The following is a 72,089-nucleotide window of genomic DNA, read 5'->3' as shown; positions in this document are numbered from 1 at the left end:
AACAACCATAAAAGACACCAACGTCATATGCTTTGTGTTTTGGGTGGGACATTTGGGCACCATTTAGACAATTACATTTTGTAGGATGATTCAAGTATTCTTGATTCAATGTTTAAATTGTATTCCTGGTAGTCTGGAGAGGCCTTTGAAACTGTATTATGATTATGGAAATAAAATGGTAATGCTCATGAAAACTATCTTGAGACAGTTTAGTTCAGGCATGTCCAAACTATTCCATAAGGGACCGAGTGCCTGCAGGTTTTTGTTCCAACCAATCAAGAGCACACAATTCGACCAATCAACTGCCTGAAGACTGAGATAAGTTGATTCAATGAGTCAAACCTGGTGTGTTTTTTTTCATGAAGTCCCTCAATTCAAAATCTCCCTGTAGAGCCCAAGTGTCAAATATTTTTTGACAACTTAATTTACTACTTAACATCAATATCATCAATATAATGTGTAATAACTCCTTCAGCTTCTATCACTTGTTTCTCTTGGTCGGACCAGGACCTGGACCCGTAATTGATTAAATGTATAGAGGATTGTTAAAATAGAAATACTTGGACTAAATTTAACGGGCGCAGCTTCTCCAGCTATTACAGTAAAAGTGGAGCGGCCTTCGGAAACTCACAGACCACTGTGTATAGCCAAGAGACAGAGAGGAGGCAGATAAGAGGAAGCTATATCACATGGTGTGCTCAAAGAATGCACTTTATTTTAAATGTCATTGTTATTTGATATAATAAAAGAACATTTATTTATCTTATTATTTTATTATGTATTGTTTTTTTATTTATTTGAATCCCACAAGTTGAGTTTAAACACTTATAATTGTTGTTGCCATATTCTAGAATTCTACTGTATTTATGTGACAGTCTACAATCTAGCCACTACACACACATGCTGATGGAACTACAATGATACTTCAAGCTACTGAAAAATAACACGAACATTATGATGTTCACTGGAGGAATTTTTCACTAATTGGACCTCAGTGAATTTGAATTGATTACCCCTGCTGTATAGTATAGTATGTGTAATATATAAGAATATAATTGATATAATTGAGAGTGTGTGAGTGTGTTTGAGTCAGGTCATTTTGTATAGAAGGGTGCATAGTATTAAAAGACCTCATCAGAGAATGCATACAGCTACAGTAACCCCCAAGGGACTCACTTGTCAGTCCGCTAATGCTAGTGTTACTCGCCTTGTGAAGGTATGAACATCAGGCAATGAACACATGGTGGTACCGACATTTTTTTCATTGTGGAAATATAATGGATGGTTGGAAGCAGGTGTGTGATTTGGAATTGTAGTGAGCCTGCGGGAGAAGGTTACACACACCAACACACACACACACACACACACACACACACACAAGAAGCTACATGAGGGGACTTTATTTTTAACAGCCATATCGATTTCTTACCCAAATTCTGCGCAGAATTGATGTAGCCAAATCTCAGACTTTTGTTTCACATTTCCCAAATGTATCAATTAATCTCTACATCATTAATATTGAAGTAGAGTAGCCAGGATAAGGTGAATTTTTTTGGAAGTGTTTATTTCCTGGAGGTAGCATGTACCTGAGCAGACATGGTACCAATAAAACTCAAAAAGGAATTGGTACAAAAGACACCACACACTTGTTGCTAAGGATGCTGAATCTCCAGCCTTGAGGTAAAGCGCAATTCAACACAACAGATACTGAAATTGAACCACAGTGACCAAACAACATTCATTGTAAAAAACCTGAAGGCAACCTCCTTTTCTGTTGCTACCCTGCAACATCCACTCATGCTCATGTCAGGAGATATGCATTCAAGAGAGAGAAAGAGCCAACTAGTAGCTGTAAGAAAAGAAAAGAGAAAGAAGAGAGAATCTGTATTCAGTTCTGTAAAGTAGTATAGCCTACTGCAATTGACTACACCAATACAAAAATGTCTGCATTAAAAGTTTTACTTGGGTTATATCGTTGTATCCTATTTTGAACATTATGCACTACTGGGTAATTTAATAATGCATCTACCAATAAGAACCTAGAATAGCCCATGTGATAAATAGTGAATATGTCCCATATATCCCATATATCACTAAAACAAATGTGGGCCACCTTTTTAGAGAAGATAAGGCATAGTCAACAATAGAGTTTACTGTTATTGTGAATGTTGATAACGATGCTTAGCAAAAGTTCAATCAGGAAGACTCTAATACATACAGGCATTAAGGGGTAACTTCTGCCTTCTTTCACGCATGCTCACCTATTACCCAGTTGTCAGTTCCAGGTGCGTGATCTTAAGTTGTCACCTGTCACTCTCAGCAGCCAAAAGCAAAACGCCACACCAGCCTTAGCCTATCATCTCGTAACTGTCTTTTTTTAAAATATGCCTCTCTCTCTGCTTCAGTCTGTCATACAGCTGTTCATGCGCTCCACCACCTCCCCATCTCCACCATTCGCTGCAGGATCTGCAATCTATCTTCCATTCTGCCATTTTCTTAGACCCCTCAGCAATCACCACCACCAGGGAGATCTCTCTCTCTTTCTATATATATATATATATATATATATGTATTAGGGCTGTCAGCGTTAACACATTAATCACGATTAGATTAATACAATCCATAACGCGTTAATTTTTTTTTATCGCATTTTAATTTTGTAAGCCTTTTTGTCCTCCCAAACGGAGTTTAACTACCACCGGAGTACGTCGAGTTTGAGTTAGCACCTCCACGCTAAACACCCAGGTGCAGCCAAGCGAGCCTCAGCTCCACCATTCAAAACGCGATTAATCGCGATTAACTATGGAAATTATGCCATTAATCTCGATTAAAAAAAATAATTGTTTGACAGCCCTAATATCTATATATCTATATATATATATATATATATATATATATATATATATATATATATATATATATATATATATATATATGCAGCCGTTCCGTGATGATTCCTTATGGAGTTCAAGCGCCAAACACTTGTTCTCATTTATTCACTCAACTCAACTCAACTCAACTTTATTTATAAAGCACTTTAAAACAACCACAGCTGAAACAAAGTGCTGTACATAAATACATAAAAACAACACAGGAAACGTAAAAACAATTAACAGGAAATAAATAGAGCCGTCTACGGGTGAGTAGAAGGGACAAAAAGGCTTGCAAAATTAAAATGCGATTTAAAAAAAATGACGCGTTATGGATTGCATTCATCTAATCGCGATTAATGCGTTAACGCTGACAGCCCTATTTAAAGGTTGAATATGTAGAATATTTATTAAAAGCTTTTTTAAAAAAAAATAATGCACCCACGGGGCGTTTTGAGGGGTACAGAATGAAAGTATTGCTTCTCCTTAAAAAAAGTTTAGTCTGAATTAATATTACAAATTTTTTTTGACGGGTTTGACAATGAGGTTCTGTACATTGTACCAGCCAGTTACGGGACGGAATTGCGGGTTGCCAAGTTGTATGTTGTTCCGGCGCAGCTACTGTAGGCTGGCACTGGGTGAAATGGAGTTGTAAACAAGCTGAGCCGTGTTGGACTTACTAAAACCAGCGTTTTTTGCTCTCAAATACAACTTTTCATCACAAAACTTCGAAGGTAAGACAGAATATCTGTTAGTCGCTGTAAATAAGTGGTTGTTTATCTTTGTATTCTTTGGCTGCTGGTTCACTGAGTTTTTAGCGCAATAACAGTGGTACTGTTGAACTCGCCAGGGTCTTAGCTTTCATATGAGATGCTATTTGTTTGTGTACCATGAAGTATCAAAACGGTAGCAATGGAAATGTGGAGAGTGGGTTGACTTTCTGACGCTATTCGGATTTTGATATTTGATCATTAATATGCTTGGTGTTTGAGTTGTGTTTGGTGTGTGTAAAAATGACGTGCTTGTAGCGGAGTTTCTCCTATTTAATTTGATGTGCAGTATGACTGTATTGCTACATAATTAGGGGATCATCCCTATGTTCCCCGGGTCCTATGTTCCCCGCTTTGTATGTGACCCGGGAACATAGGCATGATCCTGTCTACAGTTAACCAGTTAGCTGAGTTATTCGCCGAGTTAGCCACCGAGTTAGCAGCCGAGCTAGCAGCTGAATTAGCAGCCGAGTTAGCAACTGAGTTAGGCGCGATCGGGGAACATAGGACCCGGGGGAACATAGGTACGCTCCCCAGGTTTAACTGCTACTCCCACTGGCGTTACAACGTAATGTACCTCGGTGGTTTCAAGTCAGTTACAGCGAGGGTATGTTCGTTTCCTGTTTTCAAAATAAAAGCACCAACTCTATCGTTATGGTTTACTTAATAATAAAAGGCAACGAGTGTTTTATTTTGTGAAAATGACCGGAAGTGCGTTACTCGCTATGGCTAACTTGAGTGGCTCCGAATTCACAGGAACAAAACTTTAAGCAGATGTTATTTGGACAAATTAGCGTCACATTGTGGATCTAAAGGGCTACTTTCTCGCCTAAAAAGGTTAGACATGTGGATAAAGTGGTATATTTACAGAGTTAGAGCTAAAATAAAATCAGGCACCGGACCTGGCAACCCGACTGCTGGAATTACTTTTTGTTTGTTGCGACTACGATCTCGAGACATTAGATGGCGTTGTTCTGCTTATTCTACATATTCTACCTTTAAAATACAAAATGTTAAATTGAAATACAATTTTTCTTTTTCCTGGTCAAATAGTGATGAGCAGAAATGGTTTGATTTTCTTTTCATATTTAGAATAATAAAAGATAAAATCACTGGCAAACCGTTTTCTCATATTCTGAGACTGGATGCTGTCATCAAGGCAAGAGCTCAATAAATATAAATAAAAAAATAAAAATCCTCTCCTTGTCACTGCAACAGTCTTTTTATAATGTTAATAACTATTCTGAAGCCCATAAGGTGCTAAAATATAATACAAACCATTGAACATTTATACCTCTGATCTCCACTGTGGCTATACAGGTATGTCTTATTATTGCCTGTAAGTTTTTCCATTTCATTTATAAAAGAGCAGCAATGGTTAATGGGTGAAATATAATCTTGTTCAGCAGGAGAACAACTTCTCAGCTGTTTCCACCTTGTTTTACCTTAAATCCTAGGAAACAACTGGAAAAGGGTTTCTATGAAAAGGTAGACGGTGAACAGTTTATGACTTGGTTGGAAAAAAATTTCAGTTGGAAGATTTTTTTTTGCTTGACTCCCTGGTAATACCAATGTAAGAGAGGAAACAAGTACATTCAATCAATTGTTCAATTGCTTAATTATAGTAATGAGGCTTGTACTTATACTTTTATTTCCATTTTATGAAACTGTACTTCATATTTCTACTGTACTTCTGCTAGGAAGGATCAGTCCCTTTTGTCTAAGAGGGAAACCTTTGGTTACTCAGATTCAGATTATACACTGAAATATAGAATCAATTAATAAAATATGATTCATTATGAATTAAACTATCCAGAAGAATATAACGTGCTTAAAATGAGCTCCACCTTGAACAGTCATATTGAAATGATCTTGATTTAAAGTCCTTCCACTCAACATGTTTTTTGCTTCTTCTTCTTCCTTCAGATGGGTATTTGTGGTTGTTATTTCATTACATGGAGATAATGGATTTGCAGAATTCTGCATCAAGAGTCTCAATTTGGTGAGTTGACCCTTGCACCCATAAAGGGAAATAGGTTATATAACGGAGTCCAACATGTTATTCCAGGCTTGAATTGGGATGTCTAACTTGATGTTCCTTTACATGGCATAAAAAGCCCTTCTTGCCTTGTCTCTCAGATGATTCACATCTTTGTTGTTGTGGCCTTCAACCCCAAACCCTTCTTGCACCGAGGCAACAGCGCTAACCACAAGAACAGATAACCCTTATTTCACATTTATATATTAATCATGTATACAGACCAATCGGCAGCTACTGTACCAAAACTTCCAAAGTAGAAGTCCCTTAAATTGCCACCAACAGCTGCCCATCCCATTCAAAAAACCATCTGCTTCTCTCTAACAGTACTTGATCTAAATGTTTTGTCATTGAGTCATTGTTGTCTCAATCTCTAAATGTATGCCCTCTAAAAAGCATGCCTGTGATCATTATGGGAAGTATTGCTGCATTAATAAGATTCAAAGACTTATAGGAGCTTTGATGATTGCTGTGTCAGTGATGATTCATTATGATACATGCCCTGTTAGCAGGACTTAGTTTAAGTAGCTACCATTAGCCTAAGTGTGCAGTGTTAGCTTGGTTCTGAAGTAGTGGGGTGTCTTTTTCTTTTTTCAGACTGTGAAAGGCAACAAGCTGCATTCCTTAAAACTCCTGTTTTAATTAACAGCTAGACTTGATAACAAAGTAATTAAGCTGAAATGAGAAACATATTTGTTGTTTTTGTTTGGTTTATGTTTGAGGCTGTCAAAGGTAAAATGAATAAAAAACGTGACATGATTTACTTTTCATAAATAGTAATGTATTATGTGCTTAAGAAAAAGAGTTTAAACAAAGATGCAGAGAGAAAAACAGTAAGGCTAAAATCATTTTCTTGACATATTAATAATACATCCATCTGCTTTAAAATTCAAGCTCTCTCATGCTGCTGTGTTGCTCCTTATCAATCAAATATCATTCACAGTTCCAAACAATCCACTTAACTTCTCTGTAATCCTACAGGGACACACTTCAGAAAACTAATCAAATCTAAACAGTGAAAATAATGTTTACTGTTGTTGTGAATGTCAGATCTCAGGGCTCCACACAAAAGCAGTAAAATAAGAGAGTAACACTGCTGCATCTGAATCAAAGACTTCATCATCATCATAATTCATGGAGTCCCACCGGGGGTGCCTGATATACCTCAACCACCCATTGTACAGAAAAAATCCATGATATGAAACTGGTAGGGTGCTTCAGTAACTTAATCAAACTGAATAAAGCACAGTCTCCACTCATGGCAATGCCACACTGTAAATATATTCAAATTTAACAGTCAGTCAGTTTGTAGTTATTTAACTCTTGTTGGAGTTTGTGTTAATATCGTCATTCACAACAGATCAATATACACCAATGAAACACTGAGTAACATAATTAATGAATCATTAAAACTTTGCAGTGCTCACGGTTATTACACATTAAAATAAAGTGATATCTCAGATGATTGGTACAGAAACAGATGGCGCCACCTGTGGAGGCAGTGCTCAGTTACTCTGTTCTTTAACCCTTACATATTGTTTGAGTCAAATTTGACCTGTTTAGACACTAAAAATGTAAAAAAAAACAAAAAACAAAAAAAACCCCAAAAACCAAATGTGTTTTACCCTGAAATTTGATGACTTTTCCTAAAATGGTCCAAAATACACACAAATTTAAATATTTTAAAATCAAAATCTTATCTTATACTTTTGTATTTTTTGTTCCAGGTCAAATTTGTCTATTGATTTAGTGAAACTGATATTTAATAGTTTTAATAAGATAGTAATTATGAGGATATCTTTTTATGATGTAGCAGTGAAGACTGATGGCTCTAATGGTTCTACAATAAACCCCACACTTCCATAAAGTTCTGCTCATTTTACCTTTACATTAAATACATTTCCATCATTATTGCTATGTTATATTTTCATGTCTTAGGTCAAATAGGACATGATATTGTGTGATAGGAGATGTTTTTTCTCCTAAAAAATACACTCTCTCTGCTCTCTGAAACATGAATCAAGGTTTAATCAAACTATTGATGCATTCTAAACACATCTGTGGTTCAACATTTGGTATAGACACTTTTAACCGAATATATTTTGAATATGAACAGTATATGAGGGTTAGGGTTAGGCAGTATGTGTTACTGATACTGATTGCAACTAATAGGTGTGAATGTTATTTTGTGTGTATTTGTGTGTAGGAGTCAGTTAGATCACAGGAGGTGTGCAAATGTACTGTAAGACAGAACTGAGTGTAAACCTTAACGGGGCTGTAAGGACACCAACAAGTGTAGAAGTGTACTATTTAAAGGGTTTAACTCTCAGTTAAGACTCTGCTTTGCTTCTTCTCTGCCCTTGGGTGCTCACAATTCCCTGCTGGTGCCCAAGCTCCTGAGCACCCTCAGTATCAGCTGATAGTTGTTGATAGTTGATATCATGCTTTAGTGGTTTCCAAACAAATTTACAATTAATTCAATCACTACAAACCAAGTAACACAGAATGACTACAGGGCCTTTGGGGCCCTCTACGGTCTGGTTCCTCAGGACAGTTTCTCATTTTGCATTATTGGCTTTATCATCTCATGTGGGCTATAACAGCCGGATTAGCAGTCAGTGATTAAAAAAAAAAAAATTACAGACAAGATTACATTTTCTCAGGAGAAGAATATAAACTAGCCAACGAGTCAAGTATGTGTTTGTGTTTCCGTAAGGAAAGCTGCTCTCTGCTTGGATGGATTATAAGATGATGGGCCCCTGGCGGCACTCATGAGAGAGGAGTCTAATTACACTTCCTTAAGTGTCCTGTAGCTGCAGATCCACACTGACTCTCATTTCCACAAATATTTTACAATATATTATAAAACACTTTATTAAATATTACAGGAAATGGTCAAAATAAACCAGTCAGCTCAAAAATAATATAACCAGCATCACAATCACATTCAAATTGATTTAGTCTTACTTCAGGCTTCAGACTATAACCAACATATATTCTATACTGTGTGTTTGGGGAAAAATAAACTTTGGCTCAGACACAGTATGGGTGGATTAATATTAAAGGACTGTGAATGAATTCAGGTGTGACATTGATTTATTAATGACAGCAGGTACAAGCTACTGATTGCATGAAGAAGACAATCTGTCAAATACTATAATTATATTTCCTGTTCTTGTTTATGACATTACAGCTTTAATAAAGTGTGAATTCACATTTTGGAAGACATTTATATTGATATATTCAAAGCTGCAGTCAGACAGCGAGCGGTTGTGATGGCTGCTTGTAAATATCTTGGCTGCCCTCTAGTGGTCACACTAACACAGTACAACCTTAACTTACTCTGTGGCCTAAAGTATGTGGACACCTCTGTTATTTTCTGTTGGTCCAAAATTTCAGGCAAAGCTGCACCCATATGGAGCTTCAGGGCTGATACTGATAAGTGATTGTTATGACTTAGTTGTGGTTGATACACATACAATTACTGATATTACACATGCAAAAATATGAAGATAAACATCAATTTGACAATAAATATATATTTTTTATGTTGCCAGCACCTTCATCACTACAATATTAAGGATTGCATTTATTTATTGTAGACTTATCTATAGCAACCTTAGCTTATATATTTTTAATATGTACATTTTTTAACATCAGGCTGTATCTCCTTATTGACAGGTATGTATAAAACCACTACAATGACTTGTCAGATGTTAAACTGATGAATGGTTATGTAAAGCCCTTTGACTCCACTGTTTAAAAAGACTGCAGATCTTTTGCAATAGACTGGTTAATAAACAGCCCTGTGGGAATTATTGTATAGAATTGTAATTATTTTGAGCTTGTTCATAACAAGTCGCTGTTAATTATTAGCATAAGGAGCTCTTTATGGCTGTGAAATATACCTGCTGTGGATGAGTAAGGGGAGAAAAACATTTTAGAAACACGTTAAAGAACGGTTTCATTGTTTTTCAAGACTTGACTAAAACAGTATGTGCCAATCATTCCTCTTGTTCATACTGACCATAAGAAGATCTCTTCATAATGTACTTACAATGGAAGTGATGGAGGACTAAATCCACAGTCCTTCTGTGTAAACATGATTTAAAAGTTGATGTGAAGCTAATATGAAGCTTCAGCGTCCAAATGAGTCAAATCTTCATCTTCTATGTTTCAATGTTACAGTGTTTTTAGTAGCAAAGTCTTTTTGTTACTATACTTCCACCACAGCTCAACAGGAAACACTAAGAGGGAATTTGATGGTAAACAGACTGTAAATGTGTCAGGTATCACTTGATATGACTAACTCACACTGATGAAGCTCAATAGAAGCTGATCATCTACTTTTAAATGACTGTGTGGACACACTGTGGATTTAGTCCTCCATCACTTCCATTAAAAGCACATTTGAAGGAGGTCTTTTAATAATCAGTATGAACAGGAGGAATGATTACAGCAAGAAAGATTTCAATGCTCATTTGGGCTCCTGACTGTTGTTTTAAGACAGACTTGAAAAATGGTGAAACTAATCAAACAAGGGAACTGACAGAGAACAGAGCAGAGGAGAGAAAGTCAGACAGCCAAAAGGCTCCATTCAGAAATTGATTCCAAAGATGATTCCTATTATTTTTATGTAATTATATTATCTAAATTCTATTATTGGAACAATAGAGCCTGTACGGAGCAGCGTGAACACATCCTTTTTATGAAGGAAAAATCATGTAGCGCAAGTTTTTGTTCTATTTCAAAGTGAACTTGTCTTCCATTGTATTTAGCACACAATCTACTGCTGCTTGGAACGGTTGCTGCAGTTCCGTGGCCATCATGCTGGATGTAAACAGAGTCACTCTACGCTTGTCATCGCCTTTAGCCCGCCTCCCCGTTCTGTGATTGGTTCCCTATCTCAGGCGAAAATGAACACAATGAATGAGACAGAGGAGTTACAAATAAGCTATAGGGCACCAGGCTCAGGTGCCATGAGTTACTGCAATCAACCTCAGCTTATTCACCTGCAAGGGAGAGAAGAATCAGCCACACCCTACACATGACCTCACAGGGGCATCACAAGAGGCACAGTGAGACTACTGTTGGCACAAACCTGTAGTTTCTTGTGTGTGTTATCATGTATTATTGTAATACATTACATTGTCAGAGTCCAACTTACACTGAGTTCATCTTTTACAACTTTACACACCAACTTATTACTTCAAAACACAATTTAGTTTGACATTTTTGGAGTGTCCCGTGTCCCACGTTGCATATATGGCATGCACTGTAACCGAGTGGTTGGCCACTGACTGTCGAACAGTAAAGGCAAATAAATTAATGTTTTTTAAAAAATTACATTTTAAGAGTATGTCCTTATGTTACTACTTTAATGTTAACTGATGCCTCCATTGCTGCTGCCCACACTCTTTGACCATAATGACTGACCTGTACTGTACCTCAACTGTGGACAGCATTTTTTTAAGGCTATATATTGAGGCACTGTAAATATTGTTTGGCTGTGATGTCTTGCTGTATGTTCACTGAATATATTTGATTAAATAGAAGTGAAGGGCAGTAACACACTTCTGGAAAGAGAAGTGATCCTACCACGCTGGTGTGCTCCTGAATCACAGAACAGAGAACCTGGTTTTGAACACAGTCTCTCTTCTCAAGATACCAGAGTTGAACCAGTTAAAGTGTCATACATGTAACTTTACATGTACAGACTTAAGACTTATTAATACGTAAGTAAGATACTCTGATGAAATAGTTACTAACAACCCCATCTGGCTGTCAAAAACTGTGCCAATTAAATGATTTGAAACGTTAATTACTGAGCAGCAGCAGGAGTGGTGGCGGTTCTACACATCCTGAGGATGCTGAACTCATTTGGGGTCACTTCGCAACATCATGTTCACATTCTTCAACTGAGGATTTTTACTTTTCACATGATATTTTGCTAGAAGTCATTAACTATCCAGTCCTGTGTGCTTCATGGATCTGTGTGTGTGTGTGTGTGTGTGTGTGTGTGTTTCTCTGCTGCACATATTTTTTAATTGCCCGCCTGAGGGAGTTATTGAATTCAATTAAATACATCATTATCTCTAAATTAATTCAGCATACTGATGAATTCATGAATCTGTAACTCACTTGTCGCTAACTAAAAAGAGACTCGAACATTTGCTTTGACTTCCACACTTTTGTAATACTGACTGCCGGGCTGGACAGAGGACTCATGCTCCATTAGAGTTCTTCCTTTATGAATAACAAACAGGTTTTGTTTCCATCCTGCTTTGTATTAGGATGGTATTTTCTTCTCCAGCTGGCAGCATATTGCCAATAATATCTCAGAATCTTCTCCTACAATGACCAGTTAATTGTGATTTTTATGTGAGAAGATTGGAAATATGTGACAGCTCACTGACCAGTAATTTCCTGCTACACCACTAGAGGGCAGAATTGTACCCAATATAATTTTTGTTTTCTCTACATTCTCCAAGAACTGAAACATCTTCAGTGAAGTGAAGTGTATGTGGTTTTATGATACTGTGTATTCATAGGTGCCTGAACAATGGAGTGAATATGTTCATATTATTCAATTAGAAGGAGCAAAGTTATGGTTTTGTTACCCCACTTTTAATCTTTCTAAAAATAAACATATTTTCATACAGTCAGGTGATTATATTTGACAGCCAAAACGATCAGCAATGAGTTCAACTGAACCATCTCAAAGGATGGTTTAAAAATGTAAGCTTTTATTTTTATTTACTTGTTTTTGTAAGTTGCTAAAAAAATAGTGAAATGATCATTGGTGTAGGCTGCTTATTCAGTTTGTCAATCCACACAGGAGTCTGACTGTTTAAAAAGGTAAAAAAAAAACCCAAAAAAACATGCCACTGAGTTTTACTATGATTACTGACTGAAAATACAATAAAGGAAAAGATTGGGTAGCATATGTTGAATAAACCTGCTTGGTCCAGCCAACATTTAAATAAGCTAAAAGTAGGTAACTGTCAGTAAAGTAAGTAACTCTGACAGCCTGTCCACCAAATATTAAAATGAGTGTTTTCCCTTTCATTATATGTCTTAGCATGAGCATTTTTCTTCACAATGCCTCCGCCAAATTAGAGGAAAAACACTATATTAAGTCTGTATCACGTTCTAGTGTCATTTATAGCTGTGCTGCTTCTGTACTTTGCTGTCTGTGTTTCTGTGTTGGAGTTTCAACAATGGTGGGGCTCAGTTTACACACACACACACACACACACACACACACACACACACACACACACACACACACACACACACACACACACACACACACACACACACACACTCACACACACACACACACACACACACACACACACACAGGCCGCGGTGGACACGCTGAACCAAGTGAAGTGAAGATAAAGTTTTTCTAAAGTTGACGACAACTATGCTCATTACTATTTAAAACTTTTTTAAAAATAATAATAATTCTAAATACCACAGTTCTTAAATAATGAAAAAGACCCAGGGAGAATAAGATCCTGACTGATAAAGATATGTATATGATAAATATAAATTCCTAATGTTACCCCTCCCTTCAGCTAGTGGCTTCACTCTGACTTTGGGAGGATGAACAAATAGCTGTTCAAATCCCTTCATTATAAGCCTGTTTGACTAATGGCTTTTTGTATGTAATGTTATTATTGTTTTTTTAATGGTGCACAGTGTGATCACTCACAAAATTGTGAAGGATGACTTCAAGCCATTAAGAAGAAGAAGACGATTTATGAGTATTAACAACAAAATGTATCAAAAGTAAAAGTTATTGTTATTGAGAGTGGCCTCTGTCAGAATGTTATATATTTAGGACCTTTGCCCATGAACTCAGCTTCCCATGATCCCTCAGGTTTCACACCGATACCTGAACTCCACCTGGACCCTGAGCTGCAGTCACAGACACACACAGTGGAAGTGTGTTATCAGATGTTGGATGCTGATGTTTTACTGCATGCTATGTAAAACTTTAATTGGGAGCCATTTCGTGTATGTGTGTATTCCAAGCTGTGAAAGTTGTATCTCTCTCTCTCTCTCTCTCTCTCTCTCTCTCTCTCTCTCACTCATAAACACAACCGCACCCCTGTATTCCAACCTCAGTGTTAGGAAGTAGTGAGTAGCGTGCACACACCAGTATATAATTGCTGCTTTTTTATTGTTTAATGTTTCATCTATTTTTGCTTGATTATTGTTTTATGTATGTTTTTCTGTTAATATTACATTGTGTGGAGCACCTTGTAACTTGGGGTTTGAAAGGTACTATAGAAATAAAGTTTATTATTATTTAAATAGTATTGGCTGTATAGTTACTGCTGTTAAAGTATAATACACTCTTTTGTATTATGACAAGAAGTCAAGATATTTGTTGAAACCATCATCTTACATAAAAGTACTCTCAACTCCAGTGCATTGTGATTTCATTGTTGTTATAAACCTAATTGTAACATAGTTATAAGTGGATTTGGGCACTAATTCAACTACATTTTCTCTTTTTTGGGGGATAATTTTAATTATTAATTAAGATGTCAATATGCTAAATCATGTATGAGACTGACTCAGTGCATTTCTTTAAAGATGTGCCCCAAGGTGAATTTAATATATATAAAAGATTCTGTTCCTCAAATATTATTGATTATGTCTGAATAACCCTATTAAACCTACACAAAGTTTATTGTTGTATTGTTGGAGCTATTAATAACAAATGCATATTTTGTTCAATCTTTAATATTTTATAAACCTCTGTATGTGTACAGTGAATAAAGTAAATAGAAATAAAATAAATGAGTGTTTGAAATTTCCAAATACTCAACAGCAGTTTGGAAATACAGAGATGATAGAATAGAACTTTATTGTCTACCATGGTGGAAATTATCTTTGGCAGACAGAAATGACACATGATTAGGAGCCCCCTGGTGGTCAAGTGGTGAGAGCATGTGCCACATATTCACAGTGTCAATGGTTTGAATACGGTCAGAGGCCTATGCTGCAGGTCAGCCCCCTCTCTCTTCCTGTTTCCTGTCGGCATCTCTGCCAGCTACTATCTCAATAAAGGCAAAAAACTCAAAATAAAACTAATTACATAAGATCCATAGAATCCATTAAATCCTTCCTGAAATACATAAAAACATGAAAATATGTACTTGGACATGTTTTAAACATGAGTTACATTCAAGATAAAAAACTTCATGATGCAAACACAGCAAACCTGTGATGTATGTGCAGCTGTGTATGAGCTCATGCAGCTAAATATACACACATCCAGTATGTACCAATCTCACAGTGTGTGTGTGTATTAAAACTGATGACGGCTGCTGAGCAGAGACGACAAGACTAACAACCTTCCTCATCCCCATGATAAATGCCACTGTTTCCCTTCACTGAGGCGTGCTGTGCATGTCTGTCTATGTGTGTGTGTGCAGCTGTATTGGGTGTGTGTAATGTGTGATTAACATGCATACTTAACATGTTTGTCCTTTGCTTCCTGTGTCTGTTTCTGTCATGCTTCTTGTGTGTACGTTCATGCTCGCAGGCATCATGTCATCAGTCACACCTTTGCCTGTGTGGCGGTGCGCTGCCTGACCAGCTGACATCTTTTATTTGTGTGGACTGACATTATTCAGTCAGCCTCTCTGATCCTTCTATGAGTACATTCTAGAAGCTGCGACGTGACGCAGAGTGTCAGACTGCCAGCGGGCGCTGATGGTCCTGGCATATTTGGTGTCCTTGATGACCCCCCCCCCTCCTCCTCTTCCTCCAACTGACCAACACCAAAACCCCATCCCCACCCTTTCTCCCTCCTCTGATGATTTTATACCTTATGTGACAGATGGAAGAACAGCCAGAGAGAAAGGGAAGTGGGGTAGACACAGAGGTATGACATACAACAGACGTCTGCAGTTACATGGCATGTGCTTTAACCAGCAGGCTACCGGGACTGGCTGCAGTGAAAGTGTTATTGATTGCTGTAATTGCACCACTTGTCCCTCCTGGCCGCAAATAACTCTCCTTTTTTTTTGAAAGTGGTTTCAATGTAGGAGGTGAGGGACAACATTCTCAGTCCTCCTTCTGTGCAAAAACATCTTATAAAGTTCAGATGAGGCTTAAATGAGGCTTCAGCAGGCTGGAAAATGTCAGCTGGAAAAGTTCAAATGTGGAATCAATGTATGTCTGTTTAGTACAGTTATATCTAACTCAAAAGTCTCACTCCCCTCTGTCACACATTTTATTTATGTCTATAATTGCATTTAAATATATTGTGCCGTTATTTGCAATGTATTTTTATATTTCATGGTTATATACATTGTGTCTCTAAATTACTTTAATGTTTTTCCTCAATTGCTTTTATTGCAGGCCTTTATTTTGTAATTTGACTGCCAGCCATGTGACTGCATTCCTACTACTAATAACCTGCACCTGGTTGAGCTTTTACCCTTTTGATAGACATTATTTCATCGTTTTATTAATTTAGTTACATACTTTTAAACCTTTTAATTTGTTTAGATATCTTGCCTTTTTTAGCATTTTTAAGTCAGGTTTTTATTTGAGTATTATAATCTCATTTTAAAGTTTGTAATACATTATACTTTTAATATTTTATTGTGTAATTCATGGTTACCTGGTGCAGTTTTCCCCCTGCTTTCAGTGCTTAGTTATTCATTGTTTTAATATTCACCTTCTAAGCCCTGAGATATCCTTTTCTTTATATCTTCTTCGAAAAAAGGGAGAGAAAATAAAGAGTGAGAGAGGCGAGCATAGAGATGACACAAAGCAAATCTTGAAAAAAAACCTTTATATTGTTTTCTTTAGTAAGTATCCACAATGAAATGCAAACCAAGTACAGATAAAACTTGAAGCCTTACTACATTAAAAAAAGAGCAAGAGAAAATAGTGAAGATGACAGTGCAACAGAGAGAGAGCTAAACTACACAACCCAACACACATTACTTGCTCTGTATTTGTGTTACTGAACAAACAGATAAGAAGCAGTCAGGTAGTGACAGCTCAGCCAGAGACTGAATTTATACTAATCATTCACGTTGTGTAACTCAGACTGTTGAAGCCTCAAATTCAAGTTTTGAATGTATTCTTAAACAGAGCAAGGACTGTGGATTTAGTTGAAAATTGGTTTAAAAAAAGATTTGTTTTGCAGCCAGTACAGACAGAAGTATAAAAAAAACTAAAAAAACTTTCAGTATACATGTGTGATGTAAATATTGTATTAAAGGTGCAGTGTGTAAGATGTATTGCCCTCTAGTGGTAAACATGATGATCAACAGTGCTCAGTATGCCTGGCTTATGGATCCATTCAATGCAGCCAGTTGATATTTTGACATTTTATTGACTATTATACTCATATATTATACATGCATTTTATTTATTTTATATGCTACTTACTAACTGGAATGGATTGTTTTCACACAGATTTCTTTGTGTTTATTATGCAATGACAAATAAAGAGATCCAAATTAAAATACAGTTTTCTCACAGAGGTCAATAAAATGCACTTCCAGGTAGGCGACAGGGACCCGGTTCATTGGACCCCCACCATGACCAATCTCATTTTGGAACATTGGTTGGATCAATTGAACTTGTGAGGGGGATAAGGACCCACTCCCTCTTTTCCAACATAATGTGCCTTTGTACATCATACAATTTGGGTTTAACAGAGCGAGATTTACTAGAAAAGGGGCTGAACTTCATCCTCACCCCCCGGGTTCTTAACAAATTATAATTAAGGAAAGATTTATACAATTACCACAGGAGGTTAGACATTTTTGATTATAAATTATGATTTAAATCATCCTTACTTACCTCAGACTCATAGTGGCTTCTGGTTTGGAGTGGAGAGGGAGCTGTGTGCATTCTTCCCTTTGCCACATCATATCTATGTGAGATGGCTTTTTCAGCTGTTGCTTCACTGAAAACAAAGTACAGATCTCAGCTCAACATTGAGCATGACTTGAGAGTGGCAGTGTCAAGCCTGCAACCCTGCTTTGAAAAGATGTGCAATGCAGGCCCATTGTAGCCACTAATGCAGTGGTAAAACTCAGATGTTCACTTGCTCACCTGTCTTGCCAAATGCATTTGCAAAGGACAATTTCATTATTTCCTGTATTTTTTAACTTGGGTTTTTTGAAGTGATGACAACTGCACTTTTATTTTCTCTATTTTTGAACTAGTTATTATTTGATGTTATTGATTTAGAATTTAGATACAACATGATGTTACTTGATCTTACTTCAATAAATATGAACATTTTAAGCTTGGCGTATGTCATTAGCATTGTGTTAGGGCAACGGGGGGCAGATGGGGCTTGAAAATTCCTGCTTGTCCAAAATGAGGAACTACCGAAAAAGTTTGAGAACCACTGCTATAAGGTAACAAAAACACAACTATTCTTATTTTCATGGTATTATACACTAATTAAATCATACTTGTGGGTATTATATTCTATTTCTGACATGTCTGCCCTGCTAAATACCACTAAATTCTACACACTGCACCTTTAACACAAATTTGAACAGCCTGTGGACCAAATCTGACTCTCCTTTTGTTAAGTGGCCAAAAAAAAAGTGTCTCCCCTTTTATAGATTCCATCAAATCTTCTTCATAAAACACAAAGCTCATCTGCATCTACATTGATATTACTTAACAATCTATCGCATAGACTTTTGACCTTATGATAGAGATGATGTTAAATCACAAGATATGAAATCCTCCTCTCATGTTTATGAGTCATTTACAGAGTTACAGCAGTTTAATGTTAACATTAATCGCTGACCTCATGCTTTAAGGACTGTGATTAAGCATAACCAGGATTAGAACTTTAGTCTGCCACATGAAAGTCAGACGCAATTTGCATCTAGCACCCACCTCCACCTCCTCCTCCTCCTCCTCCTCTCTCTTGCTTCACTACATAAAGGCCTCATTACCTGTCGCTTTGATGCTGAATGTTGGCATCGGACATTAACTGCAGAATCCAGTGTGATGACTTCTGGGCTAAACTTAAAACTTGAAAAAATACAGCAACTCCAAACCTTCAAGACTTTATTAAATCCTTGAAAATGTATCACAAGGGTAAAATAATTCAAATATACTCAGTTTGTTTAAATGCAGGTGAACCACAACTGAAAGAGTACATGATTTTGGTTTAAACATCCCTCCTTTCTGTCCAACTTTCTGGCCATGTTCCTGTTGGTACAGTCCTAATTAGATACTGTCAGAATCTGTCGTTCAGGCCAACAGCTGCTCATCCCTCCACCTCCTGCATCATCACTCATCTCCAGATTGTCCTGGGACACTCGGATTTGGATGCTGCCTATTTAACACCGGCAGCCCAACACTTCAAGGGGATTGTGCCTTAAATCCTATCATCACGGTCCTGCATTCTGTGAAAATGATACTTCGTAGAGTCTCATTACTAAAGGCTTTATGTGTACCCTGGGTCCAATTAAGCTGTTAGAGGGCTGCTATTTACCCCACACTCCTCTGTGACCAACCAGTACCATGATAGAATGCTAACCAACCCCTGTTTCCATGCCAGTGACTAATCACACTGCCACAAATGATGTCAGACAAATTGTTACTAAGGAACACCACGCAAAGGCAATATAAACCCAAATTGTAAAGATCATAAAACTAGATTTTGACAGGGTCCATCTACAATATTATGTCCTACCTTTGAGCCAGGTTGTGACACTATGAACATGATTAAGACATTACAATTTGTTTGGAAGCCAGTGATGGTCCAGTTTGCACTTTAACAGCTAGACACAAGATGTCTCCTTCTTCACATTTGAAATGAACAACACTGTAAAGTTTTGAAATGAACAATAAATGTGTATTGATAGATGTAATTTTAAGGATTTTAAGGAGGTAAATGCTTTAAGTAAAAAATGCCTAATATGGAGTATTTGTATTATTAGATTTGTCCTTAAATGGTACAAATTCTCTAAAAAAATGGATTAACCCTTACATACTGTTCATATTCTAACTCATTCATTCCCCAACACTCTTTACTACATGTTTGATTAATCCTTAATGAAGTCAAAGAGCAAACAGTGTGTATTCTAGTTATGTATGGCAAAAAGACATTCACAATCACTATTTTATGGTCCAGGAGAAGATTGTTTTTGAATTTGAAAAATACAATAGCACATTTGAATGGTGTTTTTCGAATTTTGAGCATTCGAAAAAAAAAGCAAAAATGTGTATCAGCTGCACAAACATTTATAACACGGATGCATTATATTTCCATCTTTTAATACTGTGACTCACACTAGGAAGAATCCAGCTAAAAGAAATGTGTATATGGTGTTTTTACAACTCTCAAATATAAAAATGGATTCAATCCTATTGTTATAGAGTGAAACTAGGACTTTGGGGCATTGGGACAGTTGCCCACTTTGCCCATTTTTACCTCAGTATCTTTTTATTGAGATCATTACATTATACTGTTTCTTAACATAGTCAATACATGTATGAGTATGTACAGTATGTACTATGATATACATAGTCAATGTTAATAAAGCAGACAGCTGTTGTACAAATGTATGCAGGAGTGAGATAAACTAGATACATTCTTGTCTCTTCATTGTTCATGCTTCACTGTACTTTTCATTGTTTTCTCCACATCTGTCCTCATTCCTCTCTGTGTACTGTAACATATGCCATTCACTGGACCCTTTTATACACACTGCCTCTGACCACTGTGAGTGCTTATATTTTTAGTGTTGGACTTTCCAGTGGGAATCTCATCCTCCTGGCAGGATTACAGCTGTCTGTCCTCTTTGAACCACATAAAACCTCATGCTTATGAATTATGAATATCAAGAGAATACCCCATATATACAGAGTGATGTAATCTAGACAGTATTTCATTTCTCTCAGTCCTGCCTCCCCTCACTTTATTATATTGCATTATCTATAAAATGATGTTTGAGGTTTAAATTTACTTTGCAGTGTACATAGTCATACCTTCTGTCCATCTCAGAGCGACCCATATCAGTGCCATAAAATAAATAGTGCAGGTTTAAATGGATGCAAACAATGGATCAAATGACATGTGTAATGTGAAAAAACCCTCAAAAGTCCACCTCTGCTCTACAGAGCTTTTAACTCCTTTCCATATCAACCTTTTTGTTTTTTCAATCCATAACTTAGCTTTTAATTTAACTCATTTCCAGCTGTTTTAACCACTGTGGCGAATAACTAGTTACATGTTACAGCATTATGTTATATAATGACAAAATATATGTAACCTTTAATCTGAAAAAATGTGTCATTAAATGACAGTTACTGATGAAAATGTTGATGATTACAAAGGAGATTACATCTGAAGTCACACCTTTAAGATTTTACTCAGGAGGGTTTTTTCCTCATTTTTTAATATTTAACATGTTACTGAATACATATATTGCTGTTTTTATTTCTTTGAAATCAATATTATTTTTTTATATTTAGTAAATAAATCATGACATGGGCTTATTTGGAGCACACATGGTCTTAAATGGAGTCACAGTACTGTACCAATTAAACCCACTTTATTCATCAAATATCTTTATTTTATATTCCAAAATCTACATGAACTAATGAATACATTTTACAATGAGAGATAAATGTTTATAAGAAATGATCTCTCTTATAAATCATGTCAGTATCCATGAAAAACAGCTGCACTTACCCTAACAGCTGGAAACATTGGTTAGAACATTAGAAAAGTCATCAAATGTAATAAGTTACATTACTTTGAATAAGTAACTGAAATAGTTACATTACTTATTACATTTTAAATAGAGTAACTAGTAATCTGTAACATATTACATTTCCAAAGTAACCTTCCCAACCCTGGTTTTAACTAATAAAGCTCTGCTACTCTATCTGCCCAGCAGCAAAGTTAGTGACAAGCTGGTGAAGAAAGTGAACATCTGTAAGTTGTTGAAGACCTGAACATGTGGATAGTGTGGAATGTTTCTGGGTCTGCTGGATGTGCAGATAGAAAAAAATCCTCCCTCAGGTTAAATTATAGCAACTTTGGTGACCCACTTTCATATATTTCTTGTATTCGGTATTTGGTCATAAACCAAACACACATTAGTATGTTAATACACTAAACATACATTAGTGATGACTGTAAATAAATATTATGCATTAGCACTGTACTCAGGAGTGTGTTAGCATGTCGACATTATATTTCAGCCCTCGCACAGCTGCTGCTAGCATGTCTGTTGACATTTAGTCTTGTTGCCCTGCTGGATAGATGCTATTTTAAACATCCTGTTAAAGCTAAAATCCAATGTCTCTGTGCACCTCCACATTAACACACCGCTTCTTCTTCACTTTGATGTTGCTAGCAAACACTTATAATATATACAGTCAATGCCATATTGATACTATGTGCTGAAGTGATGAATTTAGACAGGAATAACATATTCAGACAGGTGCATCCTGGCTAACCTGCACAGAATTGGAGAGTGTCAGCACTTCAAACTCCAGCTTTAATCTTGTGCGTTTAATCATTGAGACTGTTCAGAAGGCAGTCCACATATTTTGAGCTAAAGCCAACCTTTTCTAGTTTACTCACTGAGTGTCGAGTATGACAACTTGATATGCATATTAATACACGTCAAGTTTTGGTGCATGGATGTGCAAGTGAGCAGCGTGCAGGCAAATAGCCCCTTCATCACCTATTGCAAGCACAAATTGCCTCAGCTGTAAGTGTAATCCACCAAGGATTGGCACCCTCACGCCCTTAAGCTCCTTTGTAATTAGGGCGTTCTCTGATGTGATACAAGATTCCAGCATGGAAACCATCTCCTTCACTTGCACGACTGGCTGATAATGATGCAGAATCTCCTTGTAGCCTTTATGTCACCTTTTAGAGGATTTTATGTGCGCTGCAGTACTTTGGCGAGGCTGAATTTGAAAGAAGGAACTCAGTGACCACGACCAAATCCCAATTTGGACAACCTCAATTAAAAAAAAAAGAAATGTAGGCAACATTTTAAGATTTACATAAAATATACATGTAAACCACAAATGATCTAATTCTTTTAAAATCGGTTTCCACTCACTGCACAGCTCTTATTCTGCTCTTGTTCTTTTCTATAGCAAACCTTAAATCCAGACCTCAGTATTTAAAATGTGGTTGAATATATTTCTGTAATTCCCACTGGCTGAATTAGTCATACCCGCATTTTCTTTGCATGTTGATATTTGTCCATTAATATTTGCGAGTGCAATGGCCCAGTTTCCTCGCAGCGAGCATGAGATTACATGTCATCCCATCTAACCATTGGATTCTGTTCTCTTTTGTTTTTTTATTCTGGCTATTTGCATCATACTGATGACCCTTCCTTAACCTCTCCTCACCTTTCAGTTTCCACATCTACTTCTTTTATGTGATGTACTTTTGAATTGAATCTGCCAGTCAGAAATAAATGCTGTGAACTCTAAGTTATCATCTTTACAAAAGGTATTCACAGACACATCTTTCTTTAACTGATGAAAGTATATAATGGAAAATGTAAGTTGACAGAACAAACCCTCAGCTTGGCCATTAGAAACTAAGGGTTCCTCTCAACATGGATTTTCAATTAAATGCAGAACTTTGGGAGTTAAAAAGACACACAGAGTCACAGAGATTATCTGTGCATCAGTGTAATACATCAGTTCAGAACTGACATATACACATAAAGAATGCAGCACAATTAGACACAAGGGAAAAGAAAGTGGGGGATTAAAAATAAGTAAAGAAATGGATACATAAAAATAAAAGACAGGATTGGCACAGTCCTGGGAGCACCGGCGGGCCTTGGGAGCCTGTCACCACCAACCACCAGTAGTAGCACATTCAAAACGTAGAAGAAAAGAATCGCAGGCTACTATTGTTAATACTACTGTTGCTATTATGTAGACTTGTATGAAATCAGTGTTCATCTTAAATATACCTGGCTTATTTCTGGCTACCGCTACACAGTGATAGGTTAATGGCACACCTTTAATCCCACCTTTGCCACCGATTCCTGCCGTGGTCTGTCCCCGGCTCTGTAGAAGAAGAGGGGCAACCAACTTTCTCCAAAACTCCATTTTCTTTATTTCATATATTTATTATCATTGTTGTTTTTCTTATATTATTAATATTATTTGACGTATGTTACTTTATTTATATATATATATACATTTTAATTGATTTTGTTTTCATTTTTTAAATGTATTTTTCTATCCCAGTGTTACAAATCAATAACAATATTACTGGCCCACAATAATGTGTTTCAGCTGATGTCGTTAGTAATAAAGGGTCGGGTCTAATGAAGGGTCAAATCGTATTTAAGAGAACTGAACATTTAGTGAGCTACATGAAGATGGATACCATGTATTTGTACATGTATGAATGTATGTATTGTTGATGATAATCAGCTCTCCATGGTCGCCCATCTGTGTTTGCCCATATGGGCTTCAAATGGGTTCTGACTGGGTTTCAGGTAGGGCCCAAGTGGGTGAGTTACACGAGACCCATGTGGGCCCCATATGTTTGCCCATATGGGGTCTAAGTGGGATCAGAATGGACCTAAATTGTGACTCATTTAGCAAGCCCACATGGGCTTCACATGTGGGGCCCATGTTTCTGAAACAATATGGGCCCCATACAATTTGCCCTGTTTACGCCCATGCCCACTTACATCCCTTATGGGGCTCATACAGTCAGGCCGCAGAGCAGTTTTGCAACACAATAATGACCCCAAACACACCTCCAAGATGACAACTGCCTTGCTGAGGAAGCTGAAGGTGAAGGTGATGGACTGGCCAAGTATGTCTCCAGACCTAAACCCAATAGAGCACCTGTGGGGCATCCTCAAGCGGAAGGTGGGGGAGCGCAAGGTGTCTAACATCCACCAGCTCCGTGATGTCATGATGGAGGAGTGGAAGAGGATTCCAGTAGCAACCTGTGCAGCTCTGGTGAATTCCATGCCCAAGAGGGTTAAGGCAGTGCTAGATAATAATGGTGGTCACACAAAATATTGACAGTTTGGGCACAATTTGGAGAGAGAGAGAGAGAGAGAGAGAGAGAGAGAGAGAGCATAACAGTGATTTAAATCAATGAATGGTTTGTGATTTTACCTCTACATGACTGATCAGCAGCTGGAAGTGTGGACATTTTTAAAAGGACATTCAAAACCTGCCTGTTCAGCCTGTGCTTTACATAAAAACTGAATTCATTTATTCTTTTTATTCAATTTTGTAATTTTGTTGCATTTTTCTACTTTTTTTTCATTCTATAGTTTTATCTTCTTGTCTTATTTTATTTGTCTATTTCTTTTGTTTTTCAATCTCTTTATTAACCTAGTTTTAGTCCAGCTTTTATTAAACTTTTATTAAATCTTTTATTTTACTTTTCTATTTTAACCTGGTTTTTATTCTAACTTTTATTCTTTCTCTCTTATTTTCACTTTTTATTAAATCATATTTTATTTAGATTTTCTAAACATATAATTCTTATTTTCTCTTGCATGCATTGGTCACACTTTTTCTCTTTTAATTTGTTCTTTGTTTTTATTCCTTTTCTTTATGTTGTCACTTGTTCTGTCTTATTATCAGCTTGTCAATCAACTAACTTTAAAGCACTTTGAACTACACTAACCTGTATGAAAGCTGCTATATAAATAACATGTGATTGATGGATAATCTGTTAAGAGTGTAGGTTCATGAGTAAAAATCCAAACTTTCTGCTTACAGAGGAGCTCAAACATTTGTTGTTCTGTGAATCCAAAAGCTGCTTATACCATAAATATGATTTTTTGTATAAACCCCTCATCCAGCTTAAAAAGGTTAAGCACACAAATAACATATTTGTATTGTCTATTTTTATGCATTGTGTATGTTGAGTACTGTATGTTGTTTCAATAGAGAGACAACAACGATATAACATCCAGTGTTGGCGGTGATGCTTTACAAAGGAATTACGAGTAACCTAACGCATTTAAGCATTAAGTATATCACTTAACTACTCAGTTGTTTAGTTCCATTTTCAAAAAGATAATCTGTTATTATGTTAACCAACTATTCCTGTAACTACCTTTTTACCACAAGTTACAACAAATTTGCACTGTTACTACTTTTTTGGCAGGCAGACACCTAGATACGGGCTACTGTTATATCACTGAGCTGGTGTACGGCAGCTCAGAAGGGACAGCATTCACATTATTTTGAATTTATGGGAGGCAAAAAAAGCAAGAAGATTCCAGTAACATGTAAGTTGTGTGTGTTGGCCTGTAGCAGTGATGTAGATGTGTTTAAAAGCTTGGATGTAGTTTATAACTTGGGTAACACTTTATATTAGGGTACACATATTCGCCATTAACTAGGTGCTTACTAATATGCATATAAGTAGCATACTAGCCCTTTATTAGTATTTATTAAGCACGTATTAACACCTTATTCTACATAGCCTTATTCTACCTCTGTTACGCCATAAATTAAGCTTTTTCCTGATATTACCTCCTAATTATTGCTTATTAACTGTAAATTAATGCATTGCTGTTTCTGAATAATGATGTGAATAACCAGTGGGTTATTGGGGCCTTGTAAAGGGGCAGTAGCACAAGAATAGTAATTATTCCTTTATCACTCTGAATTAGTATAGTCTATTCCTGTGGAATGCAATGCAAAACTATGCATTTCCTGGCAAAGGCCAGGAGGGTCTCCACTGCAGGGTCGAATTTCAAGGATGCAAATTTTTCTGGGTCCACATATTTCAATTCTGCAATCGGTGCTGTCATCTTAATGGTGCCTCTATCCACACCATTGATGCGGAAAGCTTCAGACATCGTTCGGACCCGGGAAAACGTTTTCAGAACTTTTTTGTATCGCTGGATGACCTCTGCTGGCCCCTTGACTGACCCACAAGAATAGAAAAGAAAAAACAGCATGAGGGATTAAGACAGTCCACGGCTAATGCAGATAAAGTTGCATTGATGACAACAGTCTATCAAGCATACTCTGTTTTGTTTGGAATAATACCCAAGGCTTTTATCTGTATTTTCTTTTCATGGGCAGGAAGTTCAAGTAAACACAATCTCACCTCTCATATGAGATCGCCCAGGGTGAGCCTGAGCTGCAGGTGAGGGTGTGAGCGATCTAGTGCGATGACGCTTGGAATGTCTTGGGAGTCTTGAAGTGACATCACTGTCTAACGACTCACTAATATTTGGGGAGGATGGGGGGTGGTCACCTTCCATGTCACTGGGGCTCACGTCATCTTCCAAAGTAAAGACTTTTTGTTGTGCTTTCATAAAGAATAGGACAGAAGAGACATTGATCAGCTTGTGTTGAGAGACATTAGGTCACAATATTCCTAATAACTCAAAATTGTAAATTTCTCCAACATTACTCACTTCTTTTCTCCCCCCCCCCCCCCCCCCCGGATTTGAACACGCAAAAAATCTCGCTCTTCTTCAAGGTCCTTGATCATCCTTTCCTGCCAGATAATCTTTTCTTCCAGAAACTCCACTTTGGAGACTGATCCTTGATAAACATTAGAAGTACAGTACAGACATTATTTCAGTATAATGTTTATTTGAATATAAAACACCAGAAAACATGAGGCCATTACCTGATCCGAGGCTGCTACTGCTGGGTGCCTGACTTTCAATATCTTCAGAACCTACAGTAGAAGCACAACATATTCATTTAAGATTCAGAATATTTACATTAAGATAGCTCGTCATGTAGTGTAGGTTCTACACAGAACAAACAGACCATTATCTACCTGGCTTATGCAGCTCATCTTTAGTCCTCTCTTTTGAGTCAGTCATCAACTCATTTTTGGGGAGAGTCTTCTTCTTTGCCTCGGGCTACATAAAAAAGACGGTTAGAGAAACTGTTTTCAGTTTGAGATTATTTTACCTTAATACTCATAATTAAGATAACACATGTATTCCTGTACCCCCACATGTGTTCCTGTAGTTTTCAATGTCCTGTTTTTAAATGTTTATAACCTCCATAAATTCATTTGTGGCAGATTCATTGGTTTTACAGTATGTTGCACATAGGGGCTTTGCTGACATCAATGATACAAAGTACTGTGTAAGACATTTTAACATCGCCATAATTTCTCACCCCAAAAACTAAATGTGTTGTTTTTAACAGCTTTTCAACATTTGTAATCTCTGTCAGTCAACCTGTCATCCTGCTGGACTCGGATTCTCTCTCTCTCTCTCCCACACACACAAACACAATGCGTGAATGTGCAGACTATAACTAACAATAGACTTTATTGTATTTCATGTAGTTAACATAGGCAGACGATTACTTTGATCATCAAAGTCATCTTTGTTGACTAAACATTCATATTTTATCTGGCCGTGATGTGGCAACCTTATAATAATAACAACCGCTTTAGTGTACGGCTCGTAATAACCCGAGGCTAACTTTGGCCAAAAGACAAAAAACACAGCATAAAACAGTAACTTTAGTGCAAAGAAAGTGCAACAGCCTCATCTGATATAAAAACGAAATAAATTATATAGAATTTATCGATTACTTAACGTCAGTAACCTTAAAGTATGAGACGGAGAACAGAAGTCGTCGAACAGCCAACTGAGATCTTTATTGTAGCCTCTGCAAGTCTTGTAAACAGACCAGCACCACTATGACTGTACATAGCTGACAAAACATTTTTAAACAGAAAATAAATAAACAATAAAAATAACAATAATAATAACCTTTAGTAAACCACCAGTTCACTTATTTTTTGATGTCACTTTTACTTCACATGCTGCTTTTAAGGAACAGTAAGGCATTCACACTGGCAGTGCTGAGACTTGTGCGACGATTCTCCAGTGTGCGCGCAGTGGTAGACTCGGTTTTGTTTCCAAAACGGAAGAACGTCTCTATCGTTAAGCATTGTGGCGCTGTGCTTTAAATAGCAACGCACCGCTTCTTCTGGCTCTGCATCACCGACGTTCTCCTGGATGTCAGCCCACTGGCTGAATAGAGGTGCTGCTGCTGCTTCAGCAGGTGTGAAGGATGCTGAAGACGGCCCGGTGATCTCCATATCTTCCTGCTGTTGGGTGGTCTCAGAAGAACTTTCAAATGAAGGGAAGCTGGCCACCTCTCTGCATGCGCTTTGGTGTATTTCCTCCCTCTCCGCCTGGGTGAACATCCGAAGTTGCTTAAACTTGGGCCAAAGCAGCACACCTAGTTTTTCGTGGTGTCCCAAAGCGATTCGTTCTTTCAGAAGCCCCGCACACCTTGAAAAGAATAGAATATTTACTTTATAAATGTTTTCTAACAGTAATATGTGTCCCCCTAGCCTGTCGGCCCGCCGAAGTGAGAAATGTCATCTCCCTCTTATGTTGCAATTATAGTTTGTGATTGTAGAAGGGTACAACAAAGTGCAATTAATTAGTTTTTCATTTGACAGCCCTAAATATAATATATATGCATTAGAAAAGAATAATAACCACATAACAGGACGCCAATTAACACTAAACCCGCTATTATAGAATTGATTAGAATCGTTTCTTGTCAATTAATATTTTTATTTGGACTTTTAACTTCTGTAGACTATGCTATTTCGTTGTCTGAGTTATTTTTATTTGTGCTGTTTTGTCTGCCATTTTGAAGCACCTTGCAACCTTGTTCAGAAGTTATAAAATAAAGTTATTATTTCTTATTTTATCACCCTATTGTCATTATTTGGGTAACATAAAGGTGCAATAACTAGCATTTGGTCATATAAGCCTGTGTTGTAGAATGATAAATAAATTAAGCTTCATCTCACCTGCGTTTCAGTATCTCTAGCGTTACTGGATCAGCCGGGGAGACGTTTCAATGTTCGAACAGCGTTGTTCTCCAGATGGCTACAAGGTGGATTGTGGGGTAGTTTGAGCCACTGAGTTCTTCGGTAGCTGTTTGAAAGGCTGCAGGAATCGCACAAGGAGCTGAAGCATGTCTTTTGATATGTGACTTATGCGGTGCATCTCTGCTCTTTCAAGCAGGATGGACTGGATATCATCAAAGCCACGAAGCACAGACTCGATCATGTCCAGTTTTGTGTTCTGTCTCGTTTCAGATTCTTGTTTTAGAGAGTGCTGGAGACGTAGTTGTAAGCCTGACTGTTTGAAGAAATTCACCAGGGTCTTGCACTGATCAAAACAGGCTCTTACGTCCCGTAGCTCTTCCTCCTCCTCTTCATCATCTTCGCTGGTCTTGAAAGTATGCTTCAGCACAGTATTTATCACATGTGCTACACAGCTCTAGTGTGTCCACTGTGCAAGTGCTGCCTGCACATTTGCAGCTTGGTCGCTCACAAACACCAGCTTGTCAATCTCATCCGGCGTCAAACCAAATTCACCCAACTGCTTCAGCAATTCTCCCTTTAGGTTGAGCGCCGTCTTCCTTAGGCCGAGTGGGAATGCACACGTGCAGATGACCCGACTGCTGAATTCCCAGTCATCTGCTATGTAATGAAGGGTGATGCATGTGTAGCTCACCTTCCTGAAGTCATCGGTCCACATGTCCGTGGAAGCCCCACATGCCTGTCCATCAGATATGGCTTTTTCAACTACTGGAAGGAGTTCTGCCCTGACACTGTCATATTTCTTTTGTGTGAAACGAGATATTGTCATGCCACACGAAAGAAGGTCCCCCGCATCACACTGGCCATGTGTCGCACCAATGTCCACTAGCGTCTGTGCTAACTCCTTGAACGCAGGTGTTTCAAATGTTCTGAAAGCCCTCAAATCCTTCACGCAGACCTGCGTGCATTTCTCCAGGACCGCTTTCTTCAGAACTGTAGCTATTTTGACAAATGATAACATTGACGTCTGTTGCAATACTTTTTTTCCACATGACCTGATGGGCTTCAAAAGATGAGATGTGCCCGTCTTTTAAGAGTCGTTCCGGAGCAGACTGCCACAGGTAAGGCACTTCACAGCGCCAACTTTCTTATCATTTTTATCCACTATGAGAACACAGGTGGACCAGACAGAAGAGGTACCTGTAGGTTGACCAGCTGCTGTATATCTTATTTCGAAGATATTCTCCACTCCAAGACGCAGACCCAGCCGCCCAAGGGTAGTTAGAAGTGCTGGAGGTGACTCAGATCAGCCTGGTGTTGATACTGTAGTCTCTAAAGGAATTAAGGGCAGATTCCTCTTTACAAGGAGCGGAAATGGGGGCTCCCCTGGAACTCCCAGAAAGGCTAGTATGCGTAAGGTTGTGGGAAAGAGACTTCCCTAAACTTAAAGATCCTAGTATGATCTTTATGTCCTGGGATAGGACCTGGCTTTCAAAACTCAAGAACAAGATTCTTCCCCCCTCTGTGATAGTGGGTTTGAGGGTACCTTGGATTGCTCAGGACTGCCTTATATGCAGGACCTCTCTAGGGGCGGTGAGAGAAACCCTCCAGCATATGAGAAAGACTCACAAAGCTAGGACAACCCTGGTGGTCTGCAGGGTTTGTGCCTCAACCTTTAAGACTCCTCATAAGGCTGCATGCCATGCCGCTAAATGTGGCATAACTGGATCCAGGGTCGAAGCACCCACAGCGCATGCTTGTGACCTATGCACTAAGAGTTTCTCCTCGAAAAGGGGTCTCTCTCTGCATCAAAGAGTGAAACATCTTGCCAGCTATTTGAGACGGCTAAATGTTGCCCCTCCGGTTAAGAAAACAAGGTACGTGTGGTCTGCCTCGGATGTTAACACACTGACCAGTATCCAGCAAAATTCTCTAAGCGGGACAGGCTTTGTGAAGGATGTGGTAGCAGCACTACCTCACCTTACCGCTAATCAAGTCCGCAATAAATGGAGACAGATCAAGTCACGTACACAGCAAGTGGTGGCTGTGACTCCAGCTGAAGAACTGGATGACTTTTTGGAAAAGCTGGGAATCGAAATGGCCCTTGAGAGTACGGTATCCGTGGCTCATCTAAGGAAGAAAGTTACACCAAATAGTAGGATTGGAGTTTCCTTCCTACGGCGTTCTGGTGTCTCTCTGGACAGGTTCCTGTGGAAGTTGGTCCACTCATGGCGTTGTCGCATACTTCCTCCACGTGTTGGGCGTAAGGCGAGACGTCCGGGCATGTCCTCTCCATCCAGGAACCCGGCTAAGAAAATATCTTTAAAGTATGTTCAGACTACGTATTACTCAAACAAGAAAGCAGTGGCGCAGTTTATTCTGGATGGCAGGGAGCGCTCTCTGTGTGAGATCGATCCCCAGGTGATAACTAGGACTTATATGGGAATCTGGGAGAAAGTGGATGAGTATGTGGGGCTGGGACAATTTGCCCGCTTGCCCAAGGCGGACAATATCCCATTCCTTTTCCCCATATCTCCAACCGAAGCTCTTGACGCAGTGCGCAGGATGGGTCAGAATAAAGCAGCAGGTCCGGATGGGGTCCGCCGAAATAACCTACTTATCTGGGACAAAAAAGGTGAAAAGCTAGCAGATTTGTTTAATGCCATACTGCTGTCCGGCCGAATCCCCTCCTGTCTGAAACGGAGCAAAACCACTCTCATCCCCAAGTCTAGTGACCCCGCTAAGGCCAATGAGATAAACCAGTGGCGTCCGATCACAGTTGGCTCAGTTATCTTGAATGCTTTCTCCAGGATCCTCACCCTCCGACTCGAGGACGCCTGCCCGATTCACCCCAGGCAAAGGGGTTTTACTGAGGCCCCCGGGTGCTCTGAGAATCTGAGCATTTTGGAAAACCTGATCAAGCTGCATAAATCCAAGAAACGGTCCCTTGCCGTGGTATTTATTGATCTCTCCAAAGCATTTGACACAGTTTCCCACAAGCACATACAGTAGAGGATGTGCTGAGAGCGAGGGGTGTTGATGTGCTAATGAGGAGAATCATCAGGGACTCGTATGCTGGGTGTACTACAAAAATCGTGACCGCTAATGGCCTGACAAAGGCCATTAATCTTAAAGTGGGAGTCAAACAGGGAGACCCGATGTCCCCGTTACTCTTTAACCTAGCCCTTGATCCACTGCTCCATACCCTGAAGAATGCGGGATCTGGTGTGGAGATTAAAGGAAGAAACCTCACAACCTTGGCTTTCGCTGATGACCTGGTCATCTTAAGTGGCTCATGGGACGGAATGAATAAAAATCTGGGCATACTTGGCAGGTTTTCCGGCCTCACTGGTCTGAAAGTCAACCCAGGAAAATGTCACGGCTTCCTCTTAGAAAAAAGGTGCTGGAAGGCATTACTCATTGAGTGGGTGTCAGCCGTGGTTGCTAGGTGAAGAAGCGATACACATGGTGGGAGCACAGGAATCTGTGAATTATCTGGGCGTCCAGATTCACCCACTAAAAGGCATCCTAGTCCCTCCCATCAGGGACACAATCAGAGACATGACAGACAAGATTTCACTGGCTGCCCTCAAGCCCTCCCAAAAAGTGGAATTATTAAAGGCATATGCGCTCCCGAGAATCACTTACGTGGCGGATCATGGTAATGCCAATATATCACTCCTAAGAGAGTGCGATAGAGACATTCGAACGGTGGTGAAAAAGTGGCTTCATGTGGAACCCTTTACTACCGATGGCATACTATACAGCAGACGCAAAGACGGAGGACTCGGAATCAGCAGGTTGGCATCAGTCACCCCTACCATTCAGCTCAAGAGATTGCTGTCCCTGTACAACTCTCCAGATGAGTGTACGAAAGCCATTTCCAGGGCAGTCTTCCCCCAGAAAAGGATGGAAGAGGATGGGTAGGAGTCCCTGACCTTATCTTGGCCCGGAAAGAAAAGGCTCTGATGATTGATGTCACAATCTGTTTTGAGCGGGACATCACCACACTAGAGAATACCTGCGATGGCAAAGTCCAAAAATACAGTGCATTCAAAAAGGCGGTGTCTGACCTTCTGCCGGAGGTTAAAGAAGTTGAGTGCTTTGGTTTTCCAATGGGGGCCCGCGGCAAGTGGTACGAGGGGAACTTCAACAAATACATTGACTAGGCTTTGTTTGACCGGCCCTCTTCTGTTATTGGTTTAACTTAAAGCAAGGAGAAGTGATGTCTGAATAGCCTATTGGTAAATTTTTCTGCATGTCTTCTACATATATGTCCATTATTCAGCGAGGAGTCTGAAGATAAGTCAAAGTCATTTTTTGACTTTTATGTCTTACTTAATGGTTCCAAGGCTATTGACCTGAATGCCATATTGGCATGTGTGCAAATAAGAAATTGTAGTTACAAATCAAGAGACTTAGACAATTGAAGAAACTGACTTCAATATACAGTACAATGCTAAGTCAGAGACATTTCTGTGGTTGATTTGCTCAAGGTCTTCGCCTACGACAAGTGGACATGATGCAAGAGGGGATTACTCAGAGCTCTGCAACACTGACAAAACTTGCTGACAAGCTGCGGAGGGTTTGCAAAGCTGCAATGAAGAGAATGAGAAGAAGAGGCAAACAGACTATTGGAAGAAGAGGAGAACTTGTTCTGATAGATGAGAGCAAATTTGGTCATAAAAGGAAAGTAGGCTATGCAGACCACACAGACCACTCAAATATTGCTACACTGATCTGTCTAACAAGTATTGACCTGTATGATGTCATTACATAGCAAAAATGATGATCGATTATGCATGATTATTTGAATTCCAGTACAACAGAGGACGGGCAAGCAACAGGAGTTCCTGGGTTTTTGGAATACTGGGCATTAAGGAGGACAGGAGAAGACCCGTGTTCAAGATAGTTCCTCACCGTTCAGCCAATCATCTCCTCCCCCTAATAAAAAAGCACGTTCGACAGGGAAGCTCCATCATTTCAGATGGATGGAGATCATATCATCGTCTTCAGGATGAAGGTTACAATCATCTGACTGTTAACCACCAATAATGTTTTGTTGACCCTATGACAGGTGCACACACACAAAATCTCGAGCGACTATGGGGCATTTGCAAATCAACTATATGGAGATTAAGAGGAAACCGTACACACAATTTATTGAAAGATCACTTAGATGTAATTGAGTGGACTTACTGGCGTGGAAACCAACACAGACATGGACCACTGGGCATGCTTTTGCATGACATCCAAAAAAAATATCCTGTGTGAAATTAAGTTACAAATTTGGGTGCCCTTGTATAATTTTACTAGTTAGCTAATCAGCTGTGGAATGTACTTCTGTTGTATTTAGCATTACTCGACTTTTACAGCCTTTTATTGATTTGTCCCAACTCAGTGCCAAGATACATTTTTTTTTGTAGTTGGGGTTGTACAGATGAAGTAAACACTGAGCTGTTGTAAATGCCATTTTGAACATTGTGAACAAATACTAAACCTGTCAGTTGTTTGGTTTTTTGACTGGGCTGGGCACTGGCTTCAATTTGGACTCGTGTTTCCTCAGTGCTGCGCTTACTGTCACTGACGTAATTATGTTTCCTTGAACATACATTTGCATTGACCTGAGTCTTTGTATTAATTTTTGTTAAGATGAATGTATGGCTTGACTGTTTACAGTTTACAATAAATGTACTTGTACTAACTGACTGGCTACTAACTGCTAGTTGTATGCTATAATGACGTAACTAAATGTGAAGAGTCTGCAACTTTAGTATAGGGAACAAATGAGGGTTAATAAGGATCCAACTACTTGTGAATTAAATATGAACAAGACCCCACTTTAGAATAGGGAACATATTTTGAGTTAAAAATGATTAATTTATAGTTATTAGGGTAATATTACCACTTGTAGTGTTGCATTGCATTCCACAGGAATAGACTATACTAATTCAGAGTGATAAAGGAATAATTACTATTCTTGTGCTACTGCCCCTTTACAAGGCCCCAATAACCCACTGGTTATTCACATCATTATTCAGAAACAGCAATGCATTAATTTACAGTTAATAAGCAATAATTAGGAGGTAATATCTGGAAAAAGCTTAATTCATGGCGTAATAGAGGTAGAATAAGGCTATGTAGAATAAGGTGTTAATACGTGCTTAATAAATACTAATAAAGGGCTAGTGTGCTACTTATATGCATATTAGTAAGCACCTAGTTAATGGCGAATATGTGTACCCTAATATAAAGTGTTACCATAACTTGTACTGCATGTGAGCATATGTTTGAGAAGCTACTTAAGTTCAATAAAGACTGTAAATGGAACACTGTGTGTGTCATTCCTGATTATCCAGACTTGGCTGTGTGATGATGGTACACTCATTATATTTTGAAGGAAGTCTGGACTTAAACAACATGAGGAATCACAAAGTAACACTAAAATACTCTAACCAGTTACTGTTCTCAGTAGGTATGATATAATGTAATTAGTTACTTTTAAAAGTAATGTTCTCCAACACCGATAACTATCAAAGAAGAAAAACAATGCTCTTATGGAGCTCGGTGGTCAGCAGGTCAATGGTTCATGCAGGCTAACATCCAGGTGGTCAGCTGGCTCTTAATGAAACTTCACTGACTATATACACTGCCTGGCTAAAAAAAAAGATGCCAACAAAAAGAAAGGTCACACAATATTTCGTTGTAGCGCCTTTAGTTTTGATTACGGCATGCATTCACTGTGGCATTGTTTCAGTAAGCTTCTGCAATGTCACAAGATTTATTTCCATCTAGTGTTGCATTCATTTTTCACAAGATCTTGTATTGATGATGGGAGAGTCGGACCACTGCACAAAGCCTTCTCCAGCACATCCCAAAGATTCTCAATGAGGTTCAGGTCTGGACTCTTTGGTGGACAATCCATGTGTGAAAATGAAGTCTCATGCTCCCTGAACCACTCGTTCACTATTTGAGCCCCATGAATTCTGGCATTGTCATCTTGGAATATGCCTGTGCCATCAGGGAAGAAAAAAAATCCATTGATGGAATAACCTGGTCATTCAGTATATTCAGGTAGTCAGCTGACCTCATTCTTTGGGCACATAATGTTGCTGAACCTAGACCTGACCAACTGCAGCAACCCCAGATCACAGCACTGCCCTTACAGGCTTGTACAGTAGACAGGCATGATAGGTGCATCACTTCATCTGCCTCTCTTCTTACCCTGATGCGCCCATCACTCTGGAAGAGGGTCAATCTGGACTAATCAGACCACATGATCTTCTTCCAGTGCTCCAGAGTCCAATCTTTATGCTCCCTAGAAAATTGAAGCCTTTTTTCCCCCAATTAGCCTCACTGATTAGTGGTTTTCTTAACGCTACACAGCTGTTCAGTCCCAATCCCTTGAGTTCTCTTCGGAAATGCTCTTACTTTCACTATGCCCTGAGTTCTAATGTTGTTTTCTAACAATAAATCTTGTGATAAATCTCGTGACATTGCAGAAGCTTATCGAAACAATGCCACAGCGAATGCATGCCGTAATCAAAGCTAAAGGTGTCCAATGAAATATTAAGAGTGTGTGACCTTTTTTTTTTGGTGGCAACTCTTTTTTTGGCCAGGCAGTGTATTTTAAGCAATGTCCTTTGCAGCGTACCGTTAGAGGTGAAGGAGCAGTGTTTCTATTCAGAGCTGCTTCCAGATGTCCACTCACTTATGTCTCTAAAGGGATCTAGCTGACCAACAAAAACTGACAAAACAATTGCAGTTCTGGGCCAGGACAAACACTTCCTGCTTGGAGGTCTGAGTTCATATATAAAAGGACACACTACTTCTTGTGTAGGTCATGGGTGAAGGAAGGTTGGAGCTGCACCCTGCTGGTTTTATAGTTGAATATATGACTATGGGCTATCTGAACATTTCTTTTCAATATTGAGCTAAATGAAATCCTCCAATCTGATGAGACAAAGTGTATAGATCATGGTCAGAAAACAATACTGTAGTGGCTAAACTGATTTTACTGCATCCACAAACACATGAACATCTGAGAGAGGTTGAAATATTTATGGAGCTTTGTCTCTCTCCTCCTGTCTGTGTCTGTCTGCTCCTCTGAGAGGTCATTCTCCACACTTCAATGGATAAAAACACAGTTTAGGACACACAAATACACACACACACACATACACACACATGGCTTTGCTGCATGTCCATCATGACATTTGAACAGGTTAGACATTGGAAACTTTGATAAAAACCTTAGTATGTGTATATATGTGTGTGTAGAATAGTGCAGCCAGTTAATGCGTTTACAGTGTAGATCTGTTGGGTTAGGAAGTGTGGTTTTGTTTGTTTCACCCTCAGTTCTTCTCCTTTGGTCCTCGCCTCAATTGACATTTTTTGTTGATTAAGCCAATGATCTGTTGAGCAGAAAGCTTTTGTAACTTTTGTTAATGTCAGTCCATCAAATAATAAATGGTGCTTGTCTGCTGTCATTCCTAAACCTCTGTAGGATTGTGTGTGCACATTTACTCTATGTAGCAGAAAATATGTCCCACACACAACATAGGTTCTAAAAGTTAGATGATTACACACATTAAAATGTATAATATCTACACGTATATAAAGACAAATGGGCTTTGTTGCTTATTCTGCTGCCAGTGCCCCAGACTAGAGGCAGAAAAGGATGGACAGATGGCAAAACACAATACAGCCTCCATGCACTGAGTCAATGAATAACTCATTAGATGAGAACATTTAAGAATAATTTAATTTGTCACAGCCCGGCTCTAGACTGTGGCAAAAAAAGTCACACAGGTACAAAACTAAATAATCAGAATTAACAAAAATGACAGATGGATAAGTCTGTACAGGCAGTCATGTAGGGAGTGTGGATTAGGGTTAGGGTGGGTTAGGGTTAGGGTTGGGGGTATGACATGTAGTGTAAAAGAACTTTGAGTGGTCAAAAAGACTAGAAATGTGCTAAATAAGTACAGTCCATTTACCACTTTACCAATAATGTGAACATGTAGTATCCTCATATCTAAAATGAAGTTAAAATGAATGGATGAATGGGATACACTGTTCAGTCCAGAGGGTGGCGCAGTGTACCTGACACTGTTTGGTAACTGCCAAGAAATACCAGAAGAATAATAACTTGTAACTGTAGCTATCTAGCTAACAACTACCACTCCTCAGTATAACACTGGTATGATAGTGAACAGCTTGCATTGTATTTGTTACTGTGCAAAGAAGCAGAGATCAGTGTGAGACTGTGCAGCTTTTTGGAATATAAAAAAGTCGACCTCATTTATTTGGAAGAATCTTACAATCCTCTGTCTGTACAAGGCTGGGTGAGTACCCCCAAGGGTCCCTGGGAACTGAAGCCCCCCATAATTAATTCATTTATGTTTTGGTTTTGGTTACCACTGGCGATGTCCATTTTCCACTATATGATTTTCCCCAAACACTCATTGATGCAACATACCCACAGTGCATTGTGGCCTGCTAACCAATCATTACTTGCCCAGCTATCAAATTGACAGATACAAACAGTCAATCATGAGACTTAATTTTCATAAAAACAACTTTTATTTTATTCTGACTGGATAACGCTCAACTTCATATTTAGTTTGAATTGAATAACATGGGTCAAGCCTTAAGTCATATTTCTGTGGAGCCCCACAAAAAAAATGACAAAACCCCCCAAAAAAGGCTTGTATTTTTTTTTCTTTCATCATTGAGGGGCCACTTTCTGCTCTAGGGCCCCTCCGCCTGCCCATATGGTAGATCCATCCATGTGCTTGTATTAGAGGAATGAAATCAAAGTTATTTTTACTGACCAACATCACAGCTTCAGTGTTTTTCATGACAACATGAGTTGGTGTGTGAGTGTGGTGTATCTAACAGTGAAGACACAGCTAAGTCAGTTCCCAGGACAGCTGTTGCTCTCCTGCTGTATGGGTAACATTTAAGTTCTTTTCTTCACTCCACTCCACTGTAGGTGGTTGAGGATTTAGTGAAGGGTTGCAGTGTGTGTCAGCTTGCAAAGTTAACTGATAAGTTATTACAGTAAATCCAAAATGTGCCTGATTGCTAGAATGTGAACACTGAGCAGCTGCTGCACTGACCCTGTGGTTCAGTTCTGCATTTTATGTTCTGCCAACATAACGCATTACAAAATAAACTTAAATTGATTTAGATACATATCACAATTGTATACTGTTCATATTGTGACTCACAGTGTCCACACCAATTCTCCATCAGTCATTAATAAATGTTTGATTAATCTGATGGAAAACAAGACATTCACAATCACTACTTTATGGTCCATAACATTTTATAGTTTAAATATTTGAATGGTGATTTTTTAATCTATTGAATAAACACAGGTCAAATGTGTACATTTACATATATAAAAATGTATCAGCTGCACAACAAATTTCAAAAGATGCATTTTTATTTCCATTTTGAACTGTTGGTCACATTAAGAAACGTTTGGCTAAAAGAAACGTAGATATAGTGTTTTTAAAGCTCTCAAATGCACTGAACAGAATGTGAAGGTTATGTGAATCTATTTTTTTTTTACCCATCCTATGTCCCACTCCCACTCAGATCTAAACTGTGTAATGAGTGTTATGATCCAGCTCCTCTTTGACCTCTATGGTGTCATAGAATCCCAGTGGACTTCATTTTCCAGGAGCCAGATGAAAACAGAAAAAAGATAAAAACATCCAGTTCAAAGCTGACCAACCAGTGTATGAGAGAGCTACTGTCCTGCATGTTTTAGGTTTCTCCCCACTCTAACACACCTGATTCTAATAATTAACTCATTATCAAGCAGCTGAAGCTTGTCATAGGATTGATAATGAGTTAATTATTAGAATCAGTTGTGTTAGAGTGAGGAGATACCTAAAATATGCAGGGTGATAACTCTCCAGGAGCAAGGTTGGAGACCACTGATATAAAGAAATGGGTAAAAGACAACAGACCATGAAGATTTAAAACAACATTCAACAAGATTCTAATAAATAATAAATAAAAAGGCAAAAAAAAGGCAGAAGTCAGCTGGATGAGGGGAATAGCATGTGAGTGGCTGGCTGTGCTCAGCTTCTCTTCCTCTGCGTGTGGCTAAGTCAAAACTGACACGCCAAGGACTGCTGGTCACTGGTTCATGGCTGGTCGGTCACCGCATCGATGTCAGGCTGAGTCTGCACCAACACAGCTCTCCACACATCAACCCAGCTGTTTCATACAGAGACTAGCCCACATAAACAGTTTTATAGATTCTTATAATTGCAGTGGGAAACACTTCAAAACTACAACAAATACAACCATTAAAGTCTATACCTGCATACAAATAGAGACAAATGATTCTAGTCAGTGTGTGTTGCTGCAGATTGGTGGTTGAACACACCTGTATATCATCAGGTCATCAGAACGCAATTCACCTCACACCACATGTAAAAAAAACCACACCCACACCCACAGGGCATGTATTACACTCAAATAATAATAGTGTTCACACCACTCGTAATCAGTCCGATTCAGGTCTACTCTGTTACAGAAGGGTTCAACATCAAAAGTGAATCCAGGGGTTCATGGAGAAATCAACTTATTCTCTTGCCACACAATGAAATATATCATTTATAACCTGTAACACAAATATCCAGTGACCACTTACGCCATGATTCGCTCAATGAACAAAGGAGCGACCTTTGCCTCGATTTTTGGGCTAATCCTTCACATACTCCAATCACTTCCCATGTGCTGCCGTACACCGTTTAGTTGAATTAAACTGATTGGATTGGAACGTTGTTACTTCAGGTGCACAGCATGAGGAGGAAGCATCGTCACTTACGACACTGTGACAAATTGCAAAGTGCTAAGGGCTATGATTCAGACCACCCCCCCCTCGCCCCTCCCTTTAGAACATGCTGCAGATCTTGTTAGACATAAAGGTGGTGTGTAAAATAAAAAAAACCCTAATTGGGCACTGGTGAGGGCGAGAATAAAGGAGCCTTTTTGGTCATTAAAAGGAGAAAGGAGGAAGAAACAGAAAGCAAAGTTTGCTATCTTTTGTTAACAGATGAACAGAAGACCCCTAAAGGATGGAGACATGAAGGCAATTTGCCCTCAGAGTGTAACGTTAGATGCTGGAACAATTGATATGTGTTGATGAGACATGGAATGAATGAAACTAGCTGTGCAACATAAAAGCTCCATCTTCATAAAACAAAAAATAAGGAGCCTTGTTCTTTTTTTTTCTTTTTCTTTCCTTTCCTTTCCTCTTTTTTTTTTTTTAAACTCATGCGTGCAAGACAAGAAAGCAACAATAGAAACCGAAAACGTGATCGTCACAGAACACGTTGTCGATCTCGCTCGTAAGAACAAAGTGCTGGCTGATCAAAGGGATGTGCTGGATTAGGCTGGTAGTGAAGTGGGAGAGCACTCACACATACTGAACAGCTCCACCGATCACAGGAAGGAGACACAATCCAAGAACGCTCAGCGGGGGAAGGAAATGGATGGAAAAAATTGAAAAGTGAAGAGTGAGAAGAAATATGGCAGAAAGGAGAAAATGTAAAATTTGGGATGGCCTGACTGTTACAGAATCAGATGATTTTTTTTTTTTGGGGGGGGGGGGGGGGGGGGGGGGGAGTAATAAATAATATGAAACAAGGCAAACAGGCAACCTCATAAATCATGACTGGATTGCATTGGCATTGCAGGTACTAATAAATACTGTAGTCTGCATGCAGGGAGATAACCCAAAAACTCCAGAGATAATATGAAGCTGAAGAAGCCCACAGGTACTGTCACACCTGCATGTAATCAATGCTTAACTGTCATTAACCCTGTAAAGTCTGAACCATCAAAACATAGAAACAAAATTCTTATTCTTTGAAACTGGAGTGTTTATTGGACCTTGCTGATAAATCATTAAACACAATTATTAAATAGCGTGTTATATGAGTTTCTCTTTTTTCTTTAAAACAAATAAAAACATATTGAACACAACATTTTGGGTAAGTAGGGTAACTTTATTGATCTCTCTAAGGGAGACATTCAAAATTGACACAACAATATTCTTTAGTGATAAAAGTGATAAAAAAATAATTACTATATACAATAAAAAACAATCTCCAAATACTATATAGAATAAACAATAAATATATAATACATCAGTTGGAGTGGGAGGTACTGGAAGCTGTGGTGTTTTACAGTATGATGGCTGATGGTATGAAAGAGACCCCCAAGTGCTTTGAGGCATGTAGCTGATATAGATAGAGACATAGAGCTCATATCAGCCACAACATGACATGTAATAAAATGAACAGACTGACAGATAGCTGAGCTTCTATACCTGCTGTATCTAATTTGATACACACATTTTCAACCACAAAATAAACTACTAAATATTTACTCACCTTTTACTTTTTTTAAATTGGCAAAAATATCCAGGCATCAAGATTATGGCTCACTGATTGACAACGTTCATCTTGGATTCCTGAAAAATTAAAGGTGCCTGTGTCCTGGTGGTTGATCTGTGTCTGATCTCCATATAGAGGTCTCTAAAAGTCATGTATCAAACATGATTCACTTCACACAAACAGTAACATAGATGGATATACATGTGAGTGTAATAAGTTGACCATGTAAGAGACTAGTATACTGTATGAACGTGATGATCATGTAAAGCATTCTTTCCACAGCTTCACCTCTGTTTGACCCTCTGTTCCACTCTATTCATTGGAATAATGAAACATGTCTGCATAGGGTTGAAAAGAGGAATCAAACATAACAGCTGATATTCCCTTCATGATCTACTATGTTATTTGTGTTATTTTATGTAACTGTGCCCCAGGTATGAATTTTAATTTGAAATCCAGAATTTGAAACTTTGAAGCAGGAAGAAACGCTGCCCAGAAATATTTCCTCACTTTCACTGTGTTAACATTTTTCCTTTAATGATATATTTAACATTTCTCAATACAAAACAAAACTTAACATGATAGGTTAAGGTGAAAGCCATCAATTTGAATTTTTTCTCTTTTGGTTTGATGTATTTTTTGACAGCAGAAAGTTCAAATTGCTGCCAGTCCACACAACCTGGCTCCAAACACAACTGTCTCTGTTAAGAAAAGTGCTTTTATAACCTGTGATAGTAAACGTTTCATTATCATATGAACATGATGAAGAGGAGGTCATCAAACTGGACTTTTACTTGATTCTTGAACTTGTCACTTTCATATATTTCATACACTTCATTTATTTGTCCGTGGCACAGTTCATATTTCCTCTGTACAGGCAATACTTCATTTCGAGTTTATATTCCATTTCAAAACCACTGCGATTCCTGTCTGTAAATATAGTTTAAAATTTCAATTTAATTTGAATATTCCTTTCTTTCAATACCTTTTGTCTACTGTTCATCTTCTGCTGTATTTTTGGGAGTGTATGCCCAGACACATCCCCTGTATGTTTACATTGGCTCATAAACCTCTGATTCTGATTGAATGGAGTGTTTCATTGCTTACTTAAAATCCAAAAACCAACAACCATAAAGATATAAAAAGTCTTTGCATGCATGTGTCTGTATTTGACAACCTGGGGATGAGAACTAGTTGATCTTATCAGACCTAACCCTAACCAAAGCACTTCCTCCAAGCCTGTAGTAATCCCAGAGATTCTTTTTTTTTTTTTTTTTTTAACAGAAAATGAAATTTGTCACAAAGTTAAATGAAATACATAGCTGGAAAGGTTTCAGCCTGGATAGTAACATATGCAGGCAGACCTTGGTGTATGTTTGAAGGCTGATAATTCAGCAACAGAAGGGGCTGCAGACATGTGAATGACTGTTACAGAGAGACAGATGAATGGAAAGCTTCAAATGCTGCGTTTCAAACTCTATTCATCCCTGGTGTGCTTTAAAATCTACATTTATATTGAAAGAAAATCACATAGAATAACACAAATAACTAGAACAGCTCAGATAACTACACAATGCAAACACAATGATTCACAAGTACATGGTATCAAGGATAACAGCATCCATAGCAACCACAATAGAAAGCCTGAGGAAAAAAATCTCCAAAATAACTGACAAACTAAACATCACACTAATTCACAAATTTAAGATTATTAAAATAAAATGCACATTTATTGCTAGAAATGTTGCTGAAACTATTTTAAAATATGTTCTTTAACTGAGAATAAAACAAATGACATGGATGCAGGGCAATTAAAAATACTGTAAATAGGCAAAAAAATAAATAAAAATGCACAATCTTAGAAACTTTATTGTGAAATTACTGCATTTTGCACAGTGGCACAGTGTAAGAGTTGTTGAAAAGGTTACATTCACTTACAACACACACATGCACACACACACACACACACAGAGGCAATAATGCTACAACTGCCAATAACATGAGGAAAGCCTCTAATCTGTTAATTGATGTGAGACTGAGTTGCGTTTTTAATCACTCAAGCAAAAACAAGCGAGAGAAAACTGATAAAATAATGCTAAACATGACAGTCAAATTCAGTGCCTGCAGAAATATGAATTCAACTCAACGAGAACATCATCTGCCCTTGGCGGGGCGCCATCTGCATCCAAGGACATCAGTTTCCTCTTGGGAAAAGCTTTTCCCGCTGTAGCCTGCCTGGTCTCCTCATCCATTACAAAACTGTCAGAGCACCACAGTGGGGACAGGGAATATTGTAAAAGAAAAAATAAATACATTTTAAAAAAAGATGGTGATTGGACATTCATTAACATACTTACTGGACATAAATTCTAATTTTATCACTACAAGTCTAATTGGTAATGTGGATGTTAAAAAAAAGAAGAGAGATTGGATGTTAAAAAAAAAATAAGAGAGATGCAAGAAGGTGTTGATTCTGACACTGATGCATACATCTACATAATGTAAACAGTGTATGCACACATATATTATAAAATTACCTTTGACTTTATGTATTGTGTTACTGTACTACAATATTAAAATGATATATACTATATTAGTATCAATGTATAACACTGTATGTGGGCTTCTTTATTTTTTTTCCTTTTCTTTCTTTTTTAAACATCTTTCCTGCCTTGTGTCACGTGTTATTGTACTCTATGTTCCTCTACAGTTGCCCCTTTCATACTGTACAAATAAAGTGATTTGCATTGAATATACTGTAATTGAATCCATACAGAGATCGTATTTCCTATCAGACTGCAGATGTTTAATAAAATACCTGCATGTGTTGTGTTACAAACTGAGATCATACAGTTTGGGTCATCTGGGATGCATTCAATTTTTCTCTTACAAAACTTGTGTGATTGTGTTATAATGTGCCAGCCTACATTTTTGCCATATCTAGACCTGAGGGCAGACACATCATCATGTACTGTGGAGATATGAAGTCCAGACTTGAGCATACTAAGGGATAAAAACAAACAGTGCATCGAGTATTTAAAGTTTTTGCACCTCTCAGTCACACCATTCCAACCATGTGTGTGATAGTAAATACATTTATGCTTTATTATCCTCCCAAAATATTGAGCTATATTCTAAATACAGCTCATATTTTATTCATCATTCATCATTTTGTTTTATTTACACCTGTAGCATCAACATAATGATTTATTATTAAGTATATATTTCTTTATAATAAATAAAGAAAAATCGTCTTACTTGTAACCTATTGTAGGTTGGTCAGTGATAAATAAGGTTTGGCAAGATGAAGTTTTAAAGCAGCATCAGGTTTGTTAAAATGTACATTTAGTATTTGTGTTGGTTTTATATCATTTGAAATGACATTTGCACCATTTTTAACCAAAAGTAGGATTGAATGCTCCTGTAAATGTCAAATGGTGTAACCACAAAAGAATGATAAATATTCAATATTTTATCACCTACAGTGTACATAAGTGGACTTATACTAATCATGACTTCATTTTAAATGTAAATGTTTCCTGATCTCCATGATTCTCCAGATTAAATGTAATATTTAGAACAATTATATTCCATTAGCTTTATTTAACATAAAAAGTTATAATGTAAGATCATGCCAAACTAGTTGATAGTTATATATTGTATCAGGCTAACAAACACTACCTGACTAGTACAGGAATGGAACTGGCAAGCTCTCCAGCTTCTCCTCAGTATTCTTTAGCATACTGGCAGCAGGTCAGCATGTAGAAGATGTGTCAAGGACGGTGAGCTGCTAGCGGTATCAGCAGTTAAATAGAGTGTAGTTTACAGGTTTTTTTAGCACTGAGTGATGTCAGCAGCAGCACAGCAGGGAGGCGAGCGCATACATATACATTAATACCCCAGTGACAAACATGTCAGCAGCTAAATGGTGTGCTGCCATTGAGTGAGATGACTCTGAGCAGCATGCATGGGAATAAATTACAATATATTTGTGTATATTTCTCAGTGTCCCCTGCTGCTTCGGCACTGTGCTGCTCTGTCTGATCTGTCTGTGCGCTGTCGGTGTCCTCTGTTTACGCCGCTACATTATCAGTTATGAGTCTCACGGTATAACGGACTATCAAAAGCATCTGCACTTTGGATGTGTTGGTTTGTTTTATTCCAGCGCTAACACTATGTTCCAACTGCCTGATATAACGCTGTCGTGCTTGAAGATTAGTGGTGTTGTAAAAAGCTACAGGCTGTGTCTAAAATCACCATGTGTTATGCAGGGGAGGAGTGAATCAATGAACAAGAAACTCAATTTGCTGCTTGCTATTGAGTAAACTTTTAGGATTTCAGATAGCATCATAGTCTACAGAAAAGATTATCTGTGCTGTCCTGCCTACAATCCAGGACTGTACACCTCCAGAGTCAGGAAAAAAATACAATAAAAAAACAAACTTTTATTTCTTTCTGGAATCAGATAAAGAGAAGCAGTTACTGCAGACTGACCACGATCATCCCTTTAGTAAAACTCAGATGCTGAATTCTGTTGGAAAGACATTGCAGGCACTGTTAGATATCTGATGAGCACTTTGAGGCGTTCAAGAGGCCTTTAAACAAAGTCAGGATAACTCAACCTCTGCTGCTCTATGTTTAGGAACACATTATCATAGATATACAGCATTATACAGTATTTATTGTATTTTAGATATAGAGTGTTTGTGTTCTCATCACTCACATTTGTGTCTATACAGTAGATACTTAACAAATATTAAGCAGTGACCTTTATCTACTGTATACTGATAGTATGCAGCAGTGTGCTTGTCCATATCTGAGCACTTTGTATAATATTGGAAATAGTTTCATTTGTCTTATGTTAATCCTGCTTTTCTCCACGGTAACAACATGTACATCAATATTCATGAAGGCTTTTGCATTGACCATTTATGGCTAATTGTAGGAGGGAGAGAGGTGAGATATGAGGGTTGTGTGTACATTTACAAATTGATTATGATTTATAGAGAAAACAGAGAAAAATACGTGCATCCATGCATGCGTACCATTTCATAAATCTGATTATATTTTTTTGGTGCACCCCATTGTTGCCTTTTTCTTGGTCTGCATGTACACGGTTTGTTTGGACTGTTTTGAAAATGATCACTGCACTGCCCATGAATGAACATATCCCTGATCCCTGATCCCTGATTTTCACTCATGTATTTTATTTTTTTTTGGTGAGCTGCACTGGTTTAACTTGTGGACCATTCCTTTTTTTTGGGGGACCAATTTTTTTTTTCAATTTCATTTTCCAATTGGAAGACACATGCAACACAAGGCAACCAACCAGACAGTACACTTACAACAAGCATAAATAATAAAGTAAAAGTCAAGTAAAAATGTACATGTTTGAATACATGTGTTGGTACAGTCTACAGCCAAAAAACACCAAAAACATATCCCCACAATCATTCTATAGGTCATCACCAATATACATCATCACTCCCTCCCTCCCTCCCTCCCTCCCTCCCTCCCTCCCTCCCTCCCTCCAAAAAAAAAACATTTTATGAACTTTGTAACTTTGTAGCATGTGGGTGGTTTCCATCTCCTTACCTTCAATTTCTCAATTATAGTGATTTGTATAGCAGAATATCAAATTACAAATCTTATTAAACAAGGTTCTACCATAGACTTTGATAAGGTTTTGTACCTGGTCCACTTTTGTCTGGGGATCAGCTGTTGATTGATTGCCCCAAATGCTGCCTTTCTGTTTCTACTGACTTTTATAATGTAATGTGCTTTTGCTACCACTAGGTGGCACAAAAAAGCGTGTATGAACAAGGACAACAGGTCAAAGTTCAACAGAATGAAGATAAAGGTCCAGTATGCCCAAAATGTAATGTTAAGAAAATGACTTTAAATAATACAGATTGGCATAATTTCCTTGGAGATAAATAAAATATTTGGATTCATTGGTGATTATTATTTTAAGGAATCAAAGAAAAATTGTTCCATACTCCCAGCCAATTTATTGTTATATTAAAACCTTAGCTTTTCTGGTAAGTTTTTGTATAAACATGAGACATTTGTGAAACATTTCTACAATAAATTCATTAAAGGATGGACAACGATCGATTCCATGTCCAACTGTAACTGTAAATAAAAGAAAAACGAGGTGCTGGGCAAATGAAAGCTCTTGAAAAGATCTGAGGCAATCTTTATTATAAATATCAGACAGAGTATGGACTCCTTGTCTTTGCTAGTATCTGAAAGTAGCTGGTTTACCACCTATGAGTAAAAGATTATTCCTGAAGATAAGGATATCTAGGTGCCATTTTGTGTCTCATTGACCTATTATAGCGATGTGCTTCAAAATATAAATTGAGTGTGCAATAATTGGTCCAAATTTAGTAAGACAATAGTTCTGAGAGAAACCTGAAAGGGTACTTTAAAAGTACTCCATATTCATCCATGGTATGTCATGTCAACATGTGGACCATTCCTGTTGGAACTACTTGTATTTTAGCATTGCTATTTCACTATGAAGTCCGTCATCTTCTGCATTATTAATTATCTATGGAGAGGCCACTCATCATGCATCAGAGTGGAGACTCCCCCCCCACCCCCATTTCTTCATGTTTGCATTTGTGAGCCGGCACACTCTCTATACTTCATGAACAAGTCACTTAGGTCACCAAGCTGTCAGATTGTGTTTTTTAATCCTCAGCTGACAGAACAAAGCCTGCTGTGTTTGGATTTAATGACGGTTCAGTTGCAATATCTATTTTTACTATAATGTTCTGTATCTGTGTTTACATGTTTATGCTTGTCAGCTTCCTTTTTTTGTGTTATTTTGCTGCCAGCAGTGATGAAAGAAGTTGTGTATCCTCTTTGCTCACCCAAAATACATCTTAAAACATCTTCCCTGCTGACAAACACATCATAGCAAAGAAACACTCTGATTCTCTTCTCTCAGGCAGGCATGGACATTTTTACCAATGAGACTTTCAGATATCTGACCCCAACTTCTGTACTTTGCAGTTAGCCGCTCTCCTCCTGGCATCCAGAGAGTGAGGGAGTGTGTGTATTTGTGTGTGAAGGATGTATACCGGATGTGCGCTTTTGCACCTGTGCCCATCTAAGCTATGGTATGATGCAGCAGTCTGTTCTCTTCTATTTTTGAATACGATGTGATAGGTCAGCAGATCAGGACAGGAACAAGTCCTCTCCTTTCTATCTCTGACGCACTAAAATAAATAACACTGCTAAGACCTGCAAGGTGAGGCTGCTAGCATTATAAGACTAATCTTGATTTCTAGCATTATAAGGCTAATCTGTCTGCTTGTTGTGGTCTGTGTCAAGTTATAGGGTATAGACAGACAGGTATCCCATGTAATCAATCAGGGACCTAGAATAAGCACCTAGGTGTGGACACTCAATGAATAAAAAGTCTGTAAGACTTTTCTTTGAATTGTATGATTCAAAGAACATTTCAGTAATATCATACAGACAGTCTTGACAGAGCTGGTAGAAACCTTTGGCTGGGTGTACAAACCCAAGAATTTTAGGGAACGTTCTGTGATAATATGAAGGGAATTAATATAACATCAGACTTGTAGTAAACTAACACCAACGTTTTTAAACCTTACATACTGTTCATATTCTACACCCTCACAATACACACTGGGTCAATTTTGACCCAGTCTAAGAATCTCCTCATTAAAAGTGTCTATACCAAATATTGAACCACAGATGTGTTTAGAAAGCATCAATAATCGATCAGACTGATCAATAAATGTGATTAAACCTTGATTCATGTTTCAGAGAGCAGAGAGAGTGTATTTTTTAGGAGAAAAAACATCTCCTATCACACAATATCATGTCCTATTTGACCTAAGACATGAAAATATAACATAGCAATAATGATGGAAATGTATTTAATGTAAAGGTAAAATGAGCAGAACTTTATGGAAGTGTGGGGTTTATTGTAGAACCATTAGAGCCATCAGTCTTCACTGCTACATCATAAAAAGAATTATTAAAACTATTAACTATTCATTTCACTAAAACACTTGGCAATAGATGGGCCACAGAGTATGGACTCCCTGTAGGGCAACTTTAGGAAAAGTCATCAAATTCAAAAGACATTTGTGGTGTTTTTGTCAAAATTGGTCACATTTGACCCTAACGGGTTACATTTTAAAGTGTTTGTATCATTCCAAGCACAATTTGCCAAAACTTAATCAAGTGTTTCTTCATTCATTCACCTTTATTAACATCTTTACTGTGCTTTTTTGTGGTACAAAGTGTTACTTATTCTTCCAGGAACAAGCTTCTTTACCATTCCCCCAATAGAGTCCAAGTAAACACACAAGCTACTCTACAGAAAACAAGCCAATGGATGCCTTCAGCTGAGTCAGTCAGTCATGTGACCCTCACCTTGGAGGTCTTATCTGTTCATCTCTTTTGTTGATACTTACTCATTGTAGCTGCTTGTTAGGTGTAAGTAATAAACATACTGCTCATGAATAGCACTTTTCTAGCTCAATGGACAAAGTGCTTGTCTTGCTCAAGGACTCTTCGATCGCCAGCTGTTCCCGTCCATATGTCAAACTTCCAACTCTCTACCCTCCACAGCCACATTTAGCTACTGTCATAGGGTGATGACATCATCAATGATTTCATAAAGTTGCATCTTTATTTGTATAAAAAAGACAACCTCCCAGTAGGGACTACATCGTCCCCACTGAATCTTATCACAGTGGACCAGCACCAAACTAAGCTCTCATCACCTCACTGGTTCAGTCCCGCTGCTGCTCCAAAGCTCCACAAAGAGACACCCGGAGACGTGTACAAGGTCCAAGAGACAGACTCTGGCTCCCAGTGAGGGAAGTTGGATTTTTTATTCATTTTCTTTTCTCTTTAGCTCCATCTGCCCTCTAGACTGCTCTGCTGTTTAGCAGCCAGGAAACCTTAAGCAAACTGAAAGAAACATACATTAGTAAGCCTACTGTGGAAGGATGCATAAGCTCAATGTATCAGTGGTTACGTTTGATTTATAGTTTAAAATAATAATAATTAAAAAATCTAAATAATACATGACAAACACAAATAAAAAACAAAAATGAGTGTGTTTTTTACACACAGATGTGTTTGACTAAACATTTAATAGCCATCAATATTATACCATATCTGGTTAAGTTATTACCTGTCACCATGCAGTGAGCCAATTCCCAATTAACCAGCTTTAAATCGATTTAACACCACACACTCAATATCTACAATATAATAAATATTTTTATTATTTTATATTCATTCCATAATCCAGCACAATACAGGTGTTTCTGTCATTTACACAGTCCATATATGAGTGCAGGTGGTGCAGATGTGTTCATTGCAGCAATTTTACACACAAATTACATGAAAATTAAAATCACACCTGCTGATATATGCACAGTATTACAAGATGTTATCAAAAATCATTTAGCCCCCTGTTGGGTAATTATTTTTAAGTTCCATTTACGTTATTTGATGTCATCTTGGATTTCTACAGATGATAATTTCATCAGTTATTTAACATGTTTGAGGTGATCAGGAATATGTATATTTGTGTATAATATCAGAGAAAAGAAAGGCAGACTCGCCACATCCTGACATCATTTATTTCAGCTTCTGCTGTTGGTTTTTATTCTGTCAAATAGAAAGATGCTTATAGAATAGTTATGGCTCACTACAAGCACAGGTACAGATAATATTGTCGGTTTGAATGTTTATGATAATATGGATCTATAACTAACATTTGATATGAAATTAAATTAAATGCGTGGAAAGATCATTAAACAATCTGACTTTAATTCACCACCTCAGCATCTGTGTTACCAAAATGTTCATAGCCATGAGTCAGAGGTTACATACAGGTTTGTGTGTGCACCATGGTTAGAAATTAGAGCCCTGGTCATGTCTCATTCAGACATCAGTAGGACTTCACTGATTAAATAATGGTTACATAAAATAATTCTGTCAAAGCTAATTTTGATAACAGCGGTACGTTTGGACTGGAAAATGAGTGTAACCCTTTAAAGCCATAAAAAACAATAATATATATCCTTAATTATTTGAATTTGAAACAGTCATTTATGAAAGGCAACATATACATACATACTACATGAATAATACAGTATACAGCAAGGCTATTCAATTAATTTGGAATTGGGGCCAGTTCATGAAACTGAGGCAAAATAAGGGACCGGAGAATATGAGTAATTATGGTAAGAAATAAAGAAATTACAACAACATACTGGAGGAGTCCATATATTCTATTTTTTAAATGCAGAACAACATACTGTATGTAAGACACATAGGCCCAAGGCAATGAAATGGCAATACAATGTTGAAAAATCAGAGACACGGACAATTAGAGAAATGCAATTAACTATCAGAAAACATCCACTTAATTGCACATAACTGTACCAACACAACTTTACAGCTCATTATCCTCAATTGAAAATGAAGAGATACATTTCAGTGTTAAAGTAAAGAGGGGAATTATTTTCAGAAACATCAAACAGTCCCCCTTCTCCACTGGCTAAAAACAGATATGCAGCTAATTGTTAACTGAATACAACTCACACTTTTTTTCCTTCTAAAAAAATAAAATAGACTGCCCTATAAATCTACACATGGACTATTACTGTACTCACTTTTGTCCATTTTTAACATAAATCAGACACCTGAACAATCAGTCTAGGTCAGCCATATCACACATTGCACTCATTTGAGTGACATCAAATGTATCTCCACCAAAAAACATAAAACCAAAGTGCATAGTATGGTACAGAATAGAATTAAAACAACATAACAATGTATTTAAAATTGCATCACTCAGTTTAGGTGAGCCATATCAGTTGTGTAGAATTTCATTCATTTAACTACCAAACAACTTTAATTCCAAGTGGACCAACAAATACAAAACAAAACTGCATCGTACGCCTTTGAATAGAACTCTAACAACTTAATAATGACACTTTATCAAGGAAAAACATTTCAAACTGCATTCAACAATAATACCACATCAAGAAAAACATTAAAGTCTGTGTAAAGTAAGAATAAATGTGTTCTGAGTTTGACATACCACAGAAAAGTGTGTTGTTAACCACCCTGCCAAATTTGAATGATTAAAAAAATTGCCAAATATATGACATTAGGCCTCAAAGTTGTGTAAAACTCAGTCTCTTTCTCTGCTCCAAACGCTGTGGGAGTGCCCGCTGAAACCCCGCCCCCTACCAAGTGTCACCTGTCAATCAAAGTCACCACCTCTATCAGAAACATGGATGCTACATCTGAGAGCTTTCTGCTGCTAACTCAGTTCCTAGCTCGGTAGCTAGCACGACGGCTAGCTCAGCGGCTAACTCAGCTAACTGGCTAACTGTAGACTGTAGTAATAGTTGTGTGTGCTGAATGTATTTATACCTCTACAGCAGCAGGGGCAGGTTTATGCCGATCACCACCGTGTGATTTTCAGACCCGCGGCCCGCCCACTAAATCCTGAACACAGAAATCTTGAAACACAGTTTGTGAAGCCTAGCTCCACAATTCAAATCTAAAAATGTTTTAAACCTTTTTTAGAAATACATTTATGACCTATTTAATGTGTTTAGAAGAAAATGTCTGAATTCACTTTTAAGTGCATAATATGAGTTGAATAACATGTTAATTGCACCATACTGTTCAAAAATCAATCCTCATTTTTTGCTTGACTAACATGCCTGTTAAAAAATTGAAATATCTTTTCAATATTTTATTTTTTCTGCAGCTGGACATAGACATAATTATGGCTGTCAAGATCATACTATATAGTGTGATTGTGAATGTATTTTCTCTGTAAAAGAATGATTGATAACATATCTGTGGATGCAAAATCCCAAATTTCCAATTGTAAATGTGATTAGTGAAGATTCTTACCAATATCATCCATCTGTGATGTTCCACATGAGTGTAATCTGGAGTTCAGAGGAAAGTTCAGTACTTAGAATGTTGGATCCTTTCTGTGTTTACTGAACAGCAGCAGTGATACGTGGGTTTCATGTGCAGTCAAAGAGGCGCTGCGCATCATTTTATAGCAAACTTCATCAATTATTTAACACTGTTAATGTGTTTGGGTCTGTGTGGCCCATTTTCAATGTTTAGTAAAAGAAAAATGCTTCAATTAGATGATTTTTTCATTCTGAGACTCTTTGGCCTTGACTTAATTTCTGTGAAGAACATGTTAAACAGTATTTTATTGAGTGCATACCATGTGGTACCCTCCCCCACCCCCTATTTATATTCACTCAAGTGTTGGACAACCAAGCTTTCACAATGGTTGCTATTTCTCTCTTTTTCCGCTGCACAAATTCCTCATTTGACGCTCCAAGATGGAAACAAGGTTGGAGTAGAGGAGCCTCATAATGCTTTTGGTGCATGTTGGACTATTTAAAACAACGTGTACTCCAAAACGTGCATCAGACACCTGCAGTGCATTTGGGCCTGAAGGCTGTTTTTCTACCAGCTGTCTCTACCTATTTCCACATAATGAACTCACATATGTTCTTTCACACATGTAGCACCCAGCAGGAGACTGTCCATACCAGACATGTTCTCACCTACTGGAAATACTCTGGTTTAGGCGAGGGGTGCATGATTTTCAACAGGAAGTACTCGCTAACATTAGTACCAATTGACAGTGAAGCATTTAGCCGCAGCTTCATGTGTAAAATAGCAGCTGTGGATAAGAGTGAAGTTTCTGGAAGCCAAGGACATATTTCTTTGTTTGATTAACTGCTGTTTTTATTGTGAAGCAGATAGTATATCAAATATACAGTACATCCATCTTGGTTTATGCAATGCTTCAATATTTTGTAATATAAGTAACAAAGGTGTCCTACGAACAAGTAAATAATTGAAAGAAAAAGAAAAAAAAAATATATATATATATATATAGATGGGGGAAAAAATCAGAAAAATATACAAAAATAAGTAAATAATACATTATTGAAATAAATAAATAATAATACCTCTCTCCCTGACCCAGCCCATCCCACCCACCCAGTACTACTCAGGTTGTCCTACATCCTGTTTCAAGAAAGAAATAATCGGTTGCCAGATCTTTTTGAAGTCTTCCAACCTACCACTAAGAAAATAACGAATCCTTTCAAGGTGTAATGTGTCAGTCAGTGCCGTTAACCATTCTTTGAAAGTAGGTGTCTCCGTTTTTTTCCAGTGGAGGAGAACAAGTTTTTTCCCACAGAGGAGACCATAGGATAAAAGGCGGCGCTGCATAATCTGCAGGTTCCCAATGCTCCCTGATGTCCCTAGTATAACCAAGAGAGGATCTGGTTGTAATGTAGTCTTGAAGACTTTTGAGAAAAATGAAAACACTGCTGTCCAGAAATGTTCTAGTTTGGGACATAGTGTGTAGCTATGAAGTAGATTTGCCTCCTCTTGGTTACATTTTTCACAGATGGGTGATATTTCTGGGAATATTCTATGTAATTTTACTCTTGAGTAATGCAGCCTATGCAGAGTTTTAAACTGGATCAGACAGTGTCTAGCATTTAGGGAGCAAGTGTTGATATATCTCAGGCTTCCCTTCCATATATCCTCCGCTATCGTCATACCCAATTCTTTTTCCCAGCCTTCCTTTATGTATGCCGTATTCACCTGATCTAGCTCCTGAAATGAATCGTATATAACTGAAACTGCATTCCTCTCCGTCGTGCAATCTCTAAGACACCTGTCTAGCTTGTCAGGGGTAGCATTTTCAAAATGGTCCAAATGTGTCCTTACAAAATGTCTGACTTGAAGATATCTAAAAAAATCACTTTTTGACAGACCATATTTCTCCTGTAGTTGTTGAAATGATGCAAATGAACCACTAATGTACAGGTCACCTACACTGTACAGTCCAAGTTCTTTCCATCTATCAAAGGTCTCGGTCTATGACTGGTGCCTCTGTAAGGTTTAACACCTCTTTTAGCAGCTGAGCCACAAACTCTCTCGGCTTTTGACCATTTTCACTCCCTTCTTTAATTCCGGCCATTCTCAGATTCTGTCGCTTCGAACGGCCTTCCAGGTCAAGGCATTTCTCTGATAGTGCTTCAACTTGCCCAGAGAGTTTCTTAACTTTGTTTTCCAGCTCTTGTATTGTGTCTGAAGTGTCGTTAGCAGCATCGGCTAGCTCCTTCAGATCTTGGTTTTGTGCGCCCATTTGGGTACTGAGCGCCGATATTGCTGTGTCATTATCGGTTCTCAGCGCTGCTATTTCCCCTCTCAAGGTGTACTTTACCTCCGAAATCTCCGCCTCGATCTTGTTGCAAATGTCCAACTTCACACACGCTAGCTCTGTGTGGAGTGATGTTATGGCCTTTAGCACCTCGTTGCTATCCGCCTGCTGGGCGCTCTCACCGTCTTTCGTCTCGATAGCTGAGCCCGAGGATTCATGCGGGCCCGTCTCCTCGTCCAGGTCGTGTCTCGCATTAATTTTTCTCGGCATTTTCGACATGTCTGTCCTCGTATGAAAGTTCTCAAACTGTTACTGGATAAATTTCCCAAAGTTTCGTCCGTATGGCTTTGTTGAAATGGAGTTTCTCAGTTCTTATTTTGGAGGTGGTGGTGGGGGTCTTTCTAGTCTTATCAACCAATCAAAACATGCCAATATTTCATTCAGAGGCTGCCTTGCAAGATGCCAAAATGCTCCTCAGTAGTGATACAGCACTTCCCATCCAAAACATCCATTCACACACACACACACACACACACACACACACACACACACACACACACACACCATCAGGAGCTATTTGGGGTTCAGCATCTTGCCCAAGGACACTTCATCAAGCAGATTGGAGGAATGGAGGATTTAACCACTGACCTTCTGATTAGTGGATGACCTGTTTTACCTCCTGATGTTCATGAAAACACTTAAAAACAGGTTAAAACATGAGAGTAAGGTTGGCGATCAAGAAGTGGATCCAGACTTCCAAGAAGTGTGGATTTGATAAGACGCTGATGCAGATTGATTCTACTTACTGGTTCCTAACTTTTACATATTTCATATTTGTTCAAGTGGACTGTAGTGAGTATTTTACAGTCTATAAAAGTAGCATTTATCTAGCAGAACGTGTTATACAGATCTAACTACAAAACACAGGTTAGCTGGCATTCACTTTTTATATTAAAGATCGTGTAAAGTGAATTCAGACATTTTCTTCTAAACACATTAAATAGGTCATAAATGTATTTCTAAAAAAGGTGTAAAAAGCATTTCAACCATTTAGATTTGAATTGTGGAGCTAGGCTTCACAAACTGTGTTTCAACATTTCTGTGTTCAGGATTTAGTGGGAGGGTCTGAAAAGCATAAACCCTCCCCTGCTGCTGTAGAGGTATAAATACATTCAGCACACACTACTACTACTACAGTCTATAGTTAGCTGAGTTAGCCGCAAAGCTAGCAGCTGAGTTAGCAGCAGAAAACTCTCAGACGTAGCGTCCATGTTTCTGGTAGAAGTGGTGACTTTGATTGACAGGTGACACTTGGTAGGGGGCGAGGTTTCAGTGAACTCGGCGGGCATTCCCACAGTGTTTGGGAGCAGAGAAAGAGGCTGATTTTTACACAACTTTGAAGCCTAATTTCATATATTTTTTTAATCATTCAAATTTGGCAGGGTGGTCAAACTCAGAACACATATTTATTCTTACTTTACACAGACTTTAAAGATAAACAAATCTACAGATTATTCTCACATATATTTACTAAGATAGGAGTTCAGAAAGGACTTCTTCTCCTCCTCTTCATCCCTAGAGACCTCCCTCCCTCCCTCTACTACAGAAACTCCTCTCACTTTAGCCATGAAGGGGAAGTTGAGCAAGTAGAAAGTGGATAAATATCAGCGAGCAGGGGCAAGATTTGTGGTGAAGAGGCTACAACCTTTTGCTACGGGTTAGTCTCCTCCATTCAATGCATTATTAATATCTGGCTATTCACAGCAATATCCATGAACTTTAACTGATGATAGTTTCCTGTGTCATGGTTGGCTGTTACATTCACTAAAGTGTAAAATGTATTTTGTACAATATTCTATGTTTCCAAGATTAAATAATGTAGGAGCTGCATGAAAATCAACAACTTAACATTTATTAGATTAATTAATGTTGAGATAAAGTGAGATAATATCCTTAGTGTGTAACAGGAAATCAAGGCAGTCATTGTGAGAAGAGAATATAGATGGTTGAGAAGATACTGATGGCATTAATATGGAAAAGATAAGCAGGAATCTATCATAATTCATCTAAATGAAAACAAAATACTGTGCATGAATATCATCATGTCCGTCACTTTCAACAGTATAGACATATTTTTTTGTTTTACTTTTAATTAGATTTGAAAATCTGAATGCCACCATGTGCATGACTAATTATCAGGAGTGGAAGTTACAAATTACATTCACTCTTGTTATGGTCACAAACCTTTTGGAGTTTTTTTATTTATTTATTAAAAATCATCCTGTTATTAGAGCAGCTGAGATCAAAATTCAAAATCCTGACTCTCATATTTTCAAATACTTACAACTTCACAGTTTTGTATCATCATATTAGCTAATTTTCTTTCCATTTAAGCTTGTACTGCTGAAGGATCTCCTCCAACTTCCAGTCTATGGATTAGAGATCTTATGCATCTTCTGACCTGAGAGAAATGTCTTTATACTATAGAGGCTGTTCTTTCATTTTATACAATCAGACAGAAAAGATGGACGCAGACATGGCCAGTAGACCTCATTTAACCCATACTGTTCATATTCTGACTCATAATTAGTCTGCACACCAATTCACATTCATAAACTCCCCATCAGTCATTAATATTTGATTCATCTATTAAAGCTGCCAGACACTTTATTCTATTTATTTATGGAGAAAAAAGACAATGACAACTATTTTATGATCCAGGAGAACGATTTATAGAATAGGATGAATACAACATGTTTCAATGGTGTTTTTAAAATTTTGTACATTTGCATTTATAAAATTTGTATCAGCTGCACACTTTTTCATTTTTAAAGATGCATTTTATTTCTATTTTTGCATACTGTGGATCACATTAAGAAAAGGCCGGCTAAAATAAATATGTATATGGTGATATATGAGGAAAACACAAGTTTAAGTGGCTGATTATCAGGGGGTGTGAGGGGTGAGGCTGTGGTGGGTGTTAGGGGTGTGGTGGGTGTGATGGGTGTGATGGGTGTGAGGGGTGAGGGGTGAGGGTGTGGTGGGTGTGAGGGGTGTGGCGGGTGTGAGGGTTGAGGGTGTGAGGGGTGTGAGGGGTGAGGGGTGTGAGGGTTTGGTGGGTGCAGACACCTCAGGGCTCAGGCTTGCTAGTTAGTCAACAGTAGAATGAAAGATGACATCATTATGAGTCAAGATTAGCTGTACTGTATCTTGGCTTTCTGAAAGTTATCATCTGGAAGTCACCAGCTCTCACTGAACGAGGTAACTCAGTGGTGATTATCATGCACACACTGTTGTTTTCAACTTTTCCACATTTTATACAAGCATCTCTGTTTTCTGCTGCTGTAAAACTTCCACTTCACTGCATCTCAGAGGCAAATATTGAACTTTTTCCTCAACTACATTCATCTGACATCTTGAATTATTCGTTCCTTTACAGCAGTGTGCAAAGTAATGCATAAAATATATAAATAAATTAAAATTGGCTCCATTAATGATTCATTGATGCTTTAATGTGCTCATTGAACATTAATGCATCAATAATGACTTTACTTTTGGTACTTTAAGTATATTTTAATGCTTTTGTGTCGTTATTTAAATAACATTTTCCGGTATTGTTGAGTATTGTTTTGTTGCATGTTCTCTCTCTTCTACCTCTCTCTCACCTCACTCTCTTTACTCTTTCCATTTCTGTCTCACCTCTCCTTAACCTCATCCTCTTCTGCCTCTGGGCCTTTGTGCTCTCTCCTCCGGGTGTGTGTCTGTGTGTGTGTGTGTGTGTGTGTGTGTGTGTGTGTGTCTGTGTTTGTTATCCTGAGGCCAATCTTACCTGTTGTTACACACTGTGCTTAAAAACTATTGAAAACGTAAAACTTATTTGTTTATCAGACAAGATGTTCTTTTCTTTTCTCGTTGTATTTTCATGTTAAAACATTCCAAAAGGCTTCATTTGCATGTTAAAATCACTAATTAGAGTTTTGTATCTTTCATGAACTGGAGAGTCTGGAGGTCTGTCAATGATTATTTGAAATGGCCTTTAGCACAGAGGATGGAAAAGAGGAGAAATAATGAAGCTGCTGTTTGTCTGCTCAGCTTTTTGCTCCTAATCATCCACTTTATCCCAGGTCTCTCTTTGGTTTCCATTCAAGGAAATAAAGCAGCACTGATTACATGTGAGCTGAATAGAGCAGCAGTATGTGACACATGAAAAATACCAATGCTACCAAGGCCATCGTTTTGACTGTTTTTGAATTTTGCAATACCATAACTAACCTATTTACCTGTAGCTCTCTGACTTCTCCTAAATATGTGTACATTTTATTCAAATTATAAAACACAAAGGAAGAGTATTTTGACCTAGAATGGTATACTGTAGGTGGTCAGATTGTCCACAATAGATTATAGAGTTATATTTGGTATAGGTGTCATATTTCATAATTGCTGCTTTTCCCACAATTGAATATGATCTGTCAAGTTTTTCTGTTTTGTTTGGTTTCTTTGTTACACAGCTGGAAAGCCCAAACCTAGCTTGCTTTAAACTAGAAGAGGCTCAGTTACAGCAGGTTATGACGGGGAAGACGCTCTGGCAGCATAGATGGCCATTTGTCCCGAAGTTCAAAAATTCCAACGGTAATATTGATTGAAAAAAACATAAATGTAATCATGTCCAAAATTCAGAACATGTTTTTACCTAATGAAATGATCTGCTTCATTCATATCTGTCTAAAACAACTTTGTCACTTCTCAAAAAGCTTTATCCTCCTGCTTTCCACACACAAAGTGAGTCACGCACCTGCAGATCTAAGAGCAATCTAATAGCTCCATCATGTAGGCATATACTTATACTGTATATTCTAATCACTGTAAAAATAAAAATAATATATCAACCCTCACACTAGTATAGGTCTATACAGGCTATGTTGCAGTTAATCTGGTGCATCAATATATTCACAGGATTGTGTGTGTGTGTGTGTGTGTGTGTGTGTGTGTGTGTGCGCGTGTACAGATGGAACGAGATGGGAAGTGATGTCATTGAATATGACAACAGACACATGAAGCTTCATTCAGAGGCTTCCAGTGTGAGAAAAAATGACATTCTCTGCCCTGATGCTCAAAATGACCACTCTGTGTAGTTCTAGTAGTTACGCAATTCCAGTAGTTTTACTGTTCAATCATATTTTGGCAGGAAACAACATTGGCCTACAGCGTCCTACAGAGTCCTCTTAAATGATGAATGGACTCTGGCTGGACGCTCCTTTTAGACTGATGATTGGTGCAAAACAACTTTGCCTCACAGGTTCAGTGGAAGCCTGCTCAGGTGCTTGGTGACCCGTGACTTTAAACATATAACTCAGACCTAATATTCATACAGATGTGTCCATGTGGTGAACACATCAAACAAGTAATCCAACTTATCCATAGCAGTATCACAGTGTCATCACAGTTGAAGCAGAAATTTAAAAGAAAAAAAAAGGAAAAAATCATGACACATGCAGAAAGGTCATAAATATTAAGCTAGTAAATATATTCCACATTCCCTTGTATCCCCTGTCCATAAAACATAAATAAATAAATGGAAATCATGAATATAAATACAAATACTGCACATAGCCTTGTATTCCCTATAGTCCATATTGTACTCCAAACTCTGCCTGGCTACCTCAACTTCTTTATTTGGGTTATAGCCATGGGAACTAATGAGTTTTTGGCTCTATTGATTCTGATTTTGGAGTATATGAGGTACAGATACCCCAAAATCGAGAATAGAGCCAAAAAAAAGTTGTTCAAAGTTGTATCAGGTGTGTGAAACCCACTCTGCTGATTGGTTGAGATGACGTTACTAATGGGGTTTTTCTTTGCATATTCTTTCTGATGTGCATACTTAGACTGACAGCACTGATGTCAGACAGGAATGTATCCTCAAAGTATCTGTTTACTTGAACAAAGTGAATATTTGGTACATTCATTTACCTTTATCTTCTCTAAGGAGATGATCACATTTGGAATGAGTGGGGTTTCCTCTGGGTTCTCATTAGCCTTAAAATTTTGAAAAAATAAGGCCTTAAATTTTTTGAAATGCATCTACTGATCTACTGCATTACATTTTTAAACAAACCAAGTATATACACACAAACTGATGTCTGCACATAGTAACAATGAGAGTCACTGGTAAATACATGAAGTTGGACTTATCAATCAAGCCTCTTTTCAGTTTGTCTGGAAACTGTTGTGTGTGTCTCCGACCCTTCACAGTATGTCATAACTGATCTCTACACCACAACAAATCATTCCTTAATCCCTCATTAATCACGGCTATATGATCAATCCTGAGTGAAGCTTTAAGAGACCAGAGAGAGTTTGTTTTTAAGTCTTATGCTTTTTGTTAAAGGAAAATAAACCTTTGCAAATCACACTATATACTGAATTATAGTTAATGTGAAGAATGCAACAGTGTTTGTTAAAGTTTTGAATAAATATGCATCATAATGCACACCGTGGCTTAGTGAAACATTTTAAATGTCAGATAGTCATAATTTGTCTTGATTATGTGAATAAAGTGAGTAATAGCTGTTTTACTGCAGTACTGTCAAAGTGATGTGCTGTATAAATGAGGTGTAAAGCACATGAATGAGGAATCATTGCCCTCGTTAATGTTTTGTCTAAAAAACGACAAAACGTTCGTGTCATCTTTGTAATATTTGTCATTTGACAGAAAGTGCACACCTTAGAGATGACCCTGAGGATGCTGGGATCATTCTGGAGGCGGTGGATGACAAATTTACCTTACTGCTTATGTATGCTCTAAACCTGAGTTACCCTCCAGAGCTAAACTACACTGAAAGAAGCTCTGCAGAAGATCATTATGAAACTAGATGGAAATAAGCTATATGTGAAAGTACAAGCTCGCAAAACATCACTTTCCTGATTCCCTCTTGACTGAGAATCATTTCCACCACACATGCTTCATTAGCCAACTCATCTTCACCTGAGGAAAAACACCTGATAGCTCCATAGAGCTGACCCATAACCAGACTCTGTGCAATCAAAAACATGATTTAAAAAAGGTTGACTGCCTGCTGATGGCTTAAAACAGCTAGAAAATAAATATAAATGATAAAGACAACACATTTTTAGCAAACTTCTGTGTTTCTAGGAGTTCATCAGCTCATTAAAATACAGGTGCATGATTTAGTAGGTGCAAATGTTTAAAGGGGAATGTGAAAGCCAGGGTTCCATTTCTAAACAAGATCTTAGAGTTTAGACCAATTTGCAATGTTTTTTAGACAGAAATGGAAGTACTAGGATCCATTTTGTTGGAGCATTCAAAACTAAGGGAAGTGTTATGCTCCATTGTTTTGTTAATCTTTTTATTATTATTTTTTAAATTCCACACAGAAACTATATTTTCCATTCTAGTGTTGTTTGCAAGGAACTGTGAGTATAAAACATTGTTACAGTATCATCGCCTATTTTTTGGGGAATTCAAATTTGTCTGTGTCTTTGTGTTATGTTTTCACCTTTGACACTAAAGTGATTGTGTTATAATTAGTTACAATGACACCTGTAGGCAGAACAAAGAGGTGGTGGTGGTACCACCTTCACCTAAACATGTGTGGAGACACAAACTGCTGACTGATCCAGCTGTGATCAGCTGTTACTGTCATTAGAGACACAGGTCACTTCACGTGATGAAACAACGTCTCATGTCTCTAAACTTACATCTCCTTGTTTCCTCTCTCCTCCAGTGGTTTCCTTTGGGGGGGAAAGGAAAAGATGCAAGTGAGTGAAATGTGGATGCAATTTAAAAGAATTGAGAAGCACTCAGAGAAACTTGAAGTTCACTTACACTTTACTGTAAACATTTCAGATATGTTTACACTCAAGTTATTGTTTCAGTGAACTTAATTAAATCATGGAAAGTATTCCTATGTGATTTTTTTCTTCAGCATTACACAATTCTGTTGTACCAACTAAATTTACTTTTGTATCAACTTAATTTACAAGTGTAATTTTATGTAAAAATGACTAAGACAAAACCTATTAAACAGAGTTGGACCCAAACATAGTAAATACGTTAAATCAACCCTGACAAAATGACTAGCATTACAGTAGTAGGTGTAGCATAATAATGTGAGTGTAAAAGGATAGTCTGTCCACTCGCTTCATACCAGCCTGGTTCAACATGGGAAAAACCAGATGTGGAAAAGGTCAGCAGTTACCAGTGAAGGCTGAACAAGCTTTTTAGGACCGTTACATAACAGTTACAACACATTACATCACTGAGGAGAGGAGGAATAAGAGTCTTTAAAACAAAAGCACAGGCAGGGACAGGGGTAAGCTGGGAAATTGGGGACATTTTGGATGAGTTTGGGACACAGGCCAAAGTTGTTAACTCCACAGTGGATAATACATCCTAACATTGATGTGGCTATTAAACCAGGCTGCACACATACTTAATGTAGGTGCTCAAAGTCTGTATACGCTTACGTCAGTGGTAAAAGATCCAGGATGTGATCATGTGGATGAAAAGGTCAGGTGGACCAGACTGTGCTACGAGACAAGCAGCACATTCTACAAAACAATCACTTCACTTATCCTTGAATTAAACATAAGATTAACAAGTTATTGTCATTATTATCTATGTATTAATAGTAGGGTAAAGTTAACAGTACCTTTATTGTTTCTATGTGGTGTCAGAACATGCTTGAACTCTCTTAACCTCATGCTTGAAGGGTTCCTTCAGCTGAGAAAGCCAAAGGAGAGGGTCAGATATGTTAGCGTTTGAACACAGTTATGTATTGTGATGCATGAGGGTTTAATGGGATGAAATGAATGATGACTAATTTAATTACCTGGCTAAGTGGAACAGTAATTGTTTCATCTTAACATGGAAAATGTTTTCTTTCCAAAAACAGACCTACTCAACTAAAGGATAACCCGACTTCAGAAAATCAGAAGTTCTGTACACTGTGACTGTCTCATGGCCTCTGCTCTAAATTCTGATTGGTTGTCTGTGACCTGGGAAGTGGCTCATCATGAGAGATGGTCAACACCTGGATTAGTGTGAATGTTCCTTTATTAAATAGAGCGCTGAGCATTTACTCTCTCTCTCTCTCCTGTTTGAGTTGTATATTATATATTGCATATTACATTTATACACATTCACAAACACACACACCCATACATTCCAAGCAGTGTATTGCACATGGCTGTAGTGTTTTGTTGGTTTGTTGAAGCTTTATTCCAATCTGTTTTTTTCCCTTTTTCTTTTGAGGCTTATCATTTTGAGGTGAACAAGCTGTGATAAACTGTTTGATATGGCAATAGTTCCAGCTGCAGTCACATCCTTCCTGCCTCCTGAGGAAGCTGCAGGAGCACGTTCATGCTTCATTCCCACTAATTAGACTGAGGCTGTCCTTACTGGTTAATCCCAGGAAGATGCAGATTATTATAGAGATTGTTTATTTTATTTTATTTTTTATCACTTATTACAAGAATACTGAATCAGAACAATATTAATTAAGAACCAGATATGATAAGCAGAGTCTGAATCAATAAAATCTAAATGACAACCCATACATAGGATGTTTTTATTTCCTCTGGACTGAGTCTAGCATGGCCCATATGCAAACCTGCAAAGTTCAACATGAATTGATTTATTATAATTACTAACTAACTATAAAACCTAACCTGACTTTAAATCAAACTCAAGCTCAGAGTTGCAAGTTTTACATTTCAGGCTGAAGCTCAGAATACTGTGGGAGCACACAGCTGGAGAAATAAACTCCAAATGCTGAAAACTGAAAATACACAGAGACAGAAGCACCAAACATGTTTTCATGTTTCCAACTTAGTGGCAGAGGATTACACTCACACCTTTCCAACACTCCTGCTTACTGTACACACAGCTAGCTCAGCTTCATTCATTATTTGCACTTTTCAAACACTAACCAGCAAATCTCCAAACCCAATTTTCTATTTATTAGTGTCTCCTGGCCCTCTAATGGATAAGCGATAAAAGCTAATGGATGGATGGATGGATGAATAAATGAGAACTGATGTGTCTGTAGGAAATGATGTTCACTGGCAAAGTGCAGCGCTGTACTGTCCACCTGTCCTGCTTCTCACCCAGTGTTACCTGCCACCCTCTAGAGCTGGAGTATCAAACCCATTTTTTGGTTCAAGGGCCACATGCTGTCCTGTTTGATCTTGAGTGGGCAAGACCATTAAAACCAGTAAGACCAGTAAAACTATTCGTCCCCCAAGTGCTTCAAAGTGCTGTGGTCTCTTTCATACCATCATCCATCAGACTGTACAACAGCACAGCTCCCTGTACCTCCCACTACCACTAATAAGACTGAAACTGTCCTTACTGTTTAATCCAAGAACACTGCACACTTGGAAGTTCAAGGTTCCTTTATTTGTCATTCAGACATTACATCAGAGATGCATTGCACAACAAAATTATGTTGCATAAAAAAGATCACAATAAAACCAACAAATATAAAAAAGCACGGGTAATAAATGATTTGTGTATGTGGTATTTGCAAGGTGTGATTTACATACAGTAAGTGGAAATAAATAATATATCAATATGAGACACTTAAAATACACTTTTAAAGAAATTGTGGGCACTGGGGTTCAAACTATAGAGTGCACTTTATGAAATATGTAGTGCAATTTGTATATAGTATAAGGAATTTATGTTTATTGTAGATTTATATTGTATTTTATTTTTTATCACTTCACCATTACAACGCCACTGTTGTGTCAATTTTCATTTCCCCCCTAGGGGATCAATAAAGTTTTTCTTATCTTACCTTACCCTATAAATAAAATGGATATAATTCAAATATAAATGTACCATAATAAACCATCAAGGGGTATCCTGGTAAGAGATACTGATAAAATGTGTCCAAGCCCCCCCCGAGGAAATATGTGTCCTTCAAATCTGATTAAAGTTGCAAGTCAATTATCAAGCCGGAGGTCTACAGGAAGATCAGCAGCCTTGACTGTGAATGAAAAATAAGTATAGAAGTTTGTTTGACTGAAAAAATGACTTACAGTGGGGCTAAATTGGACACCTGAGTGGGCCGGTTCTGGGCCTTGGGCTGTATTTGACACACAAAAAAAGAAAACAGATGGATGAATGTCTATAGTCAGATCTGGTAACATTTCACAATTTCATCAGATGAACATAAATGCTGCCTTCCTTATTCTAAATAGGAAGACTATGAAAACTGTGAAAGACAAAGAGAGCTCATATAAGATTTTTTTTTTTTTTTTAAATCTCCTCTTGGTCCAACGGGGCATGAGAGATTTAAAAACCCTCTGTAATAATGATCTGACCCACACTCTCTCTTGAGGAAGTTATGTTTCCTCAAGATGAGTTTTTCCAACCCAGTGCTTTGAGTTGTCTAAACATGCCTGAAAATATGAATCATGCTTTTTGTTTAGCAGGATCACAGACCAAGATATTACTTGTTATTACTTCCATCACAGATGCAGCGCGCACGTGTGTGTGTGTGTGTGTGTGTGTGTGTGTGTGTGTGTTTGTGTGTTGTTACCCTACGGTTAGGCTTAAACCAGTGAGAGTTAAATACTGTTGCCATGGTTACTTGCAGCTCAGTACACCTTATGCATTCATTTAGAAACTGTTTACACGTGGTGCTTCAGTAAAGAATGGATAAATGCCAGCCAATCAGAAACATTATTGTTTTCCCTAAGGTGAGATTTATGATACTTAGTGATTTATGATTACTTTTTCTGGCTTTTCAAGCTAAAGCGAAGCCTCAACCTGTTTTCAGTCTGAGCAACAAGCACATTTTGGCTTTTGGTTCAGCTTGACTGGGTTTGAATGCAAGTAAAGAAAGTCATGTGGTAAGACAGAGTGTATTTGCTCAGTTCCATCCGTCCACAGCACAGTGCACAAGAAGAGCAGAGAGGAGACTGCTGGCATGAGCCGCCCGTCGGCCACAGCAGCAGGCAGAGCCAATAAGAAAGAAAGAAAAGAGTGTTCAAGATGTGTTCAGGTGTGTGACAGCTTGACTCTACTGTGGGCTTGTTGGAATTGTCAGTCAGTGCTCGAGGTGGTGGTTTTGTATCAAGGAGGCTCAAATGACTTCTTGTTCTGTCATATCATGAAACTCCTCTATAAGTATACAAAAAATGTGATTTTCTTATTGTTTAGTGTAGTCTTATCTTAGTGTTGGAAAAATAAAATGCTCTATACACATTGGCCTGTGAGTTTCTGAGGGCTGCTCAACTTTTACCGTAATAGCTGGAGAATAGAATTAAAATAGAAACGCTAAGACAAAATTGAACAATCCTCAATATTCCCGGATATGGACCGCAGTCCACCTATTAGTGACCTCTGTTTTATAGGATCATTGTCATAAATTGTCATAAATTGCTGTAAAATAAAGCTAAATTCTAACAGTAATATATAGTTTCTCTAAAATACAGTACAGTACAGGAAAGGCTGATGACCATTACCAGCGGACTACTGTAACATTTTATATTACATTTTTGGAATAGTAATAGGGTCTTATGTAAATACATTTTGTTTTAATGGTTTGAATCTTTTGTGAGCAAATTAGCATTAAAATAGACACAATAAACTGTTATTGCACAGTGTTAACCAAGCTAGTAACTACTGTAGTAACTAGCAGTTATTGTTACTTATTGAGTCACCTTCACCCTCTTGTCCACATATGATCACTCCTGGCTCCAAAAATCCATAATGGTGACAGTCAAAATGCAGGATTCTACAAACAAATGTGTGAACAAATGGCTACAATAAACAAACAAAAAACTGCCACCAGAACTGACTGATGGATACCATTGTCCATACTTAAAAGGGTGAATTCAATGTCTGCTGCTATTTGCAAACTCCTGACTTTCCTGGCCTGCCCGCATTTGTGCAGTAATACTGTGCAAATGAGGAATGGGACAGAAAGAGTTATAACGAGTTGTAGAATATTCATGCACATGTTATAGACATGAACTATGATGGAGTATGTCATAAAACCTTCATTGTGAATGTGATTTGCGATTGCACAGAAGAGAAGATCTGAAAATATATAGTTCCAGAGAGCTTTTTAAGTAGAAAGTTGACTCATGGCCAGATGGATATATAGCACTGAATAATCTGTGATGAGGTTGAGCCAAACTTTATCACAAGGTTTGCTGCAGTGTTTCAGTGTTTTTATATTTTCAATCTACCATGATGATGCGACTCAGACTGAAGTTCAATAGTAATGGTTAGTGAAATCATTGCTTTGGATAACCGGCCTATCACTGTGGTTCTCATCGTCCTCTGGAGCTTTTGGAGCAAGTTTCTTTCTTAATGCGCTGCAGAGCTATTCAGTTGTCAAGCCTGTACATTAGATTGATTTTAATAACTTTAATGTACTTGAAGTGTGCGCTGTGCAGCTGCTATCTGCTATCTGTATTGGATTGGGACTCGGTATAAGCAGATACTCAATATTAAATGACTCTAATCAGGATTGGGGGCACACAAAACAACTGGATAGGGACATCTCTACTTGTTTGTTTATGTGCTTCATACCAATGGGAAAGTGGAATGAAGGCCAGCTGTGTAAAGATAGCAAGATGGTCCAAAAGAAGGTTCAGGCAGTAAATCTGCATGTCACTACTCTAATGAAAAACCTGATGGATTTTGAGTGGCACTTCATTGAGGTTAATTTGGTGTTTGAGATGTTTCCCTGCCCTCTGAGGGTTTCATTTTTTGTCCTCTCTCTCTTTCTCGCAGTGTGCACATCTGTATCCAACTCACAAACAGACGGCATTTCAAGGAATTACAAGCCATTTTGTGCTGTATTCTATTGAATTTAGACTGTACTGTATATAGTTTTCTGTTTCATTGATCAAAGCATTTTTGCACAGCAGTTCTCAGCAGTTATCTATGTTCTCACCAACGACTTGATTGAGGAGGCAGCTGAGAATATTATTGATAAATTCACACTGATGCCCTAAAATAAGCAATTTCTACAATATTCTTTTTTAACATATGTTTAATAGACAACAATTTGTCATGCATTACTGCTGTCATTCCATAAAAAAATGTCAGTTGTCCTATCCTCTTTTGTGGTCAGATGTAAAACAACTGATTATTTTCAGATCTCAAGTCCGGATCACCAAGATTAAAGACACATCGGATGGTTTACTTTTTTCACCTGTCTTGTGTTTCCTTTATTGAGTTCTGCCCTTCCCCATAGATCCCCATGGATGCAAAAGTTGTCATTCCCAGTTCCCACTTCAAGGTAGGAACTCTTGGGCATGACAGGCTATTACAGATGTTTCTGTAACAATGTCGCTATAGTTGTCGCTCCCCTAACCAAGCTGTGTAACCCTGCTGTCCCTTTGTGTGTGGTCCGATGAATGTGAACATGCTTTTGATGCTGCATAGTGTCTCCTCTGCTGACTGCATCCAACTTCTATTGTCCATGCAAGCTGGAGGTTGATGCCATAGTGCAACTGGAGCAGGGTGTTAGTGTTGATAACTCAGTAAGCTTTCTGTTACTTAATTAGCCTCCCTTTCCTTTTTACTAAGAAAATAGTTTTCAGTTGTTATTGTGAACTGTATTTTATTAGTTCCATAATAAAACCTAATTTGTGTTCATTTAACTCTGTTTACTTAGTTTTGTCTTTCCTTGGGTAACATCATACTCCTTTATCCACTATTTATTTTCATATTTGGGGACAAAACACACATTCGTGACATTAACATGCGTCTCTGGGTTAGCAGCACTAAATACACTGCTCAAAAAAATGAAGGGGACACTCAATCATCACAGTATAGCAAAAAGGGAAAAAGTCAGTTAAACTTCAGGGATATCAATCTGTACATTTAGGAAGCTCATGTGAATGATCATCATCATCAT

The sequence above is a fragment of the Scomber japonicus genome, chromosome 12 (genome assembly GCF_027409825.1).
Source record: "Scomber japonicus isolate fScoJap1 chromosome 12, fScoJap1.pri, whole genome shotgun sequence".
Taxonomy (NCBI): domain Eukaryota; kingdom Metazoa; phylum Chordata; class Actinopteri; order Scombriformes; family Scombridae; genus Scomber; species Scomber japonicus.
Note: the sequence above shows the minus strand (reverse complement) of the source record.